Source organism: Phyllobates terribilis, unplaced genomic scaffold, assembly GCF_046119375.1.
Source record: "Phyllobates terribilis strain yellow unplaced genomic scaffold, ASM4611937v1 Scaffold_1__5_contigs__length_1240528914, whole genome shotgun sequence".
Taxonomy (NCBI): domain Eukaryota; kingdom Metazoa; phylum Chordata; class Amphibia; order Anura; family Dendrobatidae; genus Phyllobates; species Phyllobates terribilis.
In genome coordinates, this window is record NW_027362761.1 from 87408916 (window position 1) to 87481004 (window position 72089).

Here is a 72089-nt window from a genome sequence, read left to right on the forward strand (position 1 = left end):
AAAAAAATGGAGATCTTCATTATTCCAGCAGAGATCCATGCCCTGCCCCTCCCCACCCCCGCTGTACACTCAAACTGCGTATTAACATTAATTTTCAGCATTACTGAGAAAAAATCCAGTTATGATTTTGGTGCACGAACAGTTATCGAACATAACCTCGAACAGCCGAATTTTTTTCAAATCGTTCGTGTTCGCCGAATGGCTCGAACACCGCCCAAAAGAGCTCGTATTTGAGATTGGCGAACAGTTCTAGTCGAACACCGCTCATCTCTATTAATGGCATCAAATATTCGCCACTAGATCACATAGGGAGGGTGGGCAACTGTTGCCCTATGGGTGGGTGTTGGGGAGGAGCTCTGTGAAAATCTGCCAATTGAATTGTGATAAAGCGTTAGCAGCAGCTTTAGACCCCTCAGCATCGCGGCTAGCGCGGACCCATACATTGTGTTTTAGGCACAGGAATGCTAGCCGATGTAGTAGGCCTAGCACTGGGAGAGACGATGATGCCACCTTATTAATGCAGTGCGCTAGGCTGGTGTTTTTTGTTATGAAGCGTATATTTTTGTTAGCCAGGCGCTCGCCCCATATTTCTATTGCTACGACTATTGGGAAGAAAAATTATTTTCAGTGCAAGATGCAGCTAAAAATTATTATTAATTTCAAAGCTGGTGGAGCTTGGTATAGATGGCCTAATACAATGAGTACCACACACTGCTACATGCCCAAATATTTTTTCAGAGCTAGATGCAGATAAAAATTATATTGAATTTGCAACCTGCTGGACGTTAGTATAGATGGACTAATAGAACAAGTCCCACACACTGTTACAAGCCGAAGCCCAAATATTTTTTCAGAGCTCGATGCAGAAAAAAATTATTTTGAATTTGCAACCTGCTGGAGGTTAGTATAGATGGACTAATAGAACAAGTCCCACACACTGCTACAAGCCGAAATATTTTTTCAAACCTAGATGCAGAAAAAAATTATATTGAATTTGCAACCTGCTGGAGGTTAGTATATATGGACTAATAGAACAAGTCCCACACACTGCTACAAGCCGAAGCCCAAATATTTTTTCAGAGCTAGATGCAGATAAAAATTATTTTGAATTTGCAACCTGCTGGAGGTTAGTATAGATGGACTAATAGAACAAGTCCCACACACTGCTACAGGCCGAAGCCCAAAAATTTTTTCAGAGCTAGATGCAGATAAAATTTATTTTGAATTTGCAACCCGCTGGAGGTTAGTATAGATGGACTAATGAAACAAGTCCCACACACTTCTACAAGCCAAAGCCCAAATATTTTTTCAGAGCTAGATGCAGATAAAAATTATTTTGAATTTGCAACCTGCTGGAGGTTAGTATAGATGGACTAATAGAACAAGTCCCACACAGTGCTACAAGCCAAAATATTTTTTCAGAGCTAGATGCAGAAAAAAAATATATTGAATTTGCAACCTGCTGGAGGTGAGTATAGATGGACTAATAGAACAAGTCCCACACAACGCTACAAGCCAAAGGCCAAATATTTTTTCAGAGCTAGATGCAGATAAAAATTATTTTGAATTTTCAAACTGCTGGAGGTTAGTATAGATGGACTAATAGAACAAGTCCCACACACTGCTAGAAGCCGAAATATTTTTTCAGAGCTAGATGCAGAAAAAAATTATATTGAATTTGCAACCTGCTGGAGGTCAGTATAGATGGACTAATAGAACAAGTCCCCCTCACTGCTACAAGCCGAAGCCCAAATATTTTTTCAGAGCTAGATGCAGATAAAAATTATTTTGAATTTGCAACCTGCTGGAGGTTAGAATAGATGGACTAATAGAACAAGTCCCACACACTGTTACAAGCCGAAGCCCAAATATTTTTTCAGAGCTAGATGCAGAAAAAAATTATTTTGAATATGCAACCTGCTGGAGGTTAGTATAGATGGACTAATAGAACAAGTCCCAAACACTGCTACAAGCCGAAATATTTTTTCAGAGCTAGATGCAGAAAAAAATTATATTGAATTTGCAACCTGCTGGAGGTCAGTATAGATGGACTAAAAGAACAAGTCCCACACACTGCTACAAGCCGAAGCCCAAATATTTTTTCAGAGCTAGATGCAGATAAAAATTATTTTGAATTTGCAACCTGCTGGAGGTTAGTATAGATGGACTAATAGAACAAGTCCCACACACTGCTACAAGCCGAAGCCCAAATATTATTTCAGAGCTAGATGCAGATAAAAATTATTTTGAATTTGCAACCTGCTGGAGGTTAGTATAGATGGACTAATAGAACAAGTCCCACACAGTGCTACAAGCCAAAATATTTTTTCAGAGCTAGATGCATAAAAAAATTATATTGAATTTGCAACCTGCTGGAGGTGAGTATAGATGGACTAATAGAACAAGTCCCACACAACGCTACAAGCCAAAGGCCAAATATTTTTTCAGAGCTAAATGCAGATAAAAATTATTTTGAATTTGCAACCTGCTGGAGGTTAGTATAGATGGACTAATAGAACAAGTCCCACATACTGCTACAAGCCGAAGCCCAAATATTTTTTCAGAGCTAAATGCAGATAAAAATTATTTTGAATTTGCAACCTGCTGGAGGTTAGTATAGATGGACTAATAGAACAAGTCCCACACACTGCAACAAGCTGAAGCCCAAATATTTTTTCAGAGCTAGATGCAGATAAAAATTATTTTGAATTTGCAACCTGCTGGAGGTTAGTATAGATGGACTAATAGAACAAGTCCCACACACTGCTACAAGCCAAAGTCCAAATATTTTTTCAGAGCTAGATACAGATAAAAATTATTTTGAATTTGCAACCTGGTGGAGGTTAGTATAGATGGACTAATAGAATGATGCAATGCCCAAAAGGTTTTACTTCACTAGGTGCAGTAAAAAAATTGTATTCTATACACAGGTTGTGTAGCTTGCAACACAGATAGGCTTCTCCGCTGACTAACACACACTGCAAGAGGACAAAAAGGATTTGCTTTGCTAGATTTAGCCAAATGCTGTGAAAAAAACTTGCACAGCACTGGCACAGACCTGCCTGGCAAAAAGTGATAGGAACTGATGTAGCCTAGCCCTGAAAAGGACTGCAATTACAATTAGTCTTTACTCCCAACCTATCTATTTAAGAGCACAGACCTACCTGATAAAAGTGATAGGAACTGATGTAACCTAGCCCTGAAAAGGACTGCAATTACAATTAGTCTTTACTCCCAACCTATCTATTTAAGAGCACAGACCAGCCTGATAAAAGTCGTAGTAAATGATGTAACCTAGTCCTTAAAAGGACTGCAATCACAACTATTCCCTACTGCCAAGCTATCTGTAGATTTGTGCGAAAATTGGCTTCAAATTAACAAAGTATAGCGCACACAGCAACAGCGGTGCCATCTAACATGCAGCTGCAGCAGTGAGAAAATGGTGGCGACGGGGAAAATGGCTGGGTCTTATAGAGCAAGGACATGTGACATACACTGCCAATGACACATGCCCTTGCTTGTTTGAAAAAAAGCAGTTCGCTCCGTGTGTGCGCTGCTGATAGGCTGACAGATTGCACCTCCCAACTGTAAATGCGGGAAAGAGAAAAAAAAATGGAGATCTTCATTATTTCTGCAGAGATCCGTCCCCTGCCCCTCCCCCCGCCCCGCTGTACACTCAAACTGCGTATTAACATTAATTTTCAGCATTACTGAGAAAAAATCCAGTTATGATTTTGGTGCACGAACAGTTATCGAACATAACGTCGAACAGCCGAATTTTTTCAAATCGTTAAGGTTCGCCGAACGGCTCGAACACCGCCCAAAACAGCTCGAATTTGAGATTGGCGAACAGTTCTAGTCAAACACCGCTCATCTCTACCCAGAAGTAGGACAACCACCAAAATTTGCACAATTATACATCTTTGATACAAATGAGGCTACAGAACAAAGGATGAACCTGAAAGAAAATGAATAGTGTAATGCTGAAGTGATGAACCTAATTGCCGTACATTTACAAAAAATCAGCCCATTTGCTGCCGCATATCGCATGCTAAAAGACGTCGAAGCTGTAGAGGAACAGAGGGCTATACAAAATGGGACTGAAATGCCTCCTATTATCATGGCCATTAAACAAGAACGTAAACAAGATCCCCGATGTTACAGCAAACCACGTGTAAGTGAGGTCACAGTTGTTTTTCAAAACGATGATAGAGATCCTCTTTTTAAAAGGGATATATTAGTCCTTCTTAAGCGTGACCAAAACAACCCTTTCATCCCTAAAACACAACAAATTAGCATTTTTCACAGCAACCTTGATGCTCTTCTGTATCCGCTATTCTTTCCAAGAGGTGAGCAAGGGTGGCATGAAAACCTACACCAGCAAGGAACTTCAAGAAGAATTACACAACTGCAGTACTACAGTTTTCTTCTGTCTGTCTGAAATTACTTCCATCCTATTTTAAACGGTGGGAAACTGACACAACAGTACTTAGTCGACGCATACGTTAAAATTGAAGCTAATCGTCTAAATTTCATACGAATGAACCAAAAACAACTTAAAGTTGAAGACTACAGCATTTTTCAAGAATATTTGCAAAAACAATCAATTCTAAAGGGAATTCCAATTGGAAAAACAGTAATTCTCCCGTCGTCTTTTGAAGGTAGCCCCCGCAACATGCAACAGCGTTATCAAGATGCAATGGCAATAGTAACAAAGTATGGAAGACATGACATTTTTGTAACAATGACCTGTAATCCTAAATGTCCGGAAATTACCGAAAATCTAGAACCCTGGCAGCAAGTTGAACACAGGCCGGACTTAGTTGCACGCGTATTTCGACTAAAACTCAGCAGCCTTTTTAAAGACATCAAAAATTGCCTTTTTGGAACAGTCGTAGCAATGGTACACATCATAGAGTTTCAGAAACGAGGTCATCCACATGCGCATATACTAATTATTTTAGACGCTGATTCCAAGTTTTGCACTGAGGAAGAAATTGACAACATAGTGTGGGCTGAAATTCCTAGCCAAGAAAAGTATCCTGAATTGTATAATATTGAAGTCTGACATATGGTTCATGGCCCATGTGGTGTAGCAAATCCAAAAAGTCCATGCATGCAAAACGGAAAGTGTACAAAAGGGTTTCCAAAGCAGTTGAAACAGCACACTGTTAAAGACTTGGATGGCTACCCGTCCTACCAGCGACAACACATTGATAATATTGTACACAGCAAAAAAATTATAAATAACTCATGGATAGGCCCATACAACCCATACTTATTAAAATGCTACAACTGTCACATCAACGTTGAAATCTGCGCTTTAATAAAAAGTGTAAAATATATTTTCAAGCACATCTACAAGGGGAATGACAAAGCTAACGTTGAAAAAAAACTTAAAACAGTCAATCACAATGAATTATCAAGTTTTGTTGACTCAAGATATGTGAGTGCTCCAGAAGCTGCTTGGAGGATATTTGCGTTTCCAATGCATTCACAGTCCCATGCCATTATACGTTTAGCGATTCATTTACCAAATCCACACCAGCTTTATTTCTTTGAAAATGCTCAAGTCGAAGATGTCTCAAAAACTTTAAGCACAACGTCAACATTAATGGAATGGTTTTTGCTGAGCCAATGTGACGAAAATGCCAGGCAGTATTTGTATCAAGAGATGCCAGAGCATTACGTTTGGAATAAAGCTTGGAATCCAAGGCAACGAGGACTTAGCAGAATAATTGGACGCATGTATACTGTTAGTGTCAAGGATCAAGAAAGATATTGCCTTCGGCTGTTACTACTGCATGTCAAAGGAGCTAGAAGTTACAACGATTTGAAAACAGTTAACGGAGTATTGCACGATACATTTAAAGCTGCAGCTTTGGCTTTAGGACTTCTATTGGATGATACTGTGTGGACACTTACTTTAGAAGACGCAGTTACCCTACATATGCCTAAGAAACTTCGCAAATTGTTTGCCTGTGTATTTGGACCGTCTACAAATCCGGCTCAACTTTGGACAAATTTCAAAGAACATATAATTGAGGATTACTGCTTACGTCTTCACAACAGAAGTGGAAATTGTCAAAATTGCGAATCTTATGCCATGCAAGATGTCCAAGATGTCCTACTACTGCATGGAAAAACGTTTTCAGACTTTAATTTGCCACAGCCTGCAAGTCAAGTTCCACAAATTCCAGACTATGACGAAGCTTATAAATTATTGTTGGCAACAGAGAAGAAAAACTCCTTAAAGGAACAACAACGGATTGCATACAACACTATTGTGAGCGCTGTAGAAAACCAAGCAGATCCAAGGCCAAATTGTTTCTTTATTGACAGTCCAGGAGGCAGCGGTAAAACATACTTCTATGAAGTTTTAATGCATCACGTTAGAGCAGGGGTCCTCAAACTTTTTAAGCACGGGGCCAGTTCACTGTCCCTCAGACCATTGGAGGGCCGGAATATAGTTTTTTTTAAAAAAAACTATGAACAAATTCCTATGCACACTGCACATATCTTATTTTGACGTAAAAAAAACAATACAGGAACAAATACAATATTTAAAATGAAGAACAAGTAAAGTTAGATAAACCGGTATTTCAATAGGCAGGTAAATGTCCCCAATAGGCAGCATAGGTCCCCAATAGGCAGGTAAATGTCATCAATAGGCAGGTAAATATCCCCAATAGGCAGGTAAATGTCCCCAATAGGCAGGTAAATATCCCCAATAGGGAGGTAAATGTCCCCAATAGGCAGGTAAATGTCCCCAATTGGCAGGTAAATGTCCTCAATAGGCAGGTAAATGTCCCCAATAGGCAGCATAGGTGCTCAATGGGGAGGTAAATGTCCCCAATAGGCAGGTAAATGTCCCCAATAGGCAGCATAGGTCCTCAATGGGGAGGTAAATGTCCCCAATAGGCAGCATTGGTCCTCAATGGGCAGGTAAATGTCCCCAATAGGCAGCATAGGTCCTCAATGGGCAGGTAAATGTCACAAATAGGCAGCATAGGTCCTCAATAGGCAGGCTATTTCCCCCTTATAATGTCCCATGCAGGCTGTTCCCCCACTTATAATGCCCCCTGCAGGATGTCACCCCCCATATAATGACCCATGCAGGATGTCCCTTTCTCCCATCATATAATGCCCCATGCAAGATATCACTCTCCTGTCTTTATAATGCCCCATGTAGGATGTCACCCCCCCATATAATGCCCCATGCAGGATGTCACTCCCCTGTCATTATAATGCCCCTTTCAGGATGTCACCCCCCCATATAATACCCCATGCAGCATGTCACTCCCCCATATAATGCCCTATGCAGGATGTCACCCCCTCATATAATGCCCCAAGCAGGATGTCACTCCCAACCCATATAATGCCCCATGCAGGATATCACTCCCCTGTCATTATAATGCCCCTTTCAGGATGTCACCCCCCCATATAATGCGCCACGCAGGATATCACTCCCCTGTCATTATAATGCCCCTTTCAGGATGTCACCCCCCCATATAATTCCCCATGCAGCATGTCACTCCCCCATATAATGCCCCATGCAGGATTTCACCCCCCCATATAATGCCCCGTGCAGGATGTCACTCCCACCCCATATAATGCCCCATGCAGGATATCACTCCCCTGTCGTTATAATGCCCCTTTCAGGATGTCACCCCCCATATAATGCGCCACGCAGGATATCACTCCCCTGTCGTTATAATGCCCCTTTCAGGATGTCACCCCCCCATATAATGCCCCATGCAGCATGTCACTCTCCCATATAATGCCACATGCAGGCTGTCACCCCCCCATATAATGCCCCATGCAGCATGTCACCCACCCATATAATGCCCCATGCAGGATATCACTCCCCTGACGTTATAATGCCCCATTCAGGATGTCACCCCCCCATGTAATGCCCCATGCAGCATGTCACCCCCCCATATAATGCCCCATGCAGGATGTCACCCCTAATATTATGTCCCATGCCTCCTTACATTAAAAAAAAAAAATGCAATACTCACCTCCCTCCTCCTCACCTGCTGCCGCTGCTCAGGTCTGTACTCCAGCGTCGCCCCGGTCTGCGCTGCCTGTGATGGCTCAGGGGAGGACGTGGTGTAAAGACGTCACCGCACCCTCTGACCTGACAAGTCACAGGGAGTGCGCACAAGGAAGACAGCGGATCTGCGGAGGCACTGGGAGAGGTAAGTATCCGGCTGCCGGTGCCCTGAGAGAGCGGGGGGAAAGGCGGGCGCTGGCACCGCTCTCCTCTGCTCACAGCCCGGTGGGCCAGATAAAAATCCTCCACGGGCCGCATGTGGCCCGCGGGCCTTAGTTTGAGGACCCCTGCGTTAGAGGGTTGGGAAAAGTCGTATTGCCATCGGCTACGACAGGTATTGCAGCAAACCTTTTACGAGGAGGTCACACTATGCATTCACTCTTTGGGATACCAGTTCCAGTCAATGAAATTTCCATTTCCAGAATAAAACAAGACACATTTGCAGGAAGACAGTTAAACAGTGCAAATCTTTTGATACTTGATGAGTGCACCATAGCACCCAAATATGCTTTGAGCTTAATTGACAGACTTCTGCGTGAAGTTATGACTACAAATGTTGCTGAAAAAAATGAAATTCCTTTTGGAGGCAAAGTTTTTGTAAATGGCGGAGATTTTAGGCAATTCCTTCCAGTTACACCAAATGGAACAAGAACAAATATTATCAAGTCCAGCTTAAAAATGTCTGAGCTTTGGAAACATTTTAAGAAACTCCAACTAATTAACAACATGCGATCTTCTGACCCAGAGTACAGCAACTGGCTTCTTAAACTTGGTAATGGTGAACTTAGCAATGAATATAACCTTGGAGAAGACATTATTGAAATACCAGAAGACATGTTGTGCACTGACTGCATCATAAGTGATGTTTTTGGACAACGTGTTGAAATTGATGTGAACGACCAAAGCAGTATTGAGAGGGACTCTTCCTATGCAATTCTCTGTCCCAAGAACGATGACATAGCTCTGCTAAATTCCCGTGTGATGGATAGAATGCCTAGAGATTATAAATTGTACAAAAGTGATGATTCGGTGGATATAGACATTGAAGATGAACGAGACCATTATCCAGTTGAATTTTTAAATACTGTTACACCATCAGGAATGCCATCCCACAGACTACAACTTAAAGTTGGAACAATCGTAATGTTGCTGCGGAATCTAAATACAAGAAATGGTCTATGTAATGGAGCTCGCCTTATTGTTACTGGACTCCATTCCCACAGACTCCATTCCCACAGAGTGATCACTGGATCAGCAAAAGGAGAAAAAGTGTTCATTCCACGCATTAATTTATGTCCTTCGGACACCGGTCTTCCATTTAGGCTTCGGCGTCGACAGTTTCCAGTAAAACCAGCATTTGCCATGACAATAAACAAGTCACATGGTCAAACTCTACACCTTGTTGGCATATATTTACCGGAGCCCGTTTTTGGTCATGGACAACTCTATGTTGCATTTTCAAGAGTTAAAATGAGATCCAACGACAAGGTGCAAGTTTTGGATACCCCTTTACAAGGAAAGTTGCTTAGAGATAGTCAAAAAGAATTCACAAAAAATGTAGTGTACAAAAATATTTTGGGTTGAAATTGTTAAGAAATATATTACAGGGTCATACTTCTTTTGTCCGATGATTTATTTAAAAATATAGTTAGATATTCATGTAATTGTTTATATATTTTGATCATCTGTTTAATAATTTCGTTCAGTTGTATGAAGTTCCATAAGCAATAATATTTAATGATAAAGTATTATTTTACCCCAAAAATCCTGTGTATTCATTGCGTTATTCTTAAATCTTCACAGCGGCATCTGCAGCATCTGCTACTAAAGTGAATGCAGATTTGTGCCTCTCCACGCACTTAGTCCCGGCATGGATAGGAGCGAATCTACAGACAGCAGCAACTCTGGGCAGTATCTGAGAGCGCGTGCTGTGCCTCAGATCCTGCCAGGAGCTGCTGTAGACAGGACAGACAGCGCTGGAGCAGAGGTAAGGAAAGAAGGTGAGTATTAGTGTTTATTTTTTTAACTGTGCTGTGGGGATGGGGGAATGAGGAGGTCATTCAAAACCAGGATGAGGGGGCCATACAAGCCAGGAAGAGGAGGCCATACAAGCCAGGATGAAGGGGCCATACAAGCAAGGAAGAGGAGGCCATACAAGCCAGGATGAGGGGGCCGTACAATCGAAGATAAGGGGGCCATACAAACCAGGATTAGGGGAAGGACGGAGGCTTACAAACAACAATTAGGGGATGAGAGAGCCATACATACCAGGATATGGAAATTTAACAGTAGCTGCTGCATTTCACACCTTAGGCTTATACTCAAGTCAATAAACGTTCCCAGTTTTTTGTTGTAAAATTAGGGGTCTCGGCTTATACTCGGGTCACCGCGCACAGGCAGCATGTGACCCCCAGCTGCAGCTGGCTCTTGCTTCCGCTTATGTCACGACAATTTGCCGCTGCAGCCAAGGGGTCTCCTGTTTCGCGTTCCACGGTGAGTGAAGGGCTGTGGGCGGGGTTATCCCCATCCCGTCATACCCGGCATCTACCACACGCGCATTCATTGACAGAGCGAGTGGTGGATGCTGGGTGTGACACGATGGGGGATAACCCTGCCCCCAGCCCATCATTCACTGTGGGACGCGGAACAGGAGACCCCTGGCTGCAGCCGCAAATAGTCGTGATGTAAGCGGTAGCAAGAGCCGGCTGCAGCCGGGGGAATTACGTGCTGGCTGTGCGTGGTGAGCGATGTTGTCACAAGCAGTATTAACAACATGACGTAATTAAAAAATTCAATAGGTGCCCCAGGGGGATACATTGGGGGTTAATTTAAAGTAGTGCACAACCCATTTAAACACTGCTTCGCTGATGAGTCGTGCCGGGTCGGCCGCATACATATTCTAGAATACCCGATGCATTAGAATTGGGCCACCATCTAGTATCCTATAACTGTACAGCAGACTCTCTCCTTTCTAGTGGGAATTTGTCATTACTATGGCCCTGCTCTATGTGTCTTTATATTCCAAGTGGGTTTTTTTCAAAAATTGGTCAGCCGTTCGACTCACTGCATACCATATAACTGTATAGCAGACCCTTTCTTTTCTAATGGGAACATGACGTACTTGTTACTGTGCCCCTGCTCTATGTGTCTTTAAAATTCTAGTGGGTTTTTTCCTAATATTGGTCAGCCAGTGGACTCATTGCATACCCTATAACTGTATAGCAGACTCTCTCCTTTATTATGGGAATTTGTCGTTACTGTGGCCCTGCTCTAAGTGTCTTTAAATTCTTAGTGGGGTTTTTCCTAAAATTGGTCATCCTTTGGACTCACTGCATATCTTATAACTGTATAGCAGACCCTCTCCTTTCTAATGGGAACATGTCGTACTTGTTACTGTGGCCCTGCTCTGTGTGTCTTTAAATTCTTAGTGGGGTTTTTCCTAAAATTGGTCAGCCATTGGACTCACTGCATACCCTATAACTGTATAGCAGACTCTCTCGTTTCTAATGGGAATTTGTTGTTACTGTGGCCCTGCTCTATGTGTCTTTATTTCTTAGTGGGGGTTTTGCTAAAATTGGTCAGCCGTTGGACTCACTGCATACCCTATAACTGTATAGCAGACCCTCTCCTTTCTAATGGGAGCATGCCTTACCTTGTTACTGTGACACTGCTCTATGTGTCTCTAAATTCTTATTGGGGTTTTTCCCAAATTTTGGCAGCCCCTGCAGTCACAGCATGGGCATTACCACTATAGGAGACCCGCTCATTTATAATGGGAACATTTTTGTTTACTGAAACTCTCCTCTATGTCTCTACAAAGGGGTTTTGGTTTGCGTACAAATTTTTAGCAGCCCTTGCAGTCACTGGATACGCAATAACAGAATAGGAGACCCCCTTGTTAATAATTTGAACCACAAAGCATAGCCGGCTGATGGCTCTCTAACAATAGAGAGGGCCGACTGCTGGCCTTTTAAGAATAGTAAGGGCCATCTGATGGCCCTATAAAAATAGGTTTTATGACTTTCAGAGTCCCTCCATCATAAATAAAACAGGAAGTGTCTGATGATGTGTCACACACCACATTGCCAGATAAGGTTGTAAAATGTTAAAATGACATTTCCCGGTGAATGCTTTTGTCTTAAAAAATGACGTAAAAAAAACAAAACAATAGGATCTTTCTTTTGTATAAAATACAGCGTCACTAATTTAACCTCAATGAAATCACATTGTTCAGCTCCTGCACCTCCTCCTCCATCTCCGGAATGACCACATCAGTCACAAGCTGACAGCACTGCAGCACTGACTTGGCCAAGCGGCAACAGGCTGTGCTGAAGATCTCATGCTTAATTGACAAACCGCCCAGCGCTGCAGAGTTGTTGAAAGCTGTAACACAGCAGCGTGATCTGTGGCTCCCGCCGCTGAACATACAGTCAGTCACGGTTTTGTGTGACAATGAGCGGAACCTAGTGATGGAGAAATGACACCCAGAGTAGATACGGTTTCCCTCTATGCCAGTCCTTTCACAGAGCTAAATAGAACTCTCAGCAAAAAAAAGCTGTGGACTGCTTCCGTATCGTTCCTGGCCACATTCACCTGTCCACGTGTTTGTGGTTAGATGTTCCTTCCCAGTAGGTGCACTGGGGAGGGAAAGGGTAATGTTGTGGGACCCGAGCTTGTGGAAGGCGGAGAAGATACCGGGAAAAATAGTGGCGGCGAGGGACCAAGTATGGACACCCGGCCGCCACCGGCATGAGTTTATGAAAAGTTTCTGCCTCCACGAGCCTAAAAGACCACATTTCAAGTGAAAGCAGCTTTAGAGAACTTCCTGGGAGAAATGACAGCTAAGTAGATATGGTTTCCCAAGTCCTTTCACCAAGCTAAAGAATATGGCAGTGGTGAAATACAACTCAGCAAAAAAAGCTGTGGACTGGCTCTATACCGTCCCTTGCCACATTCACCTGTCCACGTGTTTGTGGCTATGCGGTCCATCCCAGTAAGTGCACTGGGGAGGGCATGGGTAATTTTGTGGGACCCGTGCTTGTGGAAGGAAGAGATGACACCAGGAGAAACAGTGGTGGCTGGGGACCGAGTATGGACACCCGCCCGCCGCCAGCATGAGGTTGTGAAAATCTTCCACCTCCACGAGCCTAAAAGGCCATATTTCAAGTGCAGGCAGCTGCCGAGAAATCTGGCAGTTTAGTGTTGCGGCCGGTGGGTGGGTGAGTGGCTGGCTGCATACTTGCACTTGCATTCCAAGTAACAGAAAACTAAGCAGATGGTGGCCTCTATCGTCATCATGGCCTCACCTCGGCACTATGAACTCTCCTGAAGGAGAAGCCAGGACCCGTCCAACCCTGCCGAGAAGCAGCCCTGGCTAAGAAAAGTGTGGGGGAAGGTTCCCGGACACTCTATGGCTGCTTTTTTAATGTGGATCGGACATGCTTATGCATGTTATTTCTTAAACCGCATTGTAGATCAGGCCATTGTCCAACTCTGTATTCATGAAATTAAATGCGCAAAAAAAGATGTTTGTGTGTCAAAGCACCACCGACAAGTGTGAATTGATGTTGGACATGCTGCCATTGCTTCTGCAACAAGCTGCATTAGAGGACTTCCTGGGAGAAATGACACCCAGGGAAGATACGGTTTCCCTCTATGTCAGTCCTTTCATCAAGCTAAATACAACTCTCAGCAAAAACAGCTGTGGACTGGCTCCTTACTGTCCCTGGCCACATTCACCTGCCCACGTGTTTGTGGTTAGGCGGTCTTTCACAGTAAGTGCACTGGGGAGGGCACGGGTAATGTTGTGGGACCCTTGCTTGTGGAAGGCGGAGACGACACCGGGAGAAACAGTGGGGGCTGTGGACCGAGTATGGACACCGGCATGAGGTTGTGAAAAGCTTCTGCCTCCACGAGCCTAAAAGGACACATTTCAAGTGAAAGTAGCTTTAGAGGACTTCCAGGGAGAAATGACAACAGGGTAGATATAGTTTCCCAAATCCTTTCACCAAGCAAAAGAATATGGCTGTGGTGAAATACAACTCAGTAAAAAAGCTGTGGACTGGCTCTGTACATTCCCTGGCCACATTCACTTGTCCACGTGTTTGTGGTTAGATGGTCCTTCCCAGTAAGTGCACTGGGGAGGGCACGGGTAATGTTGTGGTACTTGTGCTTGTGGAAGGCGGAGACGATTATGCGAAAAATTGTGGCAGCTGGGGACCGAGTATGGATACACAGTCGCTGCCGCCATAAGATTGTGGACATCTTCCGCCTCCACGAGCCTAAAAGGCCACATTTCAAGTGCAAGTAGCTGTCAAAAATTTGGCCTGTTGGAGGGTAGGTGGGTGGCTGTCTGTATACTTGCGCTTGCATTCCAAGGAATCGGGTAGGGACAACTGAATGCTGCTCTGGGACAAGAACATGGACGGTGATTGTTGCAAGTCTGCAACGACAGGTGCATGGCGGGAGGCATCTTCGCTTGTGCCAAGGATCACTTAAGATTGGCACACTTTTAGTCAGTGACCTGGGAGTCAGAAATGCTTCCTGAGGTCTTCTCCATGATGTTCTCATGTCTTTTCAGCACTGTATGCATGTGTCTGATGATGAGTCACACACCACATGGCCAGATAAGGTTGTAAAATGTTAAAATTACATTTCCCAGTGAATGCATTTTCCACGGTTGAAAGCAATGCAAAAGTGAAAAAACGCATCAAAAACGCTACGTGTGAACATAGCCCAAGGTGTGGAGGAGTATTTTTGGCTTTGGTTATTTATTTTGCCTTATATACAAGTCATTACCCTGGAAAGGATGTTCCTTAAAATATTTCCCAGGAAAATCCATTTTGGTTGTGTTTTTGTATGTTTTATTGTGAGTCCGTAAAAGTGGCGTAATACTCTGACAACGTTGTTGACAACAGTGACCTGGGAGTCAGAAATGCTTCCAGTAGTCTTCCCCATTGTAATGCATACGCCCGGGCTGAGCGGCGTGTGCGTGTGATTCCACTGGACCGTGCCGGAGAGTGAATGCCTGGAGGGGCGTAACTAGGTATTCACCCGATCCGACCAGGGTCGCACGACGGCATACGACGCCAGTGCACCAAGGAGGAACCGTGCAGAGGGACCAGGTGCTACTCCAGGACAGACCCCGGACACGGCTGTTGACCCACACATGGTAATACAGGAACAGACAGGTTAGGCTGGCACACAGACTGGTGGGTATAGGCAGGCACGACTGGTATGCAGGCAGGCGGGTATGCAGGCAGGGGGGTACAGGCAAGCATGGCTAGAGTGCAGACAGGGAGGCACCAGCAGGTAGGAACACAGGCGGGATAGGACCCAGTACACACTGGGACTCAGGAATAGAACCACAGATGTGGTGGACAAACACAGCAGAGTAAGGCCGCCCAGAGTGGTGAGCGAGAGCAGGGCAAGACGAGACCGCCTAGAGCGGTGAGCGAGAGTAGAGCAGGACAAGGCCGCCTGGAGCGGTGAGCAAGAGTAGAGCAGGACGAGGCCGCCTGGAGCGGTGAGCAAGAGTAGAGCAGGACGAGGCCGTCTGGAGCGGTGAGCAAGAGTAGTCAGAGCAGAGCGAGACTGCCGGAGCGGTGAGCAAAGGGTCAGAGCAGAGCGAGACTGCCGGAGCAGTGAGCAAACGGTCAGAGCAGAGCGAGACTGCCGGAGCAGTGAGCAAAGGATAAGAGCAGAGCGAGACTGCCGGAGCAGTGAGCAAAGGGTCAGAGCGGAGCGAGACTTCCGGAGCAGTGAGCAAAGGGTCAGAGTGGAGCAAGACTGCCGGAGCAGTGAGCAAAGGGTCAGAACGGAGCAAGACTGCCGGAGCAGTGAGCAAAGGGTCAGAGCGGAGCAAGACTGCCGGAGCAGTGAGCAAAGGGTCAGAGAGGAGCAAGACTGCCGGAGCAGTGAGCAATGGGTCAGAGCGGAGCAAGACTGCCGGAGCAGTGAGCAAAGGGTCAGAGCGGAGTAAGACTGCCGGAGCAATGAGCAAAGGGTCAGAGCGGAGCAAGACTGCCGGAGCAGTAAGCAAAGGGTCAGAGCAGAGCAAGACGGCCGGAGCAGTGAGCAAAGGGTCAGAGCGGAGCGAGACTTCCGGAGCAGTGAGCAAAGGGTCAGAGCGGAGCAAGACTGCCGGAGCAGTGAGCAAAGGGTCAGAACGGAGCAAGACTGCCGGAGCAGTGAGCAAAGGGTCAGAGCGGAGCAAGACTGCCGGAGCAGTGAGCAAAGGGTCAGAGTGGAGCAAGACTGCCGGAGCAGTGAGCAATGGGTCAGAGCGGAGCAAGACTGCCGGAGCAGTGAGCAAAGGGTCAGAGCGGAGTAAGACTGCCGGAGCAATGAGCAAAGGGTCAGAGCGGAGCAAGACTGCCGGAGCAGTAAGCAAAGGGTCAGAGCAGAGCAAGACTGCCGGAGCAGTGAGCAAAGGGTCAGAGCAGAGCAAGACTGCCGGAGCAGTGAGCAAAGGGTCAGAGCGGAGCAAGACTGCCGGAGCAGTGAGCAAAGGGTCAGAGCGGAGCAAGACTGCGGGAGCAGTGAGCAAAGAGTCAGAGCAGAGCAAGACTGCCGGAGCATGAGCAAAGGGTCAGAGCGGAGCAAGACTGCCGGAACAGTGAGCAAGGCAGAGCAGGCTTGAACCACCGGAGCGGTGAGCAAGGCAGAGCAGGCTAGAACAGCCGGAGCAGTGAGCAAGGCAGAGCAGGCTAGAAACGCCGGAGCGGTGAGCAAGGCAGAGCAGGCTAGAACCGCCGGAGCGGTGAGCAAGGCAGAGCAGGGGGGACAGGGCTCTGTACACACGGAACAGGCAGGAAGGGAAAGGCAGAACCAGATACCCAGAGGGTACTTACAGTGAAGTAGCGAGTGGACCACGAACTCACAAACGGAAGTACAGTGACAACGAGCTGGAGTTAGGTACGAGTTCAGACTCTGCAGAAAAAGGAAAGGTACGGACATGGAGAAACACAAGAAACAGGCTAGAAGAGTATACAGACAAGAACAGACACAGTAGCAAGATACAGGAGCGGGTCTAGGTAAGCAGCCCCTAGAAGGCGGGAGGAACAGGCTAGGAGCGAGTTCAGACAGGCCTGGAAATACAGCCTCCAGGAAGGGCAGGCAAGCAAACACAGAAGGGGACCTGGCACATTCAGAGTGAAAGAGCACACTGAATGAAACACAATGCTCAGGCAGGGATTCATTGGAGCAGCTGGGTTAAATACCAGGTGACAGACAGCAATAGGCTGAGGACACACAAGGGGTGTGCCCGCAGCAGGTACAAGAAACAGGAAGTGATCGGGCGCCGCCCTTAAGCAGCAGAAACAGAGGCAAGCAGACAGCATGGAGGGAAGCCAGGCTAGCAGACTGGACTGGAGATCAAGTGCGCGCTCTTGCCCAGTGGGAGATGGACCACTATGCAAGTACGCCGCCAGGTATGTTACACCCATGCTGTTCCCTTGTCATTTGAGTACTGTTCTAATCGATTTGAGCAATTTTTAGGCCCTTTGCAGACCGCCGGGGGGAGTCGCCTGAAAAATGCTCGCGTTTCCCATAGACTTACATTGGGCTCGTTGCTCAGGTCGAGGACCCGAGTATTCCAATTTGCTCGACCCCGAACAAGGAGTACCCGAGCATTTTAGTGCTCGCTCATCACTAGTCAGGAGGCACGATACAAATTACATAGTGAATTGGTTGCACTGATAATGGCAAGTTCGGCCAACATTTATGTAATGAGTCAAGGGCCATAAGAGATTTAATTACCATACTCATGCACGGTGATTGATAGCTTCTAGTGTTGAGCGAACATGTTCGACACTGCTCGGTACCCGTCCGAACATCACGCTACTCGGGATGTTCGGCGAGCATCAAGCATTTCCGGGTTACTCGGGTGGGAGCTCTGGTCTCCGCCCTGCATGTTTGGCGCTCTTTACAGAGCCAATGAACATGCAGGGATTGTCAGCCAGTCACTGTAATTCTGCAGCAATGTTGGCTGTGGGCATTACAGTAATTGGCTGGCAGCACAGCGTCACTTCGAGTATTTAAAACCGGGCGCCGCCATCTTGGACACAGTCGCTCCGGATTAGACAGTGTAGGGACAGAGCTGCTGATTTAGGGAGAGATATAAACTGCGAAATAGTTAGTGTATGGTCTGTAAAGGCTGCCAGAACAAACAGTCCTTTTCAGGACTAATATCCATCCCAGATACCAGGCAGGCAGGCTGTATAGGAGACACAGTGGTTATACCAGCAAACGCTGCATTACAGTCCTGTGTGCTCCTGTTGCTGAAATTGCTGGACTTAGCACCAGGTGTCGGGGGCCCGGAAAATTCCTTTTTTTTTTCATCTAAATCCTCCTTTTTTTTCCTCCTTCACACTGTACAAATACCCGTCTTATTAACCTTTTGGTGTGTGTCCCCCCCCCAAAAAAAAATAGTTTGAGTGTGTCGCTCACTGTTCGGCCGCAAATATCTCTATTTAAAAAAGCGTGGTATACCCCAGTAAACAATAACTGTGGTTTTGCCATCCCACGGTAAAAAATCTCTATTTTTCAGCTTTTGGTAGTTTTTTCCGTAAAGAAAAACAGTAGTGTCTCCTGACTGTTGTGCCACAAAAATATATCTGTTGAAAATAGTCTTGTGTAGGCCCGACATCCCAGTGTGGTTTCGCAGTTCCTCGGGTCAAATTGATGTACTATCCAGTTTTGGGCCTTTGGTATCTAAAAAAAAAGCAATTTGAGTGTGTCGCTCACTGTTCGGCCGCAAATATCTCTATTTAAAAAAGCGTGGTATACCCAAGTAAACAATAACTGTGGTTTTGCCATCCCACGGTAAAAAATCTCTATTATTCAGCTTTTGGTAGTTTTTTCCGTAAAGAAAAACAGTAGTGTCTCCTGACTGTTGTGACACAAAAATATATCTGTTGAAAATAGTATTGTGTTGGCCCGACATCCCAGTTTGGTTTCGCAGTTCCACGGGTCAAATCGCTGTACTATCCAGCTTTGGGCCTTTGGTATCTAAAAAAAAAGCAGTTTGAGTGTGTCGCTCACTGTTCAGCCGCAAATATCTCTATTTAAAAAAGTGTGGTATACCCCAGTAAACAATAACTGTGGTTTTGCCATCCCACTGTAAAAAATCTCTATTATTCAGCTATTGGTAGTTTTTTCCATAAAGAAAAACAGTAGTGTCTCCTGACTGTTGTGACACAAAAATATATCTGTTGAAAATAGTCTTGTGTAGGCCCGACATCCCAGTGTGGTGACGCAGTTCCATGGGTCAAATCGCTGTACTATCCAGTTTTGGGCCTTTGGTATCTAAAAAAAAAAGCAGTTTGAGTGTGTCGCTCACTGTTCGGCCACAAATATCTCTATTTAAAAAAGCGTGGTATACCCCAGTAAACAATAACTGTGGTTTTGCCATCCCATGGTAAAAAATCTCTATTATTCAGCTTTTGGTAGTTTTTTCCATAAAGAAAAACGGAAGTGTCTCCTGACTGTTGTGACACAAAAATATATCTGTTGAAAATAGTCATGTGTAGGCCTGACATCCCAGTGTGGCTACGCAGTTCCATGGGTCAAATCGCTGTACTATCCAGTTTTGGGCCTTTGGTATCTAAAAAAAAAGCAGTTTGAGTGTGTCGCTCACTGTTCGGCCACAAATATCTCTATTTAAAAAAGCGTGGTATACCCCAGTAAACAATAACTGTGGTTTTGCCATCCCATGGTAAAAAATATCTATTTTTCAGCTTTTGGTAGTTTTTTCCGTAAAGAAAAACAGTAGTGTCTCCTGACTGTTGTGACACAAAAATATATCTGTTGAAAATAGTATTGTGTAGGCCCGACATCCCAGTGTGGTTTCGCAGTTCCACGGGTCAAATCGCTGTACTATCCAGCTTTGGGCCTTTGGTATCTAAAAAAAAAGCAGTTTGATTGTGTCGCTCACTGTTCAGCCGCAAATATTTCTATTTAAAAAAGTGTAGTATACCCCAGTAAACAATAACTGTGGTTTTGCCATCCTACGGTAAAAAATCTCTATTATTCAGCTTTTGGTAGTTTTTTCCATAAAGAAAACAGTAGTGTCTCCTGACTGTTGTGACACAAAAATATATCTGTTGAAAATAGTCTTGTGTAGGCCCGAAATCCCAGTGTGGTTACGCAGTTCCACGGGTCAAATCGCTGTACTATCCAGTTTTGGGCCTTTGGTATCTAAAAAAAAGCAGTTTGAGTGTGTCGCTCACTGTTCGGCCGCAAATATCTCTATTTAAAAAAGCGTGGTATACCCTAGTAAACAATTACTTTGGTTTTGCCATCCCACGGTAAAAAATCTCTATTATTCAGCTTTTGGTAGTTTTTTGCATAAAGAAAAACAGTAGTGTCTCCTGACTGTTGTGACACAAAAATATATCTGTTGAAAATAGTCTTGTGTAGGCCTGACATCCTAGTGTGGATACGCAGTTCCACCGGTCAAATCGCTGTACTATCCAGTTTTGGGCATTTGGTATCCAAAAAAAAAAGCAGTTTGAGTGTGTCGCTCACTGTTCGGCCGCAAATATCTCTATTTAAAAAAGCGTGGTATACCCCAGTAAACAATAACTGTGGTTTTGCCATCCCACGGTAAAAAATCTCTATTTTTCAGCTTTTGGTAGTTTTTTCCGTAAAGAAAAACAGTAGTGTCTCCTGACTGTTGTGACACAAAAATATATCTGTTGAAAATAGTCTTGTGTAGGCCCGACATCCCAGTGTGGTTTCGCAGTTCCTCGGGTCAAATCGATGTACTATCCAGTTTTGGGCCTTTGGTATCTAAAAAAAAAGCAGTTTGAGTGCGTCGCTCACTGTTCAGCCGCAAATATCTCTATTTAAAAAAGAGTGGTATACCCCAGTAAACAATAACTGTGGTTTTGCCATCCCACGGTAAAAAATCTCTATTATTCAGCTTTTCTTAGTTTTTTTCCGTAAAGAAAAACAGTAGTGTCTCCTGACTCTTTTGACACAAAAATATATCTGTTGAAAATAGTCTTGTGTAGGCCCGACATCCCAGTGTGGTTTCGCAGTTCCACGGGTCAAATCACTGCACTATCCAATTTTGGGTCTTTGGTATCTAAAAAAAAAGCAGCTTGAGTGTGGCGCTCACTGTTCAGCCGCCAATATCTCTATTTAAAAAAGTATGGAATACCCCAGTAAACAATAACTGTGGTTTTGCCATCCCACGGTAAAAAATCTCTATTATTCAGCTTTTAGTAGTTTTTTCCGTTAAGAAAAACAGTAGTATCTCCTGACCGTTGTGCCACAAAAAAATATCTGTTGAAAATAATCTTGTGTAGGCCCGACATCCCAGTGTGTTTTCGCAGTTCCTCGGGTCAAATCGCTGTACTATCCAGTTTTGGGCCTTTGGTATCTAAAAAAAAAGCAGTTTGAGTGTGTCGCTCACTGTTCAGCCGCAAATATCTCGATTTAAAAAAGTGTGGTGTACCCCAGTAAACAATAACTGTGGTTTTGCCATCCCTTGGTAAAAAATCTCTATTATTCAGCTTTTGGTAGTTTTTTCCATAAAGAAAAACAGTAGTGTCTCCTGACTGTTGTGACACAAAAATATATCTGTTGAAAATATTCTTGTGTAGGCCTGACATCCTAGTGTGGTTACGCAGTTCCACGGGTCAAATCGCTGTACTATCCAGTTTTGGGCCTTTGGTATCTAAAAAAAAAGCAGTTTGAGTGTGTCACTCACTGTTCGGCCACAAATATCTCTATTTAAAAAAGCGTGGTATACCCCAGTAAACAATAACTGTGGTTTTGCCATCCCACGGTAAAAAATCTCTATTTTTCAACTTTTGGTAGTTTTTTCCGTAAAGAAAAACAGTAGTGTCTCCTGACTGTTGTGCCACAAAAAAATATCTGTTGAAAATAGTCTTGTGTAGGCCCGACATCCCAGTGTGGTTTCGCAGGTCCTCGGGTCAAATTGATGTACTATCCAGTTTTGGGCGTTTGGTATCTAAAAAAAAAGCAGTTTGAGTGTGTCGCTCACTGTTCAGCTGCAAATATCTCTATTTAAAAAAGTGTGGTATACCCCAGTAAACAATAACTGTGGTTTTGCCATCCCACGGTAAAAAATCTCTGTTATTCAGCTTTTCTTAGTTTTTTCCGTAAAGAAAAACAGTAGTGTCTCCTGACTCTTTTGACACAAAAATATATCTGTTGAAAATAGTCTTGTGTAGGCCCGACATCCCAGTGTGGTTTCGCAGTTCCACGGGTCAAATCGCTGCACTATCCAATTTTGGGTCTTTGGTATCTTAAAAAAAAGCAGTTTGAGTGTGGCGCTCACTGTTTGGCCACAAATATCTCTATTTAAAAAAGCGTGGAATACCCCAGTAAACAATAACTTTGGTTTTGCCATCCCACGGTAAAAAATCTCTATTATTCAGCTTTTGGTAGTTTTTTCATAAAGAAAAACAGTAGTGTCTCCTGACTGTTGTGACACAAAAATATATCTGTTGAAAATACTCTTGTGTAGGCCCGACATCCCAGAGTGGTTTCGCAGTTCCAAGGGTCAAATCGCTGCACTATCCAATTTTGGGCCTTTGGTATCTAAAAAAAAAGCAGTTTGAGTGTGTCGCTCACTGTTCAGCCGCAAATATCTCTATTTAAAAAAGCGTGGTATACCCCAGTAAACAATAACTGTGGTTTTGCCATCCCATGGTAAAAAATCTCTATTATTCAGCTTTTGGTAGTTTTTTCCATAAAGAAAAACGGAAGTGTCTCCTGACTGTTGTGACACAAAAATATATCTGTTGAAAATAGTCTTGTGTAGGCCTGACATCCCAGTGTGGTTACGCAGTTCCACGGGTCAAATCGCTGTACTATCCAGTTTTGGGCCTTTGGTATCTAAAAAAAAAGCAGTTTGAGTGCGTCGCTCACTGTTCAGCCGCAAATATCTCTATTTAAAAAAGAGTGGTATACCCCAGTAAACAATAACTGTGGTTTTGCCATCCCACGGTAAAAAATCTCTATTATTCAGCTTTTCTTAGTTTTTTTCCGTAAAGAAAAACAGTAGTGTCTCCTGACTCTTTTGACACAAAAATATATCTGTTGAAAATAGTCTTGTGTAGGCCCGACATCCCAGTGTGGTTTCGCAGTTCCACGGGTCAAATCACTGCACTATCCAATTTTGGGTCTTTGGTATCTAAAAAAAAAGCAGCTTGAGTGTGGCGCTCACTGTTCAGCCGCCAATATCTCTATTTAAAAAAGTATGGAATACCCCAGTAAACAATAACTGTGGTTTTGCCATCCCACGGTAAAAAATCTCTATTATTCAGCTTTTAGTAGTTTTTTCCGTTAAGAAAAACAGTAGTATCTCCTGACCGTTGTGCCACAAAAAAATATCTGTTGAAAATAATCTTGTGTAGGCCCGACATCCCAGTGTGTTTTCGCAGTTCCTCGGGTCAAATCGCTGTACTATCCAGTTTTGGGCCTTTGGTATCTAAAAAAAAAGCAGTTTGAGTGTGTCGCTCACTGTTCAGCCGCAAATATCTCGATTTAAAAAAGTGTGGTGTACCCCAGTAAACAATAACTGTGGTTTTGCCATCCCTTGGTAAAAAATCTCTATTATTCAGCTTTTGGTAGTTTTTTCCATAAAGAAAAACAGTAGTGTCTCCTGACTGTTGTGACACAAAAATATATCTGTTGAAAATATTCTTGTGTAGGCCTGACATCCTAGTGTGGTTACGCAGTTCCACGGGTCAAATCGCTGTACTATCCAGTTTTGGGCCTTTGGTATCTAAAAAAAAAGCAGTTTGAGTGTGTCACTCACTGTTCGGCCACAAATATCTCTATTTAAAAAAGCGTGGTATACCCCAGTAAACAATAACTGTGGTTTTGCCATCCCACGGTAAAAAATCTCTATTTTTCAACTTTTGGTAGTTTTTTCCGTAAAGAAAAACAGTAGTGTCTCCTGACTGTTGTGCCACAAAAAAATATCTGTTGAAAATAGTCTTGTGTAGGCCCGACATCCCAGTGTGGTTTCGCAGGTCCTCGGGTCAAATTGATGTACTATCCAGTTTTGGGCGTTTGGTATCTAAAAAAAAAGCAGTTTGAGTGTGTCGCTCACTGTTCAGCTGCAAATATCTCTATTTAAAAAAGTGTGGTATACCCCAGTAAACAATAACTGTGGTTTTGCCATCCCACGGTAAAAAATCTCTGTTATTCAGCTTTTCTTAGTTTTTTCCGTAAAGAAAAACAGTAGTGTCTCCTGACTCTTTTGACACAAAAATATATCTGTTGAAAATAGTCTTGTGTAGGCCCGACATCCCAGTGTGGTTTCGCAGTTCCACGGGTCAAATCGCTGCACTATCCAATTTTGGGTCTTTGGTATCTTAAAAAAAAGCAGTTTGAGTGTGGCGCTCACTGTTTGGCCACAAATATCTCTATTTAAAAAAGCGTGGAATACCCCAGTAAACAATAACTTTGGTTTTGCCATCCCACGGTAAAAAATCTCTATTATTCAGCTTTTGGTAGTTTTTTCATAAAGAAAAACAGTAGTGTCTCCTGACTGTTGTGACACAAAAATATATCTGTTGAAAATACTCTTGTGTAGGCCCGACATCCCAGAGTGGTTTCGCAGTTCCAAGGGTCAAATCGCTGCACTATCCAATTTTGGGCCTTTGGTATCTAAAAAAAAAGCAGTTTGAGTGTGTCGCTCACTGTTCAGCCGCAAATATCTCTATTTAAAAAAGCGTGGTATACCCCAGTAAACAATAACTGTGGTTTTGCCATCCCATGGTAAAAAATCTCTATTATTCAGCTTTTGGTAGTTTTTTCCATAAAGAAAAACGGAAGTGTCTCCTGACTGTTGTGACACAAAAATATATCTGTTGAAAATAGTCTTGTGTAGGCCTGACATCCCAGTGTGGTTACGCAGTTCCACGGGTCAAATCGCTGTACTATCCAGTTTTGGGCCTTTGGTATCTAAAAAAAAAGCAGTTTTAGTGTGTCGCTCACTGTTCGGTCGCAAATATCTCTATATAAAAAAGCGTGGTATACCCCAGTAAACAATAGCTGTGGTTTAGCCATCCCATGGTAAAAAATCTCTATTTTTCAGCTTTTGGTAGTTTTTTCCGTAAAGAAAAACAGTAGTGTCTCCTGACTGTTGTGACACAAAAATATATCTGTTGAAAATAGTATTGTGTAGGCCCGACATCCCAGTGTGGTTTCGCAGTTCCACGGGTCAAATCGCTGTACTATCCAGCTTTGGGCCTTTGGTATCTAAAAAAAGATCAGTTTGATTGTGTCGCTCACTGTTCAGCCGCAAATATCTCTATTTAAAAAAGTGTGGTATACCCCAGTAAACAATAACTGTGGTTTTGCCATCCCACGGTAAAAAATCTCTATTATTCAGCTTTTGGTAGCTTTTTCCATAAAGAAAAACAGTAGTGTCTCCTGACTGTTGTGACACAAAAATATATCTGTTGAAAATAGTCTTGTGTAGGCCCGACATGCCAGTGTGGTTACGCATTTCCACGGGTCAAATCGCTGTACTATCCAGTTTTGGGCCTTTGGTATCTAAAAAAAAAGCAGTTTGAGTGTGTCACTCACTGTTCGGCCACAAATATCTCTATTTAAAAAAGCGTGGTATACCCCAGAAAGCAATAACTGTGGTTTTGCCATCCCACGGTAAAAAATCTCTATTATTCAGCTTTTGGTAGTTTTTTCCGTAAAGAAAAACAGTAGTATCTCCTGACTGTTGTGCCACAAAAAAATATCTGTTGAAAATAATCTTGTGTAGGCCCGACATCCCAGTGTGTTTTCGCAGTTCCTCGGGTCAAATCGCTGTACTATCCAGTTTTGGGCCTTTGGTATCTAAAAAAAAAGCAGTTTGAGTGTGTCGCTCACTGTTCAGCCGCAAATATCTCGATTTAAAAAAGTGTGGTGTACCCCAGTAAACAATAACTGTGGTTTTGCCATCCCACGGTAAAAAATCTCTATTATTCAGCTTTTGGTAGTTTTTTCCATAAAGAAAAACAGTAGTGTCTCCTGACTGTTGTGACACAAAAATATATCTGTTGAAAATAGTCTTGTGTAGGCCTGACATCTTGTGTGGTTACGCAGTTCCACGGGTCAAATCGCTGTACTATCCAGTTTTGGGCCTTTGGTATCTAAAAAAAAAGCAGTTTGAGTGTGTCACTCACTGTTCGGCCGCAAATATCTCTATTTAAAAAAGCGTGGTATACCCCAGTAAACAATAACTGTGGTTTTGCCATCCCACGGTAAAAAATCTCTATTTTTCAGCTTTTGGTAGTTTTTTCCGTAAAGAAAAACAGTAGTGTCTCCTGACTGTTGTGCCACAAAAATATATCTGTTGAAAATAGTCTTGTGTAGGCCCGACATCCCAGTGTGGTTTCGCAGTTCCTCGGGTCAAATTGATGTACTATCCAGTTTTGGGCCTTTGGTATCTAAAAAAAAAGCAGTTTGAGTGTGTCGCTCACTGTTCAGCCGCAAATATCTCTATTTAAAAAATTGTGGTATACCCCAGTAAACAATAACTGTGGTTTTGCCATCCCACGGTAAAAAATCTCTGTTATTCAGCTTTTCTTAGTTTTTTCCGTAAAGAAAAACAGTAGTGTCTCCTGACTCTTTTGACACAAAAATATATCTGTTGAAAATAGTCTTGTGTAGGCCTGACATCCCAGTGTGGTTTCGCAGTTCCACGGGTCAAATCGCTGCACTATCCAATTTTGGGTCTTTGGTATCTTAAAAAAAAGCAGTTTGAGTGTGGCGCTCACTGTTTGGCCACAAATATCTCTATTTAAAAAAGCGTGGAATACCCCAGTAAACAATAACTGTGGTTTTGCCATCCCACGGTAAAAAATCTCTATTATTCAGCTTTTGGTAGTTTTTTCCGTAAAGAAAAACAGTAGTGTCTCCTGACTGTTGTGCCACAAAAATATATCTGTTGAAAATAGTCTTGTGTAGGCCCGACATTCCAGTGTGGTTACGCAGTTCCACGGGTCAAATCGCTGTACTATCCAGTTTTGGGCCTTTGGTATCTAAAAAAAAAGCAGTTTGAGTGTGGCGCTCACTGTTCAGCCGCAAATATCTCTGTTTAAAAACGTGTGGTATACCCCAGTAAACAATAACTGTGGTTTTGCCATCCCACGGTAAAAAATCTCTATTATTCAGCTTTTGGTAGTTTTTTCCATAAAGAAAAACAGTAGAATCTCCTGACTGTTGTGACACAAAAATATATCTGTTGAAAATAGTCTTGTGTAGGCCTGACATCCCAATGTGGTTATGCAGTTCCACGGGTCAAATCGCTGTACTATCCAGTTTTGGGCCTTTGGTATCTAAAAAAAAAGCAATTTGAGTGTGTCGCTCACTGTTCGGCCGCAAATATCTCTATTTAAAAAAGCGTGGTATACCCCAGTAAACAATAACTGTGGTTTTGCCATCCCATGGTAAAAAATCTCTATTATTCAGCTTTTGGTAGTTTTTTCCATAAAGAAAAACGGAAGTGTCTCCTGACTGTTGTGACACAAAAATATATCTGTTGAAAATAGTCTTGTGTAGGCCTGACATCCCAGTGTTTTTACGCAGTTCCACGGGTCAAATCGCTGTACTATCCAGTTTTGGGCCTTTGGTATCTAAAAAAAAAGCAGTTTGAGTGTGTCACTCACTGTTCGGCCACAAATATCTCTATTTAAAAAAGCGTGGTATACCCCAGTAAACAATAACTGTGGTTTTGCCATCCCACGGTAAAAAATCTCTATTATTCAGCTTTTGGTAGTTTTTTCCGTAAAGAAAAACAGTAGTATCTCCTGACTGTTGTGCCACAAAAAAATATCTGTTGAAAATAATCTTGTGTAGGCCTGACATCCCAGTTTGTTTTCGCAGTTCCTCGGGTCAAATCGCTGTACTATCCAGTTTTGGGCCTTTGGTATCTAAAAAAAAATCAGTTTGAGTGTGTCGCTCACTGTTCAGCCGCAAATATCTCGATTTAAAAAAGTGTGGTGTACCCCAGTAAACAATAACTGTGGTTTTGCCATCCCACGGTAAAAAATCTCTATTATTCAGCTTTTCTTAGTTTTTTCCGTAAAGAAAAACAGTAGTGTCTCCTGACTCTTTTGACACAAAAATATATCTGTTGAAAATAGTCTTGTGTAGGCCCGACATCCCAGTGTGGTTTCGCAGTTCCACGGGTCAAATCGCTGCACTATCCAATTTTGGGTCTTTGGTATCTTAAAAAAAAGCAGTTTGAGTGTGGCGCTCACTGTTTGGCCACAAATATCTCTATTTAAAAAAGCGTGGAATACCCCAGTAAACAATAACTGTGGTTTTGCCATCCCACGGTAAAAAATCTCTATTATTCAGCTTTTGGTAGTTTTTTCCGTAAAGAAAAACAGTAGTGTCTCCTGACTGTTGTGCCACAAAAAGATATCTGTTGAAAATAGTCTTGTGTAGGCCCGACATCCCGGTGTGGTTACGCAGTTCCACGGGTCAAATCGCTGTACTATCCAGTTTTGGGCCTTTGGTATCTAAAAAAAAAGCAGTTTGAGTGTGTCGCTCACTGTACGGCCGCAAATATCTCTATTTAAAAAAGCGTGGTATACCCCAGTAAACAATAACTGTGGTTTTGCCATCCCACGGTAAAAAATCTCTATTATTCAGCTTTTTTTAGCTTTTTTCATAAAGAAAAACAGTAGTGTCTCCTGACTGTTGTGACATAAAAATATATCTGTTGAAAATACTCTTGTGTAGGCCCGACATCCCAGTGTGGTTACGCAGTTCCACGGGTCAAATCACTGTACTATCCAGTTTTGGGCCTTTGGTATCTAAAAAAAAAGCAGTTTGAGTGTGTCACTCACTGTTCGGCCACAAATATCTCTATTTAAAAAAGCGTGGTATACCCCAGTAAACAATAACTGTGGTTTTGCCATCCCACGGTAAAAAATCTCTATTATTCAGCTTTTGGTAGTTTTTTCCGTAAAGAAAAACAGTAGTGTCTCCTGACTGTTGTGCCACAAAAATATATCTGTTAAAAATAGTCTTGTGTAGGCCCGACATCCCAGTGTGGTTTCACAGTTTCAAGGGTCAAATCGCTGCACTATCCAGTTTTGGGCCTTTGGTATCTAAAAAAAAAGCAGTTTGAGTGTGGCGCTCACTGTTCAGCCGCAAATATCTCTAATTAAAAACGTGTGGTATACCCCAGTAAACAATAACTGTGGTTTTGCCATCCCACGGTAAAAAATCTCTATTATTCAGCTTTTGGAAGTTTTTTCCGTAAAGAAAAACAGTAGAATCTCCTGACTGTTGTGACACAAAAATATATCTGTTGAAAATAGTCTTGTGTAGGCCCGACATCCCAGTGTGGTTTCGCAGTTCCACGGGTCAAATTGCTGTACTATCCAGTTTTGGGCCTTTGGTATCTAAAAAAAAAGCAGTTTGAGTGTGTCGCTCATTGTTCAGCCGCAAATATCTCTATTTAAAAAAGTGTGGTATACCCCAGTAAACAATAACTGTGGTTTTGCCATCCCACGGTAAAAAATCTCTATTATTCAGCTTTTGGTAGTTTTTTCCGAAAAGAAAAACAGTAGTGTCTCCTGACTGTTGTGACACAAAAATATATCTGTTGAAAATAGTCTTGTGTAGGCCCGACATCCCAGTGTGGTTTCGCAGTTCCACGGGTCAAATCGATGTACTATCCAGTTTTGGGCCTTTGGTATCTAAAAAAAAAGCAGTTTGAGTGTGTTGCTCACTGTCCAGCCGCAAATATCTCTATTTAAAAAAGTGTGGTATACCCCAGTAAACAATAACTGTGGTTTTCCTCTTCCATGGTTCTAATCTACTCTTTATTACCCTTTTTCCATTGATAGTGCAAGTGTAAGCTATTTTACTACATTTACAATGGGCAAGGTGCGTGGCAAGGGACGTGGAAGTGGATGTTCTGGTGATGGTTCGTGCAGAGGACGGGGCCGTGGCCAAGGTGAAAATGTGCCACAACCAACAGCCACATCTTCTCGCTCCCACTTCTTGACCGAATTACTAGGGAAGCACAGAACAACACCAGTATTGAGAACTGATCAGTGTGAACAGGTTATTAATTGGATAGCAGATAATACTTCCAGTTACCTGGGCACCACCACCTCCGGTCTGTCTTCCACACGGTCAACTCTTAGTAGCCGTGAGTCTCGACCGCATATTCCTCCTCACCCTGATGCTCCTTCCTCCCACCATGCTGAGTGTCGTCAGACAGCAAGTGATCCCACACTTGGACACTCTGAAGAGCTGTTCACTGGTCCATTTCCATATTTGGGCCCCTCGCCTGATACTCTTGAAGTGGTGGAAGAGGAGATCCCATGTTGAGATGCCCAAATATTTGAACAGTCACGGCCACAGGAAGTCGACGTTGGCAATCTTTAACAAGAGGTGGACGATGACGAGACACAATTGCCAGGAAGTGAGGAGGAGGATCGTGGAGCGCAAGTGGAAGAGGAGGAGGTGGTGGATGATCTAGTAACTGACCCAACGTGGAAGGAGGACATGCAGAGTGAGGCCAGCAGCACACAGGGGGATGGAGGCAGAGTACCTCAACAGGCAGGAAGAAGCAGTGTGGTGGCCGCAGACAGAAGGCAGGCAACCGTTCCCCGTAACACCAACACGAGGGATGTTGCCAGTACAAGCGGTAGGTCTTCCAGAGACTGGAATTTTTTTAAAGACTCTGCTGATAACCCCAAAAAGTCCATATGTTCCACCTGCCATGCCAGAATCAGCAGGGGTGAAAAAAATACCAGCCTGACCACCACCAGCATGATCAGGCACATGGCAGCAAAGCACCAGACTTTGTGGGGCGAAACCCAGGGTCCACGACCAGTGTCAGCAGGTGTCACCACTGCTTCTTCCACTGTTGTGCGTGCAATAGAACCCCCTGTTGTGTGTGCAAGGCAATCCCCTGTCCATACTGCATGTAAAGATGCCCCCTCCTCTCAGTCTTCACTTGTTATGGCAGTTTCTCAAGAAACAGCATCAACGTCCACGTCCACGTCCCACCGCAGCGTTCAATTGTCCATATCCCAAACCTTTGAACGAAAGCGGAAATTCGCAGCTAACGCCCCACAGGCCACAGTCCTAAATTCGTACATTTCATGACTGCTTGCATTGTAAATGCTGCCTTTTAGGCTGGTGGAGACGGAATCCTTCCGCAATCTTATGGCGGTGGCCGTCCCTCGGTACTCGGTCCCCAGCCGACACTATTTTGCCCGGTGTGCCATTCCCGCACTACACAAGCACGTGTACCAAAGCATCTGCCGTGCCCTCAACATCGCAGTTACTGGGAGAGTCCACCTGACAACGGACACGTGGACAAGTGCTTGTGGCCAGGGACGGTACATCTCTCTGACGGCACACTGGGTAAACATAGTGGAAGACGGGACCAAGTCGGACCTTCGGACGGAACACATCCTCCCCACACCGAGGATTGCGGGCCCTATGTCAGTCAGAGTTGCCCCCACAGTGTATAACTCCTGCGCATCCTCCTCCTCCTCCTCATGTTCAGCCTCCATCTCAGATATCATCACATCAGTTACAAGCTGGAAGCATTGCAGTACTGCCTCCGCCAAGCGGCAACAGGCTGTGCTGAAACTCATGAGCTTAGGTGATAAACCTCACACTGCTTGTGAGTTGTGGACAGCTGTGAAAGAGCAGGCAAATCTGTGGCTGAGACCGCTGAACCTACATCCCGGCATGGTCGTGTGTGACAATGGCCGTTCCCTGGTGACGGCTCTGAGGCGAGGTGAGATCACACACGTACCATGCCTGGCTCATGTGCTTAACCTCGTAGTTCAGCGGTTTCTTAAATCAAACCCCGAGTTGCCAGATCTGCTCATGAAAGTACGCCGCCTGTCAGCTCATTTTCGCAAGTCGGCTACAGGTTCCGCCGCCCTTGCTGTGTTGCAGCAGCGTTTGCAGCTTCCGGCACACCGACTGGTGTGTGATGTCCCCACACGTTGGAACTCTACCGTCCACATGTTGCAAAGGATTTGTGAGCAGAAGAGAGCAGTTGTGGAGTACCAGCTGCAACAAGGCCGTCGATATTCAGATCAGACTCCACACATAAGACCTCAGGAGTGGACCTGGATGTCTGACATATGTACCATCCTGACAAACTTTGAGGAGGCCACCAAGATGGTGAGTGGCGAGGACGCCATCATTAGTGTCAACATCCCACTTGTCTGTCTTTTACAACACTCTCTGCAGAGAATTAAAGAGGAGGCATTGCAGCCAGAGTATGATGAGATGGATCAAGAAGCCGTAGCGGGCGATTACACACAGCCAAGCCTCATCTCATCCCAGCGTGCATTGGGGGACAATGAGGGAGAGGAGGAGGAGGAGGAGGAGGAAGAACAGGAGCTGCTATCATGCGTTGTAGACGGTAGTACCTGTACAAGTGTCATACCGTCGGTTCAGCGTGGGTGGCCTGAGGACAGGGGGGAGGAGGAAGAGGAGGAGGAGGAGGAGAGCATGGTCAGTCGTCATCTTGGTGAGGACACGGAAATCTTGCCCGTTACCAGTCTGGCACGCATGGCTGACTTTATGTTACGCTGCCTTAACCGTGACCCTCGCGTTGTCAAAATGTTGGGTGACAGTCATTACTGGTTTGTGACACTTGTAGACCCCCGCTACAAGGAGAACTTTCACTCTCTTATTTCTGAGGTGGAGAGGTCTACAAAAATGGGGCAGTACCAGAAGGCCCTTGCTGCAGAACTCTTAAAAAAATTCCCATCTGAACACGCTAGCGGCAGAGGTCACAGTTCGTTGCCCAACCAAGGCGTACAGGCGAGAGAGATGCAACTACAATCCAGCAGAGGCAGGGGAACACTGTCAACGTTCTGGAACAGCTTTCTGACACCCGCCCAGCTTACAGGCCCTGAGGCGCGGGGTACTCTCACAAGGAGTGGAAAGTTTCAAAAGATGGTGAGGGAGTACCTTGCCGACCGTACCAGCGTCCTCCGTGATTCCTCTGTACCTTTTAATTATTGGGTATCCAAGCTGGACACTTGGAATGAACTCGCTCTGTACGCCTTGGAGGTCATGGCCTGCCATGCCGCTAGCGTGTTATCGGAGCGTGTTTTTAGTGCCGCTGGGGGAATTATAACTGATAAGCGCACTCGCCTGTCAACTGACAATGCTGACAAGCTGACCCTTATCAAAATGAATAAGGGCTGGATTGGGCCAGACTTCTCATCACCACCAAATGACAGCAGAGTAACATAAAGTCAAATCCACTGTGTTATTTCGGGAGGAGTATTCACATGCACCACTTCACACCCACACATGGGTATATGCTTCCTCGTTTCGGCTGTTTTATCTTCTTCTCCTTATCCTCAGCCTCCACCACCACTATACCACCAGGGTGCCAGCATTGCAAGTTCCTCCGTACTTATTTTTGGCAGCTTTTGCTTGCAAGGCATAAGCAAATACTATGGGACACCCACTCCCCAATAATGGGACTTATGTTTGTAATATGCTGTACTGCATGGCTCTTGTTAGGGGCACTGCAAGTTGCTCCGTCCTAATTTTTGGCAGCTTTTGCTTGGAAAGCATAGGCAAATAATATGGGACACCCACTCCCCAATAATGGGACTTATGTTTGTAATATGCTGTACTGCATGGCTCTTGTAAGGGGCATTGCAAGTTGCTCCGTCCTAATTATTGACAGCTTTTGCTTGGAAAGCATAAGCAAATACTATGGGAGACCCACTCCCCAATAATGGGATGTTTGTTTGTAATATGCTGTACTGCATGGCTCTTGTAAGGGGCATTGCACGTTGCTCCGTCCTAATTTTTGGCAGCTTTTGCTTGCAAGGCATAAGCAAATACTATGGGACACCAACTCCCCAATAATGGGACTTATGTTTGTAATATGCTGTACTGCATGGCTCTTGTAAGGGGCATTGCAAGTTGCTCCGTCCTAATTTTTGGCAGCTTTTGCTTGGAAAGCATAAGCAAATACTATGGGAGACCCACTCCCCAATAATGGTTCCTATGTTTGTAATATGCTGTACTGCATGGCTCTTGTAAGGGGCATTGCAAGTTGCTCCGTCCTAATTTTTGCCAGCTTTTGCTTGGAAAGCATAAGCAAATACTATGGGACACCCGCTCCCCAATAATGGGACTTATGTTTGTAATATGCTGTACTGCATGGCTCTTGTAAGGGGCATTGCAAGTTGCTCCGTCCTAATTTTTGGCAGCTTTTGCTTGCAAGGCATAAGCAAATACTATGGGACACCCACTCCCCAATAATGGGACTTATGTTTGTAATATGCTGTACTGCATGGCTCTTGTAAGGGGCATTGCAAGTTGCTCCGTCCTAATTTTTGGCAGCTTTTGCTTGGAAAGCATAAGCAAATACTATGGGAGACCCACTCCCCAGTAATGGTTCTTATGTTTGTAATATGCTGTACTGCATGGTTCTTGTAAGGGGCATTGCAAGTTGCTCCGTCCTAATTTTTGCAAGCTTTTGCTTGGAAAGCATAAGCAAATACTATGGGACACCCATTCCCCAAAAACGGGACTTATGTTTGTAATATGCTGTACTGCGTGGCTCTTGCAAGGGGAATTGCAAGTTGCTCCGTCCTAATTTTTGGCAGCTTTTGCTTGCAAGGCATAAGCAAATACTATGGGACACCCACTCCCCAATAATGGGACTTATGTTTGTAATATGCTGTACTTCATGGCTCTTGTAAGGGGCTTAGCAAGTTGCTCCGTCCTAATTTTTGGCAGCTTTTGCTTGGAAAGCATAAGCAAATATCATGGGACACCCACTCCCCAATAATGGTTCTTATGTTTGTAATATGCTGTACTGCATGGCTCTTGTAAGGGGCATTGCAAGTTGCTCCGTCCTAATTTTTGCCAGCTTTTGCTTGGAAAGCATAAGCAAATACTATGGGACACCCACTCCCCAATAATGGGACTTATGTTTGTAATATGCTGTACTGCATGGCTCTTGTAAGTAGAGATGAGCGTTGTTCTACTCGAACTGTTCGCCAATCTCAAATTCGAGCTGTTTTGGGCGGTGTTCGAGCCGTTCGGCGAAAACGAACGATTTGAGAAAAATTCGGCTGTTCGAGGTTATGTTCGATAACTGTTCGTGCACCAAAATCATAACTGGATTTTTTCTCAGTAATGATGAAAATTAATGTTAATACGCAGTTTGAGTGTACAGCGGGGTGGGGCAGGGGATCGATTTCTGCAGGAATAATGAAGATCTCCATTTTTTTTTCTCTTTCCCGCATTTGCAGTGGGGAGGTGCAGTCTGTCAGCCTATCAGCAGCGCACACACGGAGCGAACTGCTGTTTTTCACACAAGCAAGGGCATGTGTCATTGGCAGTGTATGTCACATGTCCTTGCCCTATAAGACCAAGCCATTTTCCCCGTCGCCACCATTTTCTCACTGCTGCAGCTGCGTGTTAGACGGCACCGCTGTTGCTGTGTGCGCTATACCTTGTTAATTTCAAGCCAATTTTCGCACAAATCTACAGATAGCTTGGGAGTAGGGAATAGTTGTGATTGCAGTCCTTTTAAGGACTAGGTTACAGCATTTCCTACGACTTTTATCAGGCAGGTCTGTGCTCTTAAATAGATAGATTGTGGGAGTAAAGACTAATTGTAATTGCAGTCCTTTTCAGGACTAGGTTACATCAGTTCCTATCAGTTTTTGCCAGGCAGGTCTGTGCCAGTGCTGTGCAAGTTTTTTTCACAGCATTTGGCTGAATCTAGCAAAGCTAATCCTTTTTGGGCTATTACAGAGTGTGTTAGTCAGTGGAGTAGCCTATCTGTGTTGCAAGATATACCACCTGTGTATAGAATACCAATTTTTTTCTGCACCTAGTGAAGTAAAATCTTTTGGGAATAGCATCATTCTATTAGTCCATCTATACTGACCTCCATCAGGTTGCAAATTGAATATAATTTTTTTCTGCATCTAGCTCTGAAAAAATATTTGGGCTTCTAGCAGTGTGTGGGACTTGTTCTATTAGTCCATCTATACTGACCTCCATCAGGTTGCAAACTGAATATAATTTTTTTCTGCATCTAGCTCTGAAAAAATATTTGGCCTTTTAGCAGTGTGTGGGACTTTCTCTATTAGTCCATCTATACTGACCTCCATCAGGTTGCAAATTAAAAATAATCTTTATCTGCATGTAGATCTGAAAAAATATTTGGCCTTCTAGCAGTGTGTGGGACTTTCTCTATTAGTCCATCTATACTGACCTCCATCAGGTTGCAAATTAAAAATAATTTTTATCTGCATCTACCTCTGAAAAAATATTTGGGCTTCTAGCTGTGTGTGGGACTTGTTCTATTAGTCCATCTATACTGACCTCCATCAGGTTGCAAACTGAATATAATTTTTTTCTGCATCTAGCTCTGAAAAAATATTTGGCCTTCTAGCAGTGTGTGGGACTTTCTCTATTAGTCCATCTATACTGACCTCCATCAGGTTGCAAACTGAATATATTTATTTCTGCATCTACCTCTGAAAAAATATTGGGCTTCTAGCTGTGTGTGGGACTTGTTCTATTAGTCCATCTATACTGACCTCCATCAGGTTGCAAATTAAAAATAATTTTTATCTGCATCTAGCTCTGAAAAAATATTTGGCCTTCTAGCAGTGTGTGGGACTTTCTCTATTAGTCCATCTATACTGACCTCCATCAGGTTGCAAATTAAAAATAATTTTTATCTGCATCTACCTCTGAAAAAATATTTGGGCTTCTAGCTGTGTGTGGGACTTGTTCTATTAGTCCATCTATACTGACCTCCATCAGGTTGCAAACTGAATATAATTTTTTTCAGCATCTAGCTCTGAAAAAATATTTGGCCTTCTAGCAGTGTGTGGGACTTTCTCTATTAGTCCATCTATACTGACCTCCATCAGGTTGCAAATTAAAAATAATTTTTATCTACATCTAGCTCTGAAAAAATATTTGTCCTTCTAGCAGTGTGTGGGACTTTCTCTATTAGTCCATCTATACTGACCTCCATCAGGTAGCAAATTAAACATAATTTTTATCTGCATCTACCTCTGAAAAAATATTTGGGCTTCTAGCTGTGTGTGGGACTTGTTCTATTAGTCCATCTATACTGACCTCCATCAGGTTGCAAACTGAATATAATTTTTTTCTGCATCTAGCTCTGAAAAAATATTTGGCCTTCTAGCAGTGTGTGGGACTTTCTCTATTAGTCCATCTATACTGACCTCCATCAGGTTGCAAATTAAAAATAATTTTTATCTGCGTCTAGCTCTGAAAAAATATTTGGCCTTCTAGCAGTGTGTGGGACTTTCTCTATTAGTCCATCTATACTGACCTCCATCAGGTTGCAAATTAAAAATAATTTTTATCTGCATCTACCTCTGAAAAAATATTGGGCTTCTAGCTGTGTGTGGGACTTGTTCTATTAATCCATCTATAGAGACCTCCATCAGGTTGCAAACTGAATATAATTTTTTTCTGCATCTACCTCTGAAAAAATATTTGGGCTTCTAGCTGTGTGTGGGACTTGTTCTATTAGTCCATCTATACTGACCTCCATCAGGTTGCAAACTGAATATAATTTTTTTCTGCATCTAGCTCTGAAAAAATATTTGGCCTTCTAGCAGTGTGTGGGACTTGTTCTATTAGTCCACCTATACTGACCTCCATCAGGTTGCAAATTCAAAATAATTTTTTGACTGCATCTAGCTCTGAAAAAATATTTGGCCTTCTAGCAGTGTGTGGGACTTGTTCTATTAGTCCATCTATACTGACCTCCATCAGGTTGCAAATCGAATATAATTTTTTTCTCCATCTAACCCAGCCAATAGTTTTTGCCTAATACCACAGTTTGGTCACTCAGCTCTGCTCGGTTCCCATCCATTGTTTTTTTGTGCAAACAACTCCAGAGTTGTGAATTAGTTAACCAGCAAAATGAGTGGAAAAAGGCCTGCTGCTGGTGGAAAGGGGAATAGGCGTGTTGGGAAGGGGAAAAAAGGTTGTGTCCGTGGGGTAGGTGTTAAAGCAACAGTAACATCTGCAGAAGAAAGAAAATCTTCCAGCCAAACTAAAATGTCTACTTCTTTTAGCGGACAATGTGATAAGATCCCTTTCTTACGGCCACGCCAATCGCTACAAATTCCAGATGAGGCACAAAAACAGCAGGTGCTTCAACGGATATCAAGTGCTCCTTTAAGTGGGCTCTCCTCCACATCAACTTCAACATCACAAATACTCCAGTCCTCAAAGGTGTCACCCCAATCGCACTTGCTTCCTCACAGCTCCCAAATCTCCAGCTGCCCGTCTGAGTATGAGGTAGAACAGATGGTTGAGTCTGCAGAGCTGTTTACTCATACTATAGCCTGGGAATCAGAGGTCGACTCCAGCGCTTCTGTGAATCCAGACGAGGAAATGATCTGCACTGATGCCCAGAATCTTTATGAGTCGGATCCAGGACCAGACGCAGAAGGTTCTGACCATAATGTAGACCCTCATTCCCAAACTGTAACTCCTGTTGGTGGAGACAATGAGGAAGACGATGATGAGACTCAAATACCTGATTGGAGCGACAACTTTAGTTTTTTGTCAGGGCAGGAACAGGTTGGCTCTGAGGACGACGGGTGTGATAACGCACAGGGTGATGATGATGAGGTTGGAGATCCCACTTACTGTCAACCCACAGTCAGGCAAGAGATGAGGTCAGCAGAGGAGGTGGAGGAAGATGCTAGTGACGACGAGGTCAGGTTGCGCCTTCCTGGACAGAGACGTAGTACTGGAAGCACGTCAACAACTGCATCCTCAAACACAACTCTGCCTCTCACTACAAGTCGTGGTGGCTCTTCAGGTCGCATGGGTGCAAAGCCTTGCATAGCCTGGGCATTTTTTCAGATCCATAAAGATGACCCAACTCGTGTTATCTGTAACATTTGTCAGCAAAAGCTAAGTAGAGGCCAAAAAATACATAGTTTGAGTACTTCATGCATGAACCGGCACATGGACATGAAGCATAAGTTGCAGTGGGAAGCTCAGTGTGCTACAATGCGGCCTAGCCGGCCGGGCCAACCACCATCTGCCATATCTTGTGCATCCGCGGCCTCTTCATCCTCTGTGACTGGGGGGACAGCAGTCACACCTGTTTTGGGGCGCAGACCTGCCACCTCTTTACCCGCAACAGCCAGCGTGATTGGCAGGTCATCATTTTCTTTGGAGGTGGTAACACCAGCTGGTGTTGAGCGCTGTCCTTTGGATCAAGGCAACCTAACATGTCCGCCTGCATCATCCTCACAGACCGGCAGTTTGCCGGGGACACCCTTATCAACCCCGTCTAAGCACAATAGCCAGCCCTCGGTCCCTCAGATGTGGACAAGTAAAAGATCATTTCCTCCTAGCCATGAGAAAGCTAAGAGGTTGAATTTCACCATCTGCAAGCTCTTGGCTACAGAAATGCTGCCTTTCCGCCTGGTGGACACAGAGGATTTTCGAGACCTTATGTCCGTCGCAGTGCCCCAGTACCAGATGCCCAGTCGGCACTACTTCTCAAAGAAAGGTGTGCCTGCGCTCCACCAGCATGTCGCACACAACATCACCGCTTCTTTGAGAAACTCTGTGTGTGACAGGGTGCATTTCACCACAGACACTTGGACGAGTAGGCATGGACAGGGGCGTTACATGTCGCTGACTGGGCACTGGGTAACTATGGTGACAGCAGGACAAGGGGCTGCTGTCCAAGTCTTGCCGTCCCCACGAGTTGTGCGTCAATCCTCTTTATGTCAAAGTTCCTCCACTGCTTCTGCCTCCTCAACCTCCTCTCGGTCTTCCACCTGCACCCAAAGCCTGTCTGGTCATGCCACAAGCTTTCTAACTGCGCAGAAGGGATCCTGCACACCTCCTTACTATGCTGGCAGTAGGGCTCAACGTCATCAGGCGGTTTTTACTTTGAAATGTCTGGGAAATGTGAGTCACACAGCTGAGGAGTTGTGGTCAGCTCTGGAGAACCAATTTCATGAATGGTTGTCTCCACTGGACCTGAAACCAGGGAAGGCCGTGTGCGACAATGCTGCAAACCTGGGTGCGGCCCTTCGCCGGGGCAATGTCACACACGTGCCTTGTATAGCTCACGTGTTGAACCTGGTTGTCCAGCAATTTTTAGCCCACTATCCCAGACTAGATGGCCTTCTGCAGAGGGCACGGTCGCTGTGTGCTCACTTCCGCCGTTCGCATCTCGCAGCTCAGCGACTTACATCTCTACAGAAGTCGTTGGGCCTGCCACTTCACCGGCTAAAATGCGATGTGCCTACCCGGTGGAATTCAACTCTGCACATGTTGCAGCGACTCTGGCAGCACCGACAAGCACTGGTGCAATACGTTCTGACGTATAGCCTGGGCCAACGAGATCCAGAGGTGGGGCAAATCACGCTGGAGGAGTGGTCTCAGATCAGGGACCTATGCACCCTTCTGCACAGTTTTGAAATGGCGACGAAGATGTTTAGTGCTGACGATGCCATTATCAGCATGACTATTCCGGTGATTTACATGCTGGAGCACATGTTAAACAGAATTCGGAGTCAGGTGGTGGCACAAGAGGAGGTGGAGGAAGTAGAGGAGGAGGAGTTGTATGCGGAAGGGCTAACATCTGCAAGGTCCAGACGGTCGGCAGCACCAAGGCGGCAGGCATGTGAGGGTGGGGGAGATGGTTTTACCAGGGCGCATGGTAGCAGCCAAACTAGTGAGGAAGGTGCAGGAGCCCAGGAAGAAGTGGAGGACGAACTGATGGAAGACTCATCAGATGAGGGAGACCTTGATCACATTTCTGTTGTGCGAGGTTGGGGGGAGAGGACAGAGGAAGGAAGCATGATTGTTACCTCGCCACCAACACAACAGGGACTTGGTGCTCCTGGATGCGCAACACACATGAGTGCCTTCTTGCTGCACTACCTGCAACATGACCCTCGAATTGTGAGAATTAGAAATAATCCTGACTACTGGGTTGCCACACTGTTAGATCCCCGGTACAAAAGTAAATTTGCCGAAATTATTCCTGCCATAGAAAGGGATGCATGCATGCAGGAGTATCAGCAGAGACTGTTGCAGAATCTTACATGTGCTTTTCCACAAAACACCAGTGGTGCACGTAGTGAATCTCACAGTTCCAACTTGCCAACCGTGGGACCGTCAAGTGTTCAGCACTCAAACCGTAACAGAACCACAGTATCTGCTGGTAACATCAATTTTGCGGAATCATTTCACTACTTTTTTAGCCCATCCTTTGCAAGGCCACAGGAGACAAGAAGTCTGACACATAGTCAACGCCTAGAGACGATGGTACAGGAGTATCTCCAAGTAAACATTGAAGCCATGACTGTGTCACTGGACCCTTGCTCTTTTTGGGCTTCCAATCTGGATAAATGGCCGGAGCTAGCCACTTACGCCTTGGAGATCTTGTCATGCCCCGCAGCCAGCGTTCTGTCTGAACGTGTGCTCAGCGCTGCTGGTGGTGTGCTGACAGATAAGCGCACGCGGCTCTCCACTGATAATGTAGACAGACTCACGTTCATAAAGATGAACAAATCATGGATCCGAAACGACTTTTCTACCCCTGTGTCATCCTGGGGAGAGTAAAAGCTTGATGATTGGTTAAAATCACCCTACCAACCGTTTCAAGCTTTCAAATTACTAATCATGTTTATCTGTATCTTGGCTGGAAAATAATTTGGGCTTTGTAGCAGTGTGCAGCACTGATTCTATTAGGCCATCTATAATATGCTCCACCAGATTTAAAATTACTAATCATGTTCATCTGTATCTTGGCTGGAAAATAATTTGGGCTTTGTAGCAGTGTGCAGCACTGATCCTATTAGGCCATCTATACTAAGCTCCACCAGATTTAAAATTAATAATAATTTTTAGCTGCATCTAGTCCGGAAAATAATTTTGGGGCTCCGAGATGCGCAGGACACATAAGTGCCTTCTTGCTGCACTACCAGCAACATGACCCTCATATTGTCAGAATTCAAAGTAATCATGACTACTGGGTTGCCACACTCTTAGATCCCCCAAACTTTTCGATCAACCTTTTCATTTTAATAAAGACCAAAAAAATGGTCATTTTTGAAATTATAAGCATTAGCAGGTTATTAGAAACTGAAATCAAACAGTTTTCAACTCAAAACTTTATTCTAGGTGATGTTACATTTTCACATAGGACCCCTTGTTCGAAAGGAGCTTCTGAACTCTCTCGTCCATTGAATTTGTCAGGTTTTGGATGGTTTCTGCTTCAATTGTTTTGCATGAGGACAGAATACCCTCCCAGAGGTGTTGCTTAGATGTGAACTGCCTCCCGCCATCATAGACACTCCTTTTGATGATGCTCCAGAGGTTCTGAATGGGGTAGAGGTCAGGGGAGCATGGGGGTCACACCATAAGTTTGTCCCCTTTTATGCCCATATCAGCCAGAGATGCAGATGTTTTATGTGCAGCATGAGATGGTGCATTATCATGCAAAAAAATGATCTTGCTGTGAAATACACGGTTCTTCTTCTTGAACCATGGCAGGAAGTGCTGTTTGAGAAAATCCACATACATTATGGAGTTCATCTTTAGCGCCTTCAGGGATCCTAAAGAGGCCGACAATCTCTCTCCCCATGATTCCAGCCCAAAACATTACTCCACCTCCTCCTTGTTGGCGCTGTAGCCGTGTTTGCGTGGGGTGTCCATCAACCAGCCATCCTCCACTCCATCCATCTGGACCATCGAGCGCTGCACGGCACTCATCCATGAACAAAACAGTTTTGAAATCAGTCTTCATGTAATGTTTAGCCCACTGGAGCCGTTTCTGCTTGCGTGGATAGAGGAGGTCGACAGGATAGCGTTTGCACAGCTGCAAACCTCTGAAGGACCCTGCATCTTGTTGTTCGGGGGAGGTTGGAGGCACCAGCAGCTTCAAAAACTTGTCTGCTGCTATGACAAGGCTTTTTTGCCGCTGCTCTTTTAACCTGACGTAATTGCCTGTAAGAAAGAGTCCTCAATTTGCCCTTATCAGCACGCACACGTGTGTACTGTGAATAAGCTACATACTTCTTGATTGCCAAGACACTTCATCCTGATCATCGCACAATGTTGATTGTAGTCATGCCTTGACCTAAACACTCCACAATTTGTTGCTTCTCAGCAGCCGACACATCCTTTTTCTTTCCCATTTTGGCAGAAAATGTAGGCTGCTTAATAATGTGAGACAGCCTTCTTAAGTAGTCTTGCCTTTCATTGGACACACCTGCCAAACTAATTAGCACAGGTGTCTGCAATTGCTTACAGTGATATAAAGAGCCCTGACACACATCACCATCAATGAGTTTAACTGACAAACAAACAAATTCTTCCCTTATCACTCCTAAACACTTTTTGCATAATAATTTGGAACACAGTGTACATGTGCTTTTCCACAAAACACCAGTGGTTCACGTAGTAAATCTTACAGTTCTAACTTGCCAACCGTGGTCTGTATGGAGTTGTTCAATAAAGGGCCCAAAATTAAGATAACATAGATGGGAGAGGTCTCTATGAATAGGAATTCCTAAGTATTTGATACCCTGTGAGGGCCAGGCAAAGGGAAAGTTGGACTGGATGGAATCCTATATGGATTTGGGGAGGGAGACATCGAGGGCCTCAGACTTCGCGGCATTGATTTTAAAATTTGACCATGTAAGAAAGTGATCTATTTCAGCCATAACAGCATGGATGGATATATGTGATTGAGTGATATATACTAGGACATCATCAGCAAATAGAGAGCACTTGTACTCGGTGCCTCCCACCTCAATCCACCTAATATTGGGGTTATGGCGAATTGATGAGAGCAGGTGCTCCGTCAATAGGATGTATAAGAGAGGGGACAGAGGACATCCCTGCCTTGTCCCATTGGTGATTGTGAAAGGTGATGAAAATGTTCTGATGCACCCCCTGGGCCTTGGGACACCCGGAGCCGGACCCTTTTTGGTGGATGCTGGTGGTTGTAGTCTTCGTGGCGGCGACCCGGTTCCGTGGCTCAGGGTGGTCAAACCAGTGGCGGAACTATTTATGTGGTTTTGATGTTTAAATGTTCGACTACGCCACCCGTGGATTGCGGTCAGAGTGAACCGCCGCTGCAGGGCAGACCGCTGAGGCTGGTGTTGTGGGTGCAGCAGAGCGTAGCATAACTCCCCACGGTAGGAGTATAGCCTCAGGGCAGTGTATGCGAAGGATGGGGGTGATGGTGCAGGGCAGCAGCAGTAACGACACGGAGTCAGTGATGCAGTCCAGGGCCTTTACTCACAGTTCTTATTATCCAGACCACGTCTGCAGGTAACGGCTGCCCACGTCGTACTGTGCTCACCAGGTGAGGGGCTCAGACAACTCCCAGATAACTTTGGAGCGCTTCACAGGACCCCCTTTGTGTGTCCTTTGTCTGGCCTTTCTTACCAACCCTTCTGTCTGGCTGCCTCAGGCCTCCTCTTGGTAAACTTGGCGCCAGTTTCCCTGACCCTATGTGGTGCCTTCCTAGCGGGTGTAGCGAGGGGCTGCGCCACATAAAATGTCAGAGCCTCCGGTTTCTAGCTGAGGGTCATTTGCTGCCTCCACTAGCTTCGGGGACCGGTCTCCCCCTTTGGCCTGACCCCTCCACGCAGGTGGATTCGGGCGTGCGGTGGCGACTCGCCCGTCCGCACCCCTGGGATCTCTTCATTCCTCGTTCCTGGAGCCTTCTCCGCTCCTCTTCCTTCCTTCTCCCTCTTCCAGGCCTGGGCCTCTGTTACTAGGCCCGCCTCCGGAGCAGAGCTCATGCAGAGCCCCTGCTCCCTGCCACTTCTGCTCAGACTTCTCTGCACTGAACTAAGATGGTGCCCACCTTTTATACTCCCTTCTCAATGCACCCAGGAACTGCTTCCTCCCTGCTCCTGCACTACAGGGTTCCCCTTCCTCAGTGTTCCCTCCCCCCACTCCAGCCAGGGACAGGGACTGTCGTGCCCATCTCAGGGGCATATTGGTCGCCCTGCCCCACGGCAATGTGGTGTAATGCATGCAGGTGTCGGGTCCTGATCCACACTCCATCCTTACCTGAGAGTGAGATATCACACCTCTGGGTGAGGTGCAATACCTCTGTAGCAACCGAGCCCTCAGGGTGCTACAGTTCCATTTATCTTCAGCCTAGGTGACGTATTGTGATACAGGGCCGTGATTTTGGCTATAAAAGGGTCCCCTAGACCCCTACCCCAAGCTTTTTAAGAGAATCATATATGGCGTGCCAGGAGACTCTATGGAATGATTTCTCAGCATCCAACGAGAGTATCTAATTACAAATTTTTAACTGCATCTAGCCCAGGAAATACTTTGTGCCTAGTAGCAGTGTCTGCTAGTCAGCAGATTATCCCGGCTGTTAAGCAAGCTACACCACCTGTAGTTTGGACACTTAATTTTTTCAAAGGAAATGCTTTGGGACCACGGGATACTCAGTGAAGAGCATCAGGAGGCACCCCAAGGCATAGGGGCTGGGACTGGCAGTAGGATGCCTTGCGGTGGACAGCCGAGCTCGATCCTTATAAAAGCTTTTTAACTGCAGCAGCTTTAGTGGACGCTACTGGAGCTGGAATTACGCGGCTGCTGGCATGAGACTTGCCCTCCAATAGATCCTTGTAAATGGATTTAAAGTGTATTCATTCAAATTAGAGAGACAATTTAAATTAAAAAGCTTAGAGCTTCCTCCACCACAGGGGGGCTCGCTCGACCCACCAGCGGACAGGCAGCAGTATTGGGAGAGGGGGGCTGGCCGTCAGGGTTCACCGCGGCTCTGGCACAAACCCGGCGACACGGAGGTGGCACGGGCAGGAGCGGACTGAACGTGTCGGCTTCTCACTTTTTGGATTTTAGAAGGGCATGACATGCCTATATTTGTGTCTCCCCCTCCTTTTACTCCTCCACCTCTTTTCTTTTCGCATGACTATATGTACTTGTCACTTTTCCATGTGTTAGTTGTGTCTTCTGAGCAGTTTGTCAGCTTTTGGACACCTTTGAAGGTGTTTTCTATGTGTTTCTATGTGTTTTTGTTTGCCTGCCATTGGTTTTAACGGTGTTCGAAGGTGTTCGACGAACAGTTCGATGAACAGTTCGGCGAACACACGGGTGTTCGACGAACCGAACCGAACTCGAACACTACGGGGGTGGCTCAACACTACTTGTAAGGGGCATTGCAAGTTGCTTCGTCCTAATTTTTTCCAGCTTTTGCTTGGAAAGCATAATCAAATACTATGGGACACCCACTCCCCAATAATGGGACTTATGTTTGTAATATGCTGTACTGCATGGCTCTTGTAAGGGGCATTGCAAGTTGCTCCGTCCTAATTTTTGGCAGCTTTTGCTTGCAAGGCATAAGCAAATACTATGGGACACCCACTCCCCAATAATGGGACTTATGTTTGTAATATGCTGTACTGCATGGCTCTTGTAAGGGGCTTTGCAAGTTGCTCCGTCCTAATTTTTGGCAGCTTTTGCTTGGAAAGCATAAGCAAATACCATGGGACACTCACTCCCCAATAATGGGACTTATGATTGTAATATACTGTACTGCATGGCTCTTTTAAGGGGCATTGCAAGTTGCTCCGTCCTAATTTTTGGCAGCTTTTGCTTGGAAAGCATAAGCAAATACTATGGGACACCCACTCCCCAATAATGGGACTTATGTTTGTAATATGCTGTACTGCATGGTTCTTGTAAGGGGCATTGCAAGTTGCTCCGTCCTAATTTTTGGCAGCTTTTGCTTGGAAAGCATAAGCAAATACCATGGGACACCCACTCCCCAATAATGGGACTTATGTTAGTAATATGCTGCACTGCATGTGACGCGCCCCCTTGGCCGTGTGTACACGTGTGTGGGATACCCGGTGCCGGGTCTCAGGGGTCTGTAGACTCAGTGGCGGTGACCCGGTCCCATGGCTCAGGCTGGTCAAACCAGTGGCAGTCTTTCCTAGGTTTTTAGGTTAATTGTCCGACTGCGCCACCCGTGGATTGCGGTCAGGGAGTACCACCGCTGCGAGGCAGACCGCTGAGGCTGGTGTTGTCTGCGGAGCAGAGAATGGGATAACTCCCCCCGGGAGGAGTATAGCCTCAGGCCAGTGAGTGTGGATGATGGGGGTGATGGTGCACGAGCGCAGCAGTAATGACTCAGAGTCTTTGCAGTGCAGTTCAGGGTCTTTACTGATGATTATAAGGTAGACCCTCCCAGGAGTACTGGCTAGCATAAGAGGCCTGGTCAGTCTGTGAGCAAGCATGAGTTCCCCTGGCCAGGTGGAGTTGTAGGCCTCCCCGTCTGTCTGCACTCTTCCGGCTACCTTGCTGTAAGCGGGTAGAAGTAGCCCACATCCCTGAGTGTACCGTGTAGTGCTCACCTGTAAGGCTGGTGACTTGGGGCCTTCTGTTAGCCTCCGCTCCACGACTGCGGTGCTGGTCCCTTGCTTGTGACTGAGCCTCTGGGCTTCTATGGCCAGAGGACCTGAAATCCCCTGCCAGCTGTTTTGTGCTGCTGGATATATAAGTCATCACAGCCTCGGACTCCTGTGTCCGGTTCCTATTGACTTCTGCCAGGGCGAGCTCTGCTCAGATTCCAGCCCCTGGTCTTTAGCTCCTAGCTCCTACAGAGCTCCTTGCTGTTACTTTCCCTTGCTCTCACTCTGACTCTGACTGTTCTCTGACTCACTCAACCCCGCCCCAGATCCAGTTTATAAGGGCAGAATTCTCCCCTCCCAGGACTGGGACAGGAGGATGTTGCATGTTTAAGGGATCCTGACCAGGAAACCTCCCACTTGCTCTCCGACGTAATATCTCTATTACTGTGGTGAGCAGACTCCTGGGGTGCCACACATGGCTCTTGTAAGGGGCATTGCAGTTCCTCATAATTTTTGGAAAGCCTTCCATTCACTGCTTAGGCCAACAGTGCACAGGAGACCCAGTTGCTATAAATGGAAAAAAAGGTTTAGTTAACGCCCTCTGACCTCCATGTCATTTCCAAGGGGCATTGGAGTGCCTCAAAATTTTTGGTAGGCATTGCACTCACTGTATGCCCTATAACTGTGTAGCCGAACCGCTCCTTTTGTAACAGAAACATATCCTACAAGACATATATGGTTGACTGGCCTGATATTGATGTGAATGGTCCCTGTTCCTCCTGCTCTTTCTCCTTTGCCACTACCTCATCCATCATTTATCACCTGAAGCTTTGTTTTAACGGGAGTCATAGAACTTGGATAGTAGCAGGAAAACATCCAGCAATCCTCGGAGGAGGTAGGATATGCGCCAAAATGCTGACCACCTCAGGCCTAGCCGCTACTACATACATGCGCTTGCATTACAACAAAACAAAGCAGATGCTAAATTCTATCATCCTCATCATGCTCCTCACCTTGACACTCTCAACTCCCCTGATGGAGAAGCCAGGGCCCACCGGAGGAGTCTGATAGTCCGGTGGGCTCGGCCAATGCTGCCCTAAAGCAGGCCAGGCTAAGAAAAGTGTGGGAAAGGTTACCAGGACAAATAGGGGTGGCTGGGGACCGAGTATGGACACCCGGCCACCCCCTGGAGGCTGGGGAGCAAGCGGGGACACCCGGCCACCAGGCGGCTGGGGACTGAGTTTGGATACCAGGCCGCCGACACAGCCATGGCGTGTTGGCCAGATTCCGCCTCCACATGCCTAAAAGGCCCAATTTAAAGTGCAAGCAAGCAAGCAGTATGGTATTGCAGCCTGGGGGTGGGTGGGTGGCAGGCTGCATACTTGCGCTTGCATTGCAAGGAATGGGAGAGGTACAATTGAACACTGCCCAAGGACAAGGACTTGAATGGGGATAGTTGCAAGTTTGCAATGACAGGTGCAAGGTGGGAGGCATCTTCGCATGTACCATGAACAGGGGTTTGGCATGCACACACTACAGCGGAATAGGCTCTCCTTCCCACTAAATGCACTGGGGAGGGCACAGGTAATGTTTTGGTATACGCACTTAATCTTATGTATAAGGCACACCAGGACAAATAGGGGAGGCTGGGGACTGAGTATGGATACCTCGCTGCCGAAGCAGCCATGAGGTAGTGGCCAGCTTCGGCCTCCTCCAAACTAAAAGGCCCCATTTCAAGTGCAAGCTAGCAGTATGGAATTTCAGTCTGGGGGTGGGTGGCAGGCTGCACACTTACACTTGCATTAAAAGAAAACATAGCAGATGCTAACTTCTTTCATCATCATCATGCTCCTCACCTTGGCACTCTCAACTCCACCGATGGAGAAGTCAGGGCCCACCGGAGGAGTCTGGTTCTCTGGTGGGCTCGTCCAATGCTGCCTAAAGCAGGACGGGCTAAGAAAAGTGTGTGGGGGGATGTTCCAAGGAGAAATAGGGGCGTCTGGGGACCGTTTAGGAACACCCGGCTGCCCCCAGGCGGCTGGGGACCGTGTGTGGACACCTGACCGCCGGGCAGCTGGGGACTGAGTATGGATTCCAGGCCGCCAACACAGCCATGACGTGGTGGCCAGATTCCGCCTCCACATGCCTAAAAGGCCCAATTTCAAAGTTCAAGCAAGCAAGCAGTATGGTATTGCAGCCTGGGGGTGGGTGGGTGGCAGGCTGCATACTTGCGCTTGCATTGCAAGGAATGGGGGAGGTACAATTGAACACTGACCTGGGACTAGAACTTGCATGGGAATAGTTGCAAGTCTGCATCTTCTGATGCGGCAAGGATCACTTATGATGGGCACACTTTTAGACGGTGACCTGGGAGTCAGAGATGCTTCCAGGGGTCTTCCCCATGCTGTTCCCATGTCTTTTCAGCACTTTATGCATGTGTCACACAGCACATGGCCAGATAAGGTTGTAAAATGTTAAAATGACATTTCCCAGTGAATGCATTTGTCATAGTTGAAAGCAATACAAAAGTGCAAAAACGCATAAAAAATGCTACTTGTGAACATAGCCGAAGTTGTGGAGTAGTATTTTGGTTTTTGGTCATTTATTTTAACTTATACACAAGTCTTTTCCCTGGAAAGGATGTTCCTTAACATATTTCACAGGAAAAAAGTTTCACTTTCGTTTTTGAACTTTTTATTGTGAGCCCGTAAAAGTGGCTTAATACCTCTGACCACGTTGTTGACAGCAGTGACCTGGGGATCAGAAATGCTTCCTGGGGCGATCCCCATGCTGTCCCCATGTCATTTGAGCACTGTCACTATCGTTTTGGGCACTTGTTAGGCTTTTAAAATACTGCCAGGGGTGCCACCGCAAAAATGCTCGAGTCTCCCATAGACTAACATTGGGCTCGTTGCTCGGGTCGAGCACCCGAGTATCACGGCGAGCTTGGCCCGAGCTTCGAGCACCCGATCATTTTAGTGCTCGCTCAACACTAATAGCTTCCCTTAATTAATTTGTATATGTGCAGTATGTAAATAGACTGTCATTTTAACTGTATGGCTAGTGTGAACATGACTTTCAATGTCTCTTTTTGTTTAGAAGACAAATATTGGGCAATAATCATCCAGTTTTTCAGGATGATCGTTTATCAAAACTCAGCACACAACACAAAGCTCAAGCTGATCAAAAAATAAAAAACAAAAAAATAAATCATAAAAACTTCATCTTGTCCCGCAAAAAACAAGCCCTTACATAGCTCAGTTGACAAAAAATAAAAGTTACAACCAGGGTCGGACTGGGGTGCCTAGAGCCCACAAGGGGAACTGACTCTTGGGGCCCACACTACAGCCCACCATAAACGGTTTTATTACTTGTTATGCTTTTCTATAATGTACTATAGTTACATGATTGGCAGCGCTTGGAGCACCAAGTGGCAGGACTTTGGTCGAACAGTCATTCCGTACTGCCAGAGTCCCTTTAATGGTAACTTGTCACCTTGAAAAACGTTATTTATCTGCATATATAGGGGTAATCTGCAGGTAAATAGGGTTTAAAGCCTGGTTAGATGGCTTAATGGAAAAGCGTTGGCTACACAGAGAAAATTACGTTTTATTCTCCCTGCCGCCACTCGCTTCCTGTTATAAGATCGATGCAAGGAGGGAGACATTACAGTCACCGCTAACTACAAAGTGAGGGTGCTGCAATAACGTCCAGCACCTTGATTGTGACACTTCCATGGAGCCCAACCTCAGGCTGAGCTTCATTGAACGCCTAACATGGCAGCAGCACCTGGCAACTAGTGCTAAGAGAGCGTGGTCGGATGAGGTGTGATCCCAGCATCTTGTAGTGCTCTGCTAATATGCTCGAGTCCCCAGGGTAGCATGTTTTGCGGCGGTAGGCAAACGCAACATATGCAGGAATTGCCTGTTTGTTAGGTAATCACTGCATGTGTTGCTTCTGTCTTCCTCCGCAAAACATGTTACCGCAGGGACTCGAGCATATTAGCAGAGCACTAAAAGATACCTGGATAACACCCGAGCATGCTGAGATAACACCTTGTCCGACCACGCTCACTCAGCACTACTGGCAACCCATCAGCAACCTGCAACTGCATCACAGGGAGCTGAAGGGAGCAGGTGACTGCATGCACCGGCCATCGTGCTATCTAAATGCCGCTGTCAGTGATTGACAAGGGCACTTAAATACTCAGAACAGCAGCAATCAAGGCGAGCTCTGATCACTGCTGTTACAGGCAGACGCCGGCTATGTAACACAGCCAACATCTGCCTGGTATGGAGCAGGCTCAGCTCCTGAACCCGCTCCATACAAGTACAACCCTAAGGTTATGACAAGGTTAGCAAATTTCACTTGTCTGTTCCTAAATGTGGAAAGACAAATGGAATTCCCTAACACATGTGAGCAAGTCTTAATAGATTTAGTAAAGGTGCCCCAAGCATATGAATGTTATTACACACCATAATGGACTCTTACACACACGCATCTTACAAAAATACATATTATTCCAGATACGTAGACACATACAAACACGCAGACGCGCACAAACATATCAGTAGATGAATACATCATCTGAACCACCATCAATTGTAATGTCAGGTCAGACCCATATATCTTTGTATCACATAAACCTACAACTCCCAGTATGTAATTAACAATAGAGATACTGGGAGTTGTTATCAGTCATCATCAGACTGCGGACCATACAGGAACCACAGTACTGATGAGACGCAGGCAGTATCACAAATGAACATTTACATCCAGGTATCTTACCTAAGACGTCTTCTCTGATTAGAGTCGTTCTCTTTCTTTTCTTCCGCTTGTCCAGACCCCTTGATGACTTTTCTCATCCACAGCTCGTCTCTGCAGACCTCCATCTTCTCTGGTATTCTGCAGCACATCCCCACACGATGCCCTTAAAGATAGCAGAGTCATTATAATGCTCCTGAATAAAAATATCTACACTTAGCCCCTGAATAAACCTAACTCTTACAATGCTCCCTGCACAAAACATGACATACACTCTACCCCTCTTATGGTACCTGCTCTCCACACTGTCCTCTCCTTACCATACTGGGCCCCCTGTTCACATTGTCCTCTCACACTGTGTCCCCCCTATACTGCCCAGTCTCTATACTGTGCCCCTTCATCACACTCCCCCCTCCTCAGCATACTGTTCCCTCCTTGCTGTGCCCTCACACTGTTCCCCCCCATACTGCCGCATCACTATACCTTCCCCCACACTACCTAGTCTCTGTGCTGTGTCACCTCACACTTTTCTCCCTCCATACTGTCTCCTCACACTATTCCCCCACTCTCCATACTGTCTTATACATCCCTTCCCCTTTCTGTTTCCGCAGCCATTCCCACCCCTCCCCTAGTTCACCATACTGTTTCTGTTAGAACCTTGCTCTTAGGTTTTTTTTCCTTTGCTGGTCACATGACCTTGTTGGCCTATTTAATCCTGCTCCGCCCTTCTGGCTTTGCTGGACTTCATTGTATATCTACTTTCTAGCTAGCCTGTGCTCTGTGTCTTGCTCTGTTAGTTTGCTTGGTCTACTGACCTCTATGTTCTATATATTTTGTTTGTTCGTCTGTCTGCTACTATTTCTGTTAGGAGGTGTCCCATATTCCTCCCAGTCCTTAGTACTTGTAGGGATTCCTTCCCCACATCTATAGGTCTCCGTACAGACTAGCTTAGGACTTTAGCAGGTCTGATCGCAGGATCAGGTTCCCTGTTACATCGTAGGGATTAAGCTGAGTTCTATCGTAGGGACAGATCTCCTCTCTTTCCTTAGCTCTGGTAGCAGAACATAACAGTAAGTCCAGCCAGCAAATTCTCTAAGGAAAGATTTTTCTGTTCCATCATGTTGTCGGTTCAGGATTTGGTTCATCGCCTGCAGGGACTCTCTCTGGAGGTGGCCGAGCTCCGTCAGCACGTGAGTAACTGTCCTGGAGCACATTTCTTGGAGCCTAAGGTATGTTTGCCGGATTTATTTTTTGGTGAACACCGAGAATTTTTTTCATTCAAAAATGCTTGCTTATTGTATTTTCGTTTGAGACCTAAGTCCTCTGGGGATGAATCCCAGCGCGTAGGGTTCATAATGTCACTTTTGCGCAAAGAGCCTCAGGAGTGGGCCTTTTCTTTGCAACCTAGTGATACATGCTTCAGATCAGTGGATAGTTTTTTTTCTGCTTTGGGACTATTATATGATGATCCTGACCGTGTCGCATCAGCTGAGACTGAGTTGAGACGTTTAAAACAAGGATCAGGTAATGTGGAAAAATATTGTACTCATTTCCGTCGTTGGTCTACTCAATCAGGGTGGAACGATTCTGCTCTGAAAAGTCTATTTCTTGCTGGGCTCAGTGAAAGGGTTAAAGACCTGCTAATTGCTTATCCTACACCTGAAGATTTGCAACAGGCTATGCAATTAGCTATACGGGTGGATAGAAGACTGCGTGCAAGGGTTAATGAGAGCAAATCCTCTGCTATGTCAGTTTCTGGTTATGAGAATGTGTGTACTAACAGTGGTGAACCGATGGAGAATGGATCGGTGGCACCTCGCTCTCAAGAAAAAGACCGTCGATTTTTTGAAGGCTTGTGTTTCTATTGCGGAAAATCGGGTCATTTGATTAAAGGCTGTGAGCTTCGTATGAAGAAAGAAAAAAAAATGGTCAGTCATGCCCGTATTGCCTGTTTAAATTCCAAGGGTGTATTTTTAGCTGCTTCCACGATTGCTCAGGAAAAATTAATGGAATTTCGGGTGTTTGTCGATTGTGGGTCTACTCTGAATGTTATTGATGGGGGATTCGTGGAAAGACTCAATTTAAAACCTGAACCTTTATCATCCCCCATTGCTGTGGTTTCTGTGGATGGTTCCCCTTTGAAGAATATTACTCTCAAGGTCTGTGAATTTCCTCTCACTATTAATGGTGTTCACCATGAGAAATTGGATTTGGTAGTGTTGAATAACTTGCCTTCTCCAGTAATATTGGGATTGCCCTGGTTAAAATTTCACAATCCTGTACTGGATTGGTCTACCAGTGAAATTAAATCCTAGAGCCATAAATGTTATGACAAGTGTTGTAATGGGCGTATTGCAGCTTTGGATAGGGGAGAATTGCCTGTTCCTATTCAGGATTTTTGGAGAGTTTTTTCTGAGAAGGAATCGCAGGTTTTGCCTCCCCATAGAGACTATGATTGTTCTATTGAATTTGTCCCTGGAGCGACTCTTCCTAAAAGTCGTTTATTTAACCTTACTATTCCTGAGAGGAAGGCTTTGGAGGAATACATACAGACAAGTTTGGCCGCCGGTCACATTAGGCCCTCTAAGTCTCCTGTGGCGGTTGGATTTTTTTTTGTAAAAAAAAAGGACGGCGGTTTACGTCCTTGTCTGGATTTTCGTGAGATTAACAAAATTACTGTACGCAATCCTTACCCACTGCCATTGATTCCTGATCTGTTTAACCAGTTAATGGGGGCCAAGTGGTTCTCTAAAATTGACCTTAAGGGGGCATACAATCTGTTGCGCATGAAGGAGGGTGACGAATGGAAGACTGCTTTTAACACTCCTGTGGGTCATTTTGAGAATCTGGTTATGCCTTTTGGTCTTACTAATGCTCCTGCATTTTTTCAGAATCTGATTAATGACATCCTTAGACCTTTGATCGGTAAAAATGTGGTTGTGTATTTGGATGACATTTTGATTTATTCGCCGGATCTGGAGTCTCATTGGCGGAGCGTGCGTGAGGTATTACAGTTATTAATGGACAATTCGCTTTTTGCTAAGCTGGAGAAATGTGAGTTCGCTGTACAGAGAATTCGTTTTTTGGGCTACATTATCTCCAGCAAAGGTTTTGAGATGGATCCGGTTAAGGTTCAGGCTGTGCAGGAATGGCCTAGGCCTATTGGTTTGAAATCGATACAGAGGTTTTTGGGTTTCGCCAATTACTATAGAAAATTCATAAAAAATTTTTCTAGTTTTGTCAAACCTCTGACCGATCTCACCAGGAAAGGTGCTGATGCGGTTCAGTGGTCTTCTGAGGCCATTGAAGCTTTTGTGTATCTCAAGGAGAGGTTCACCTCTGCTCCCATCCTTATGCAGCCTGATGTTACTAGGCCGTTTTTGGTTGAGGTTGATGCTTCCTCTGTGGGGGTTGGCGCAGTATTGTCTCAGGATAACGGGGATGGATTACATCCCTGTGCCTTTTTTTCAAAAAAATTTTCGGAGACTGAACTGAATTACGATATTGGTAATCGGGAATTATTGGCTATTAAACTCGCATTTGAACACTAGCGCCACTTCTTGGAAGGTGCGGAATTTCCCGTTCAGGTTCTTACGGATCATAAAAATCTGATATATCTTGATGCTGCCAAGCGCCTGAATGCCCATCAGGCTAGGTGGGCACTGTTTTTCTCGCGGTTTAATTTCTCCGTTACTTACATCCCTGGTACTAAGAATGTTAAGGCGGATGCCTTGTCTCGCAGTTTTTCTCCCATAGTCGGTGCTGAGAAAGAGGAGAACATTTTACAAGAAGGTGTTGTGATAGCTGCTTTGGACTCCGTTTTGGAAAATGAGATTCTTAAAGCACAGGAGAATGCCCCTTCTAACACTCCTCATGGGAGGTTGTTTGTGATGGGACCTTTAGGAGAGATTTGTTTGTTGAGTGTCACGAATCTCGGTTGGCAGGTCATCCCGGAATCTCTGAGACCAAGAGACTGGTGGGTCGCAGTTTTTGGTGGCCTGGATGGCAGAAGGAAGTCATTAAGTGGGTGCGTCAATGTACTATATGTGCTAGATCTAAGTCCTCACATACTCCTGCTGCGGGGTTGCTTTGTCCTTTGGAGGTTCCCAGTGCTCCTTGGACACATTTGGCTATGGACTTTATAACTGACCTTCCCCCCTCTGAGGGTTTTACTGTCATCTGGGTGGTCGTGGACCGTTTTAGCAAGATGTGTCACTTGGTTCCTTTCGTCAAACTGCCCTGCGCTAAAACTCTCGCTAAGGCCTTTGTCAAGGAAATTGTCAGACTTCATGGCGTTCCTACTGACATTGTTTCTGATAGGGGTCCTCAGTTCGTGGCTCGTTTTTGGCGTGCCTTTTGTGATAGGTTGGGAGTTCATTTGTCGTTCTCGTCCGGATATCATCCTGAATCTAATGGCCAGACAGAAAGGAAAAACCAGGATGTTGAGCAGTTCTTGCGTTGTTTTGTGGCAGACAATCAAGAGGGGTGGTCTGAGTTTCTGCCACTTGCTGAATTTGCTCTGAACAATCATACATCTTCTTCTGCTGGTTGTTCGCCTTTTTTTTGTTGTTCTGGGAGACATCCGTCGTTTGGGTCGTTCTCCAAGTTGGGATCTGCCGTGCCTGAGGAGGAGAATTTTTCCGGTGATTTGGAGAGAGTTTGGACGGATGTGCGTGGTAATCTTCAGGAGGCCAACAGAAAATCTAAAGACTACTTTGATAGGAAACGACAGGAGGTTTTGTTCGCTGTTGGTGACATGGTTTGGTTGTCCTCTAGGAATCTGCGGTTGAGGATTCCTTCAAAGAAATTGGGTCCCAAGTTTGTAGGGCCCTTTAAGGTGCTTCAGGTTGTCAACCAATCTGCTGTTAGGTTGGAGGTTCCTACCTCCTGGAGAATTAATCCGGTATTTCATGTCTCTCTGTTGAAAAAAGCTGTTGTATCGGATTGTGACGCCTCTGCCTCTGTTCCTCCAGTGGTGGAGGACGGGGAATATGAAATTTCTCGCATCCTTAACTCTAGACGGTATAGAGGTAGTTTGCAGTATCTTGTGGCCTGGAAAGGTTTCGGTCCCGAGGATAACTCTTGGGTGAGGTCGGATGATGTTTCCGCGTCCAGACTTATCAGAGCGTTTCACAGGAGATTTCCTGATAAGCCTGGTCCTAGGCGATCTGGAGGATCCTCTTAGAAGGGGGGGTACTGTTAGAACCTTGCTCTTAGGTTTTTTTTCCTTTGCTGGTCACATGACCTTGTTGGCCTATTTAATCCTGCTCCGCCCTTCTGGCTTTGCTGGACTTCATTGTATATCTACTTTCTAGCTAGCCTGTGCTCTGTGTCTTGCTCTGTTAGTTTGCTTGGTCTACTGACCTCTATGTTCTACATATTTTGTTTGTTCGTCTGTCTGCTACTATTTCTGTTAGGAGGTGTCCCATATTCCTCCCAGTCCTTAGTACTTGTAGGGATTCCTTCCCCACATCTATAGGTCTCCGTACAGACTAGCTTAGGACTTTAGCAGGTCTGATCGCAGGATCAGGTTCCCTGTTACATCGTAGGGATTAAGCTGAGTTCTATCGTAGGGACAGATCTCCTCTCTTTCCTTAGCTCTGGTAGCAGAACATAACAGTTTCTTCACACATCTCCCCATTCTGTCTCCTAAAATTTCTCTCCCATTTCTCTCCAAATATAATAAATCTTCGGAAGACCACACAGACATGCAGAAGCATGCTTACACACACGAAAACAAGCGCACACGGACACATACTAAGGGCTCTTTCACACGTGAGTACATGCGGTGACCGTTTCCACACGAACCAGAGACACTGACACACGTAGACCCATTCATATGAATGCGTATGTGCACAAGTCAGTGTATTTCCACTTTCCACAGACCATGTGGTGTCCGTGGGCAAAACACACTGACATGTCTGTTTTTTACCTGCTGTCCAGACTGCAAAATGTCCCGCACACTGATGACAATTAGCACCCGGTGCTTGGGAAGAGCGCTGAGCGCTGCCCTCATCATAGATCCATGCAGGCGCTGCGATCAGCACCAGCAGGGTCAATGATGAGAGTAATAGTCTATACTCGCTGTGTCCAACTGTAAAAAGAGTAAAATAAAAAAATCCTTATACTAACCTCTACTAAGTGTCACCCGCTGTAATCCGTGCGAGCTCTCACGCCGAGGAGAATGTCTTCTGCAGCGAGTGGGCTCCGGATCTGCACTCAACAAGCGGTGCCCTGTCATTCACTAAGCGCAGCTCTGGAGCAAGCTCGCTGCAGGAGTCATTCTCCTCGGCATGAGCGCTCACATGGATTACAGCAGGTGACACTTAGGAGAGGTGAGTATAACGATTTTTTTATTTTATTCTTATTTTTACAGTTGGACATGGACACGGTGGGAGTAGACTACTGCTCTCATCATTGACCCCGCTGCTGCTGATCACAGCGCCTGCAGGGATCTATGATGAGGGCAGCGCTCAGCACCCGGCTCTTGGATACAGCGCTAACTGTATACTGATTCCCAAGGGCCATTAGGTGTCACTTGGATGACACACAGGTGGACACGGATATCTCCAGTCCCGTAAATATCAGGACATGAGAAAGAGCCCTAATATACACATGCAGATACATATACTCACAGAAATGGGGACACGTACACACACAGGCAAGCACACACAGAAATGCACAGACACACTCAGACAATCACACACACCAAAATGCAGACACGCAGGGAAGCACACACACACACGTGTGAAGACACATAAACACACAGGCATACACAATGTACACACACAGGCATATTCACACACAGGCATATACACACACACAGGCATATACACACAGGCATATATACACACGCACGCACAGGCATATACACACACACAGGCATATACACACACACAGGCATATACACACACACTGTACACACACAGGCATATACACACACACAGGCATATAAACACACACACAGGCATATACGCACGCTGTACATACACACTGTACACACACACTGTACACACAGGCATATACACACACACAGGCATATACACACACACACTGGCATATACACACACTGGCATATACACCACACACTGGCATATATACACACACACACAGGCATATACACACACAGACATATACACACACAGGCATATAGACACTGTACACACACACTGTACACACAGGTATATACACACACACACTGGCATATACACACACTGTACACACACACTGTACACACACAGGCATATACACACACAGGCATATACACACACTGTACACACACAGGCATATACACACACTGTACACACATAGGCATATACACACACTGTACACACACAGGCATATACACACACAGACATATACACACACTGTACACACACACACGTGCAGGCAGCATATACATAAAAATCCATACAAACACACACAAATATTACAGTACCTTTGCTTGTTTCCAGCCCATACAGTGTACAGACGCGCTCCTAATGTGGGAGACTGCAGTGCAGGGCGCGCTGTGACGTCACTTTTAGCAGACGTGCGGCCCTGTCTGCTGAGTGTGACCCTGCAGTGCAGACCCTGCTCTCCTGCTCCCAGACCCCTCCCGCTACTGTCCTGGGCATCGCGTCGGTGAAAGTGCGTGCGCGTGCCCTTAAAAGGCCCATGACCACTTTATTTTTTTTATTTATTTTTTTTTTTTTAATTCTCATGTTCCCTCTGCAAGGGGCCCAGGGCCCACCGGGAAATTTCCCGGCACTCCGCCAGGCCAGACCGAGCCTGGTTACAACTATCAGAGTGTGATAATGGAAAAACAAATTATTGTTTGTGAAAAATTTATTTTAGTGTGCAAAAGATGCAAAACATAAAAAAAAATTCTATATAAATTTTGTGATCACTTTTACCACACGGTCACTGGCATGAAAAGAAAAAATACTATTTATAAATTTCTGTTTTTTGTTCACTCTGTCACCCAAAAATCGAAAAAAAATTTTTAAAAAACATTAAATAGTCCAATATAGTACGAATAAAAATATATCCCACAAAAAACATGTCCCCACACAGCTTGTTCAGCAATAAAATAAAAAAGTTATAGTTCTCACAATACAGCAATGCAATAATAAATATATTTTTTGTAAATTACTGTTTTATCGTGCAAAAATAGCAAAATATGAAATTACTAAATAACTTTGGCATCGCTGTAATTATACTATCCCAAAGAATAAAATCGCCTTATCACGTTTACTACACGGTGAACAGCGTAAAATGGTGTAAAAAAAATGAAAGACAATGCCTGAATTGCTTTTTATTTGTTAATTCTGTTTCTCAAACATTGGAATAAAAATCAAATAAAAAATATTATGTATCCCCAAATGGAACCAATTAAAACTTTAACTCATCCCGCAAAAACGAGCCCCTAGTCAGATCTGTCGTCTGTCAATGGAAAAATAGAGGTTGTCCATGTTCCTACTAGTTTAGAGGCACTGAAAAAGTGACATTGCTTCCAAACAACAATCCAGTAAAATCCAAGCTCAGAAAGCCTAACGATCCCTGTTATGAGCACAACAATGCGCCCCAACCCCTCTTAACGTCAACATGTATGGCACTTCTGCAGAGGGAAGAATGCACTTAAAGAGGGTTCTCCTGGTCTATTCACTGATTATCTATCCACTGGATAGTTCTTCAATAAGAGATCAGTTGGGGTTCCACCAATCAGCTGAACACTGCTCTGGCTGCGGTATACTTAAACAATGTGCGGACAGAATACAGCAGCCCAGTACATTGCTTAGTAGATGAGTACAGAGCTTTATCTCCCAATACATAGATGACCTGCGGTTGTGAATGTACAGCAATATTTAGGCAGTGGCCACCAAGCACATCACTGCAGTCAATCTCTGAGTTTATTGTTTCTGCCAATGTAGATGGCATGGGACACTGAGCTCAGTCACAGGCTACAGAACTGTCAATCTGAGGCCATTGCTGCAGCCAAATAGCTAATACCAGGGCAATGCCAGAGACACAGCACTGAATCCATGAAGAGTAAGTAAAATGTGGTTTGTGTTAGAACCTTGCTGTTAGGTTTTTTTTCCTTTGCTGGTCACATGACCTTGTTGGCCTATTTAATCCTGCTCCGCCCTTCTGGCTTTGCTGGACTTCATTGTATATCTACTTTCTAGCTAGCCTGTGCTCTGTATCTAACTCTGTTAGTTTGCTTGGTCTACGGACCTCTAGGTTCTATCTATTTTGTTTGTTCGTCTGTCTGCTGCTATTTCTGTTAGGAGGTGTCCCATATTCCTCCCAGTCCTTAGTACTTGTAGGGATTCCCTCCCCAAATCTATAGGTCTCCGTACAGACTAGATTAGGACTTTAGCAGGTCTGATCGCAGGATCAGGTTCCCTGTTACATCGTAGGGATTCAGCTGAGTCTTATAGTAGGGACAGATCTCCTCTCTTTCCTTAGCTTTGGTAGCAGAACATAACAGTAAGTCCAGCCTGTAAATTCTCTAAGGAAAGATTTTTTTTTGTTCCATCATGGTGTCGGTTCAGGATTTGGCTAAACACCTGCAGGGACTCTCTCTGGAAGTGGCCGAGCTCCGTCAGCACGTGAGTAACTGTCCTGGAGCATATTTCTTGGAGCCTAAGGTATGTTTGCCGGATTTATTTTTTGGTGAACATCGAGAATTTTTTTCATTTAAAAATGCTTGCTTATTGTATTTTCGTTTGAGACCCAAGTCCTCTGGGGATGAATCCCAGCGCGTAGGGTTCATAATGTCACTTTTGCGCAAAGAGCCTCAGGAGTGGGCCTTTTCTTTGCAACCTAGTGATACATGCTTCAGATCAGTGGATAGTTTTTTTTCTGCTTTAGGACTATTATATGATGATCCTGACCGTGTGGCATCAGCTGAGACTGAGTTGAGACGTTTAAAACAAGGATCAGGTAATATGGAAAAATATTGTACACATTTTCGTCGTTGGTCCACTCAAACAGGGTGGAACGATTCTGCTCTGAAAAGTCTATTTCTTGCTGGGCTCAGTGAAAAGGTTAAAGACCTGCTAATTGCTTATCCTACACCTGAGGATTTGCAACAGGCTATGCAATTAGCTATACGGGTGGACAGAAGACTGCGTGCTAGGGTTAATGAGAGCAAATCCTCTGCTATGTCAGTTTCTGGTTATGATAATGTGTGTACTAACAGTGGTGAACCGATGGAGATTGGATCGGTGGCACCTCGCTCTCAAGAAAAACACCGTCGTTTTTCAGAAGGCTTGTGTTTCTATTGTGGAAAATCTGGTCATTTGATTAAAGGCTGTGAGCTTCGTATGAAGAAAGAAAAAAAAATGGTCAGTCACGCCCGTATTGCCTGTTTAAATTCCAAGGGTATATTTTTAGCTGCTTCCACGATTGCTCAGGAAAAATTAATGGAATTTCGGGTGTTTGTTGATTGCGGGTCTACACTGAATGTTATTGATGGGGGATTCGTGGAAAAACTCAATTTAAAACCTGAACCTTTATCATCCCCCATTGCTGTGGTTTCTGTGGATGGCTCCCCTTTGAAGAATATTACTCTCAAGGTCAGTGAATTTCCTCTCACTATTAATGGTGTTCACCATGAGAAATTGGATTTGGTAGTGTTGAATAACTTGCCTTCTCCAGTAATATTGGGTTTGCCCTGGTTAAAATTTCACAATCCTGTACTGGATTGGTCTACCAGTGAAATTAAATCCTGGAGCCATAAATGTTATGACAAGTGTTGTAACGGGCGTATTGCAGCTTTGGATAGGGGAGAATTGCCTGTTCCTATTCAGGATTTTTGGAGAGTTTTTTCTGAGAAAGAATCGCAGGTTTTGCCTCCCCATAGAGACTATGATTGTTCTATTGAATTTGTCCCTGGAGCGACTCTTCCTAAAAGTCGTTTATTTAACCTTACTATTCCTGAGAGGAAGGCTTTGGAGGAATACATACAGACAAGTTTGGCCGCCGGTCACATTAGGCCCTCTAAGTCTCCTGTGGCGGTTGGATTTTTTTTTGTAAAAAAAAAGGACGGCGGTTTACGTCCTTGTCTGGATTTTCGTGAGATTAACAAAATTACGGTACGCAATCCTTACCCACTGCCATTGATTCCTGATCTGTTTAACCAGTTACTGGGGGCCAAGTGGTTCTCTAAAATTGACCTTAAGGGGGCATACAATCTGTTGCGCATGAAGGAGGGTGATGAATGGAAGACTGCTTTTAACACTCCTGTGGGTCATTTTGAGAATCTGGTTATGCCTTTTGGTCTTACTAATGCTCCTGCATTTTTTCAGAATCTGATTAATGACATCCTTAGACCTTTGATCGGTAAAAATGTGGTTGTGTATTTGGATGACATTTTGATTTATTCGCCTGATCTGGAGTCTCATTGGCGGAGCGTGCGTGAGGTATTACAGTTATTAATGGACAATTCGCTTTTTGCTAAGCTGGAGAAATGTGAGTTCGCTGTACAGAGAATTAGTTTTTTGGGCTACATTATCTCCAGCAAAGGTTTTGAGATGGATCCGGTTAAGGTTCAGGCTGTGCAGGAATGGCCTAGGCCTATTGGTTTGAAATCAATACAGAGGTTTTTGGGTTTCGCCAATTACTATAGAAAATTCATAAAAAATTTTTCTAGTATTGTCAAACCTCTGACTGATCTCACCAGGAAAGGTGCTGATGCGGTTCAGTGGTCTTCTGAGGCCATTGAAGCTTTTGTGTATCTCAAGGAGAGGTTCACCTCTGCTCCCATCCTTATGCAGCCTGATGTTACTAGGCCGTTTTTGGTTGAGGTTGATGCTTCCTCTGTGGGGGTTGGCGCAGTATTGTCTCAGGATAACGGGGATGGATTACATCCCTGTGCCTTTTTTTCAAAAAAATTTTCGGAGACTGAATTGAATTACGATATTGGTAATCGGGAATTATTGGCTATTAAACTCGCATTTGAACACTGGCGCCACTTCTTGGAAGGTGCGGAATTTCCCGTTCAGGTTCTTACGGATCATAAAAATCTGATATATCTTGACGCTGCCAAGCGCCTGAATGCCCGTCAGGCTAGGTGGGCACTGTTTTTCTCGCGGTTTAATTTCTCCGTTACTTACATCCCTGGTACTAAGAATGTTAAGGCGGATGCCTTGTCTCGCAGTTTTTCTCCCATAGTCGGTGCTGAGAAAGAGGAAAACATTTTACAAGAAGGTGTTGTGATAGCTGCTTTAGACTCCGTTTTGGAAGATGAGATTCTTAAAGCTCAGGAGAATGCCCCATCTAACACTCCTCATGGGAGGTTGTTTGTGCCTGGGACCTTTAGGAGAGATTTGTTTGTTGAGTGTCACGAATCTCGGTTGGCAGGTCATCCCGGAATCTCTGAGACCAAGAGACTGGTGGGTCGCAGTTTTTGGTGGCCTGGATGGCAGAAGGAAGTCATTAAGTGGGTGCGCCAATGTACTATATGTGCTAGATCTAAGTCCTCACATACTCCTGCTGCGGGGTTGCTTTGTCCTTTGGAGGTCCCCAGTGCTCCTTGGACACATTTGGCTATGGACTTTATAACTGACCTTCCCCCCTCTGAGGGTTTTACTGTCATCTGGGTGGTCGTGGACCGTTTTAGCAAGATGTGTCACTTGGTTCCCTTCGTCAAACTGCCCTGCGCTAAAACTCTCGCTAAGGCCTTTGTCAAGGAAATTGTCAGACTTCATGGCGTTCCTACTGACATTGTTTCTGATAGGGGTCCTCAGTTCGTGGCTCGTTTTTGGCGTGCCTTTTGTGACAGGTTGGGAATTCATTTGTCGTTTTCGTCCGGATATCATCCTGAATCTAATGGCCAGACAGAAAGGAAAAACCAGGATGTTGAGCAGTTCTTGCGTTGTTTTGTGGCAGACAATCAAGAGGGGTGGTCTGAGTTTCTGCCACTTGCCGAATTTGCTCTGAACAATCATACATCTTCTTCTGCTGGTTGTTCGCCTTTTTTTTGTTGTTCTGGGAGACATCCGTCGTTTGGGTCGTTCTCCAAGTTGGGATCGGCCGTGCCTGAGGAGGAGAATTTTTCCGGTGATTTGGAAAGAGTTTGGACGGATGTGCGTGGTAATCTTCAGGAGGCCAACAGAAAATCTAAAGACTACTTTGATAGGAAACGACAGGAGGTTTTGTTCGCTGTTGGTGACATGGTTTGGTTGTCCTCTAGGAATCTGCGGTTGAGGATTCCTTCTAGGAAATTGGGTCCCAAGTTTGTAGGGCCCTTTAAGGTGCTTCAGGTTGTCAACCAATCTGCTGTTAGGTTGGAGGTTCCTGCCTCCTGGAGAATTAATCCGGTCTTTCATGTCTCTCTGTTAAAAAAAGCTGTTGTGTCGGATGGTGACGCCTCTGCCTCTGTTCCTCCGGTGGTGGAGGATGGGGAATATGAAATTTCTCGCATCCTTGACTCTAGACGGTATAGAGGTAGTTTGCAGTATCTTGTGGCCTGGAAAGGTTTCGGACCCGAGGATAACTCTTGGGTGAGGTCAGATGATGTTTCCGCGTCCAGACTTATCAGAGCGTTTCACAGGAGATTTCCTGATAAGCCTGGTCCTAGGGGATCCGGAGGATCCTCTTAGAAGGGGGGGTACTGTTAGAACCTTGCTGTTAGGTTTTTTTTCCTTTGCTGGTCACATGACCTTGTTGGCCTATTTAATCCTGCTCCGCCCTTCTGGCTTTGCTGGACTTCATTGTATATCTACTTTCTAGCTAGCCTGTGCTCTGTATCTAACTCTGTTAGTTTGCTTGGTCTACGGACCTCTAGGTTCTATCTATTTTGTTTGTTCGTCTGTCTGCTGCTATTTCTGTTAGGAGGTGTCCCATATTCCTCCCAGTCCTTAGTACTTGTAGGGATTCCCTCCCCAAATCTATAGGTCTCCGTACAGACTAGATTAGGACTTTAGCAGGTCTGATCGCAGGATCAGGTTCCCTGTTACATCGTAGGGATTCAGCTGAGTCTTATAGTAGGGACAGATCTCCTCTCTTTCCTTAGCTTTGGTAGCAGAACATAACAGTTTGTTTTTACAAGGAACTGAGTTGGCATGCAGAAGTTTTCTCAAAAGGGAGAACTTCTTAACTAGTTATTTTATTGCCCAGATGTCTTTTGTCAAACCCTGGATCAGATTGAAGATTGAACATGCGCCTTGCTTTTAATATTATAAAATATCTTTTTACTTCTAATATGTTCCTGTGAACATTAAATAAAACATAACGTTTTATTAGTTACTGGTGTGCACAATGTCTGCATGTTGATCTCATACAGAATCTACATTGGGAATAAATTATATAAACTACATATCCAGTCATCTCCAAAAGTTTAGAGAATGATACGAATTTTGGTTTCACAAAGATTTTCTGATTCCCTTTTTTCAGATATTTCAGTCAGATGTTTCAATAGTATATTAAAGTACAATGGTAAGTGTTTCATACGTTTTTACATTTTATTGGCAAACATATCAAGTTTATGGAAAGACTGAATATTTACAGTACTGACCCTTAATTTTCAAGACCTTTGAAGTTCACCCTGGCATGCTGGATATCAGCATATCGGCGAAATTCTGACTGAGGACGGCCCATTCTTTCAAAATCAGTGCTTTGAATTTTTCTCAATTTCTGAGATGTTGTTTGTCCACCCACTTTATGAGGATTGACCACAGATTCTCAATGGGATTGATAATTGGGAATTTTCCTACCATGGACCCAAAATGTCAATGTTTTGTTCACTGAGCCACTTAGTTATCACTTTTGCCTTGTGTCATTGTGCTCCAAGATGCTGGAAAAAGCATTGTTGATCAACAAATTGCTCATGGATCATTTGGAGAAGTTGCTCTTGTAGGATGTTTAGATGCCATTCTTCATTCATGACTAGAGATGAGCGGTGTTCGACTAGAACTGTTCGCCAATCTCAAATTCGAGCTGTTTTGGGCGGTGTTCGAGTTGTTCGACGAACCCGAACGATTTGCAAAAAATTCGGCTGTTCGAGGTTATGTTCGATAACTGTTCGTGCACCAAAAGCGTGTCCTGCATGTCTGGCGCTATTTAGAGCACCAATCATGCAGGGATTGTCTGCCACTCACTGTAATGCCACAGCCATGGTGGTTGTGGCATTACAGTGATTGCCCAAATCGATGGGAACAGTGCCAACAGTGAAACATGAAAAGCCGGCAATTCAGCAGCGGCATACACCTGTACCCGACAATTTAGAACCGAAAGAATAGAGCTTCACACATAGATTAGATAGATATAAACATGTCAGCCACATATATACGAAGTACAGTGAAAGTGCTGCTTACTGTACTTGTCATTTAGCGTAAAGGATTTATCAAAAAAAATAATAGTGTTTTCATGCACCGTCTCTTTAAAAAAGCCGGCCGGCAATTCAGCAGCGGTATCCGACAATTTAGAATAGAAGGAATAGAGAATCACACATAGATTAGATAGATAGAAACATGTCAGTCACATTTATAAGAAGTGCAGTGACAGTGTTGATTACTGTACTTGTCATTTAGTGTAAAGGATTTATTTAAAAAAATAATAGTGTTTTCATGCACTGTCTCTTTAAAAAAGCCGGCCGGCAATTCAGCAGCGGTACCCGACAATTTATAACAGACAGAATAGAGCATCATACATAGATTAGATAGATAGAAACATGTCAGCCACATATATACGAAGTACAGTGACAGTGTTGCTTACTGTACTTGTCATTTAGCGTAAAGGATTTATCAAAAAAAATAATAGTGTTTTCATGCACCGTCTCTTTAAAAAAGCCGGCCGGCAATTCAGCAGCGGTACCCGACAATTTATAACAGACAGAATAGAGCTTCACACATAGATTAGATAGATAGAAACATGTCAGTCACATATATATGAAGTACAGTGATAGTGTTGGTTACTGTACTTGTCATTTAGTATTAAAATAAAGGATTTATTATTAAAAAAATTGGCGTGGGGTTCCCCTTAATTTTAGGCTCTAGCGGAGGTTAAGCAGACGGCTGGGGCAGATGTTTGAAGCCTGGGAAGGGGGTAATACCCACGGAGCTTCCCAGGCTACTAATATCAGCCCCCAGCTGAATACATAGCCTTTACTAGCTATTAAAATGGGGGACCCCCCAAAAAAAATGACGTGGGGTCCCCCCTAATTTAATAGCTAGCAAAGGCTAGGCAGACAGCTGGGGGCTGATATTAATAACCCAGGAAGGGAGCCATGAATATTGGCCCCCTCCCAGGCTAGAAACACCAGCCGTCAGCCGCCCCAGAAATGGCGCATTCATAGGATGCGCCAATTCTGGCACTTAGCCTCGCTCTTCCACGCTGCCCTGGTGCGGTGGCAGGGGGTAATAGGGTTGGGGTTGATGTCAGCTTATAATGCCAGCTGACATCAAGCCCAGGTTAGTAATGGAGAGGCGTCTATAAGACACCCCCATTACTAACCCCATAGTCAAAGTTAAAAAAAACACAAACACCCAGAATAAAGTCCTTTAATTGAAATAAAGACACAATCCTTTATTGTTCTAAATTAAACCATACTTACCGTCACGCCCATTCCAGCTGAAGCCAACGATCTCCTGCAATAAAAGAAAAATAATAAAGCAACCTCATCCTTACCTTTCCATGGTTCCCACGACAGCTTCAGCTCTGCTACATCGAGATGACAGGCTGGACCGCAGCAGAACGCTGCCATCCAGCCTCTCATCCCGCAGACACTGAGAAGCGCAGGCTTGCTTGCGCTGCTCAGCGTCTCTCTGTGACGACATCCAGATGAGCCGAGTTCATGTCCAATGAACTCGGCTCACCTCATGCACGTCACTGACAGCGTGGGAAAATTCTCAAGCTGAAGCGGTGAGTGCAGGAGAATTCTCCCACGCTGTCAGTGACGTGCATAAGGTGAGCTCATGTCCAATGAACTCAGCTCACCTCCTGCACGTCACTGACAGCGTGGGAGAATTCTCCTGCACTCAGCGCTTCAGCGTGAGAATTCTCCCGCTGAAGCGCTGAGTGCAGGAGAATTTTCCCACGCTGTCAGTGACGTGCATAAGGTGAGCTCATGTCCAATGAACTCAGCTCACCTCCTGCACGTCACTGACAGCGTGGGAGAATTCTCCTGCACTCAGCACTTCAGTGTGAGAATTCTCCCACGCTGAAGCGCTGAGTGCAGGAGAATTTTCCCACGCTGTCAGTGACGTGCATGAGGTGAGCCGAGTTCATTGGACATTAACTCGGCTCATCTGGATGCCCTCACAGAGAGACACTGTGGAGCGCAAGCAAGCCTGCGCTTCTCAGTGTCTGCGGGATGACAGGCTGGATGGCAGCGTTCTGCTGCGGTCCAGCCTGTCATCTCGATGTAGCAGAGCTGAAGCTGTCATGGGAACCATGGAAAGGTAAGGATGATGTTGCTTTATTATTTTTCTTTTATTTCAGGAGATCGTTGGCTTCAGCTGGAATGGGCGTGATGGTAAGTATGGTTTAATTTAGAACAATAAAGAATTGTGTGTTTATTTCAATTAAAGGACTTTTTTCTGGGTGTTGTGTTTTTTTTAAATACTTTACTAGAAATTCATGGTGGTCATGTCTAATATTGGCGTGACCCCATGAATTTCGGGCTTAGGGCCAGCTGATAATGCCAAGCTGGCCCTAACCCCTTTATTACCCAGTCAGCCACCGCATCAGGGCCCTGGATGAGTTGGGTACAGCGCCAGAAGATGGCGCTTCTATGAACGCGCCATTTTCCGGGGTGGCTGCGGACTGCAATTTGCAGCGGGGGTGGCCCAGAAAGCTTGGGCCTCCCTGCGCTGCGGATTCCAGCCCCCAGCTGCCTAGTTGTACCTGTCTGGACACAAAAACAGGGCGAAGCCCCACGTCAATTTTCTTTAAATTATTTCATGAAATAATTAAGAAAAAAAGGGCTTCCCTATATTGTTGTGTCCGGCCAGGTACAAATAGGCAGCTGGTGGTTGGGGGCAGCCCGTTCCTGCCTGCTGTACCTGGCTGGACACAAATATAGTGCGAAGCCCCACGTCAATTTTTTTTAAATTATTTCATGAATTTCCTGAAATAATTTAAAAAAATTGAAGTGGGGCTTCGCACTATATTTGTGTCCAGCCAGGTACAGCAGGCAGGAACGGGCTGCCCCCATCCACCAGCTGCCTATTTGTACCTGGCCGGACACAACAATATAGGGAAGCCCTTTTTTTCTTAATTATTTCATGAATTTCATGAAATAATTAAAAAAAATTGAAGTGGGGCTTCGCACTATATTTGTGTCCAGCCAGGTACAGCAGGCAGGAACGGGCTGCCCCCATCCACCATCTGCCTATTTGTACCTGGCCGGACACAACAATATAGGGAAGCCCTTTTTTTCTTAATTATTTCATGAATTTCATGAAATAATTAAAAAAAAAGTACGTGGGGCTTCGCCCTATTTTTGTGTCCAGCCAGGTACAACTAGGCAGCTGGGGGCTGGAATCTGCAGCGCAGGGAGGCCCAAGCTTTCTGGGCCCCCCCCTGCTACAGATTGCAGTCCGCAGCCACCCCGGAAAATGGCGCGTTCATAGAAGCGCCATCTTCTGGCGCTGTACCCAACTCATCCAGGGCCCTGGTGCGGTGGCTCACTGGGTAATAAAGGGGTTAGGGCCAGCTTGGTATTATCAGCTGGCCCCAAGCCCAAAATTCATGGGGTCACGCCAGTATTAGACATGACCGCCATGAATTTCTAGTAAAGTATTTAAAAAAAACACAACACCCAGAATAAAGTCCTTTAATTGAAATAAAGACACAATTCTTTATTGTTCTAAATTAAACCATACTTACCATCACACCCATTCCAGCTGAAGCCAACGATCTCCTGCAATAAAAGAAAAATAATAAACCAACCTCATCCTTACCTTTCCATGGTTCCCACGACAGCTTCAGCTCTGCTACATCGAGATGACTGGCTGGACCGCAGCAGAACGCTGCCATCCAGTCTGTCATCCCGCAGACACTGAGAACCGCAGGCATGCTTGCACTCCACACTGTCTCGCTGTGACGGCATCCAGATGAGCCGAGGTCATGTCCAATGAACTCGGCTCACCTCATGCACGTCACTGACAGCGTGGGAAAATTCTCACGCTGAAGTGCTGAGTGCAGGAGAATTCTCCCACGCTGTCAGTGATGTGCATGAGGTGAGCTCATGTCCAATGAACTCAGCTCACCTCCTGCACGTCACTGACAGCGTGGGAAAATTCTCCTGCAATCAGCGCTTCAGCGTGAGAATTTTCCCACGCTGTCAGTGACGTGCATGAGGTGAGCCGAGTTCATTGGACATGAACTCGGCTCATCTGGATGTCGTCACAGAGAGACGCTGAGCAGCGCAAGCAAGCCTGCGCTTCTCAGTGTCTGCGGGATGACAGGCTGGATGGCAGCGTTCTGCTGCGGTAAAGCCTGTCATCTCGATGTAGCAGAGCTGAAGCTGTCGTGGGAACCATGGAAAGGTAAGGATGAGGTTGCTTTATTATTTTTCTTTTATTGCAGGAGATCGTTGGCTTCAGCTGGAATGGGCGTGATGGTAAGTATGGTTTAATTTAGAACAATAAAGGATTGTGTCTTTATTTCAATTAAAGGACTTTATTCTGGGTGTTTGTGTTTTTTTTAACTTTGACTATGGGGTTAGTAATGGGGGTGTCTTATAGACGCCTCTCCATTACTAACCTGAGCTTGATGTCAGCTGGCATTATAAGCTGACATCAACCCCAACCATATTACCCCCTGCCACCGCACCAGGGCAGCGTGGAAGAGCGAGGCTAAGTGCCAGAATTGGCGCATCCTATGAATGCGCCATTTCTGGGGCGGCTGACGGCTGGTGT